Below are 72,089 nucleotides of genomic sequence, written 5' to 3' on the forward strand. Positions count from 1 at the left end.
ATTTCTTACAGAAACTGAATGATGACTAAAATTGATTATTTCTCTTATCATTTGCTAAATCTTAACACATGCTGTATTACATACTCCAGTGTACTTTAATCTTGGCAATACCTAGCAAGATATCTTGGATATGGAATTGCCCATGGTAAACTCTTAAATTCAAAGATTGAAAAAATTGAGTGTTGTTAGAATTATTAGAACACGACATAGCCTTTACCAAAATATTATGATAAAAGTAATTTTATACTCTACTTTTCTTTGTTCTACCATTTTGAGTAATGAACTTGAATTAATCATTTTTCATTGGAAACGTCTTATTTTAATGATGATGCTAAAAATAAATTATTTTAAAATACTTTTTAATGTAAGCAAATATGTTCTACATGACGCCAGAATCTATTCGAAGTCTCCAGTTTATTCCGTATTTCCATTACTATGAAAATTCGTGGGGCCATCTTCCGTAATGGACGTCAGATAATCAGCATTATGATTTTAACGATAATTTGTTTAAAAATTAAAACTTGGTAGAAACACCGATGTGTCTAGTCTACTGTCATTTTAAGATTTATTTATTTATTTTTTAAAAAGAATCTGTCTGAAGACCCGTTTTAGTTTTGGATTCTATTTTATTTCAATTATTCAATTGATGCCATTATTTGACTGTTATTACTGTTATTGTTATTATTTATATAAGTGACGGTTTCAATGATTTACAGTCAAAGTTTCCTACCAACTTGAAATTTTAGAAAACACTTTTTAAACTCACATTATTAGTATGAAGAAGTATATAGATTATTTTTTATACAATATCTTTGATTTTAGTCTTGTTGGTGTGAGCCCACAGTACAGTCGACCTATCCTACAATATCTTTAAACATTTTAACTTTCTTATTGGGTGGGAAATGTCATCTCCGCTCAGATTTAATCGAATTAACAATTTATTGAGAAGAGCAAATGATTATTAAAGTCCATAAAAAATTTTTTAAATATGCAATTATATTTATCGGATAAGAGGTAAGAACTTTTACGGATGAGCCGTGTGAGATTTACTACGACTGAAATCGAAGTAAGAAAGAAATGTGAAGTGTGAAAGGAGCCTGATACTATTCGTTGACACTTATACTAAGATTCTGAAAAAAATAAATAAGAAATTTCGACAATTATCACTGCATAAAACGGCAATTGCCTCAAGTAGCAATTTAAACTTGAAGCAATTGTCACAAAAGACCAATGTGCAGGCCTCCTTACAGTTAACTTTACGAATATTTGGGTTTGGATTTCAAATATATGAAAATAACTATACAAAATTTAAATTTTATTTAATTAATTTCGTTTGGTTATTTTTGTTATATTATATTTAACTGCTTTATCTTCATGTAAATGTTGCTTTTACATTCCTAACATTTTTGTAAGAACTTTATAATAATAAATTGTTTACGTCGATTTTGAAAGCAGCATAGAACGTAATCATTAACGTCTCATTGACTTATATTGGATAATTAGATTCATTTTACGCCGATTTCATTTTAGTTCCTTCTGGAACGTTCAAAACTCCGTTGAAAATCGAGGACTCTCTGTATTGAAGGAAAACACTACTCTCTTTATTTAGCCTTAAATATTTTGGTTTTTAATTTGGGTTTTCTTAATTTTAAAACATTTTATATTCATAATTTTTCGCATGTTTAGATGTAATTTGGCATATAATTTTTAAGACTATTCGCCAACCATGTTTACGTGAGCTCTAAAGAAGGTTTTGATGTTTAACATCTGAAATACAGTATTACATACCAAAATAAATTGGCGATTTCCAGAATAATGCTTTGTTCAGAATTTAATGTATTTATAATAGGGGTATTGAATTTATGTTCTATTTATTATGTACAGCCTATAAAGTAATAATTCTTACTAAGTTATATTTAACAGCAAGCTAAGGCAATTAGACTAAACACAAATTTACTTTATCAATATTTTTATTCTTGTTTTCATGCCGTTTTTGAAACTTAATAAATATTAAACGTAGCAAAACTGAATGTAGAAAAGGAAAAGTATACCAGAAATTAAATGTAAAGACAAGCGCTGTAGGTCACAATTTATGAAGATTGTCAATTTAAAATTCATAGCTAATGACTTTTTTTAGGTAATTTTGGTTAATTATTATTAAGAAAATTGTCAGCTGGTACTGAAATCTTTATGGAGATTTTTCAAACATGTGATTCAGTAAGCATTTTCAGTGTGTTTAGACACAGAGAAAACAGAATTTATTTATTTAAATATAGGGTTAATTAATACCAATTACTATTAATTATAATATCATATTATTAATATTTATTGTTGTAAAGAATGCTATTATATTTTTCTTCTCGATGACGTATTTGATTCAACCGAACAGTTGGCATCCAGGCACCACTCAAAAGAATGGTGCCCGCGGCTAAGTAGTGCCATTTTATATACAATATATTCGAATCATCTGTAAGAATATCGTCACGTTTACTAAAACATTTTGTCCAAAACTCGGACGTTATTGGCCTTTTGTTCAGTTCTGTATATTTTTCCACAAAAGTGGAAAGTAAATGTTTACGAAACAAAAATGGAAAAATATTCTGCCGTAACGAATCCAAATAAAGTTGATCATTCGGAGAATAAGTCATTTTGCGGCTAGCCATATATTTCAAATACTTTCCTGTGATAACAAGTGCCTTTGATTTAAAATAACATTGAATATCTTCTTTTCCCTCTTCCCGTATGACATAAAAATGGCCATCATTTCAAATTTAAAAATAAAACATAAAACTTATATTTATTTAAAACTTTTATATTTATATTTGATATTTTAAATAAATAATTGGTTGGGGAGTACAGGATAAGAAAACACAGCACAAGAGGGATCTGTCAAGGGGGTATATACCTCCTTTCTACAAAAAATGGCCGCCATTTACGTATTAAATACGTGAAGAAAGCACAGAAAACTCCAATAAAAGATACGTTTCTAATACTTTTCACCTTTTGGATGTTTATGTTTTTATTTGTTTTCTTTATTGTTTCGTTATTATTTGAGATATAACCAATTACTTAGAATAATTATCAAATAAAATAATAAGAAACGTTTTCCTTATTAACTTGTAAGTACAGTAGAGACTCGTAAATCGGAACCCCGGTAATCGGAATCGCCGGTAATCGGCACGATTTTCAGTCGGACTGTGTCGTGCTGAATCGAACGTTTTTGATACTAGATTTTCTTCTAAAGTATAATTTTCATGTTTTTATATTCTTCAATATATTTATTTTGTTTGTACAAAATGCAGAAATAATTTTTAACGATACGATAGCCTCGATTATTATTATAAAAATTTTCGTTAGGCTTAAAATCGACGAAAATTCAACACGAAGCGACACGCAACGGAGAAAAATTTGAACATCGGACAGGTTAATGTATTTTTTCGTACATAATCCGTAATCGGAACAAATCCCTAATCTGAACAAACCCAGTCCGCAATTTATTCCGATTTTCGGTTCACTACTGTAAATATTCAGAAATAATTACTCATATTATTAATTAAACAATCGAAAATCATAATTGTTTTTTCAAGTAAATAATGTAATAAAAATAGTCTTGAATAATTTTTAAAAATTAAATCTGATTAATTTTTTCTTCTTTGTATCTTTTAATTTTTACAACATGATTAATGGTTGAAAAGGTTTTTACCGATTCTTTAAAAGAATTTAATTATTAAGAGATTTATAATTTAATTTTTAATCCGCTAATGAAAATAGTGATAAGACCAGCGAATGCAATATTCATGAAATAATGGCAGCTTTTTATTTCGAAATACAGAAGAAACAACAGACGACAAACAATTGGAATTAAATTGTTTACCCACTAAAGTGACGTCACAGAAAATTAGAATTTCCAAGATAATGGTAATTTGATAAACGAATTATTACACCTGACGATAATTTAAATTACAAATAGAAATCGGTGAATGCCATTTATGATTAATCTTTGTAGGTCGGCGAGCGCAATCCGGGTTATTTCTAAATATTAAAACGTTTAAGCCGAAGGAGAGATAACTAATAAATCATCGTGTGACGTCACTGTCGGTGGCAATAATTACTCTGATATCTGTAAATCGGTTGCCAACGGGCATCGAAACAGCAAAATAATGATTTCAGACGGATTACAACATTAACGGGGATCCAACACCTGAAAAAAAGAACGGTTCCTTTATGACGTCGACCAAGGGACCCCTTTTTTCTAATTCGAATTCTTACCATCGACGGTCACACTAGTAAGCCATTTGATCGTCGTCGTGTCTGTAAGAATCGACGGAAGCGCCAACCGATCTCTTTGTCAAATGTCCTTCTTCTCTGTAATCGTAGGGAGCGTATCCCATTCTGGCGAACAACCGATCCTCCGGTGTCAGCTCCAAAAGCTAAAAAATTTAAATAATTAAAACGATTTATTTTTACTAAAATATTCCCGAAATAAATTCGAAGAGAAAGTTTTATTTAAAATGTCTACATTTCGAAATATGGTATTTTTAATTTTATTTTTTCAAGAGTTTAATTTAATAAAGTATATTTTTAATGCCATCAAAGTAAGGTTTAATTGAAAAAATGTTAAAAGTATGGATTCGTATCCAACCAAAGGCAAGTTAATTAAACTCGCAAGAGCTGGAAAATAAATTTAAAATTAATTATCGACGATTTCTGACTTAAAATTTCGGGTGTGTCGCGAAAACTTGACAAATGAACTTCCACCGGATATAGGAATAAGCATTGAATCGAGCATTCCATCTCCACCTTTTCGATGCATCCGAACGTGTAACCAAAGTCGCTATGACAACCAAATAAATTAAAGAGAAAATTAAAATGCGAGAAGGACAACTTTGTCTTTCTTCTCAAATGGTTGATCGTCATTTAGTTAAAGAAGAGTTTGACAACAAACATTTCTGTCCACCAAGGAAAATTAAAATGTTTCTGCCGCAAATTTTACACTAATATTACTTTGACACGAAGTATTGAAATTTTTCATTTATTTATAAAACTAAAACAATCTGATCGATATTGAGGCCCGTTTAAAATTTAACGAAAATTTGACATTAATTATATATTTACTTAAATATACGCTTTACTATTTTATTTATAAGTCTCGAATTAATTTTTTTAAAATGTATAAAAGTATTAAGAACGACCTCTGCATCACGATTTTTTAAGATAAGTACTGTATAATAATCATTTTAAATTTTTTATTCATCGATCCAATCGATCGATGAATAAAAAACGTCTCTTGAGGGTTTGACATCCGTATATTCCTTAACTTTTTATAAGTACCAAGTATTCCTTGTCCAAAAAAATCTTATGCAAATTACCAAACGCCCAACTATAATTTATTGGGAACTATATAAGCTTAAAATAATTCGTACTACAGTACTTTTTCTTAATGATTCTATGCGTCAGTGTTACATAGTCGAAAATTGGCACGTGCAGAGTACCACTGAAGTCTTTTCGCGTACTCCCGAGTATATACAGGTAGGAGAAACGAGTGAATAGGAATAAGACCCAAACAAATTTGCTTGGGCGGCCATGAAGCTATAACGTGCCAGTGATCTTATACAGGGCACGCGAAAAGCTAGTTACGGCACTGAGTATATGTACCACATTTGAAAAACACTGGATTAGACGATCGAAAAAGTCGACAATCGAATGGCAATTAGATTACTTTGAAAGATCTTGAGCTTGATTTAAATTTATATGCGTTAAATAATAGTTATAGAAACTCACCGCTCTTAGAATTTCTTTAATCTGCTCTCTTCTGGCATCGTCTGACCTCGTCGGCAAATATCGTCCTTGAACTACGGTACAGCTAACCGCTACCAAGATGACCACGCACACTACAACCATTTGGGAAGCTAAATATTAACAAGAAAGATCCATGTAAGTTTGTACACAATGATGATTAACTGAAAGTAAAAGACTGAAATATTCGGTTATTATAACGTAGATTATACCGATTGACATTATAATAACATTCATACGTAATTTATATTAATGTAAGTTAAATAAGAAAGATGACTACCAGTCTGTCTGTTTGTAAGTTGGCTGTCAATTTGTCAAAATATTTAAAGATTTAATAAAAATTCGCCGTCTCGAAGATGAAGTGCAAGTTTGATAATCTTCCATGGACTGAATTTTTAGTTTTAACAGAAATAAACAGAAAAGCAATTGATGTAGATTATCATCAATTATATTGTGTAATCTGTTATATGTGAAACTAGTAGAAATCTATCGTTGTCTATTAGTTTGTTTAAACACGAATTTCTGGTTAACTTTTTCACCAAAAAACTTGAACAGATTGAAAAATTTTCACACTAGAAAAAGCTATGTACAGTAGATGAGTGAAGACAAGTTTAGAAATGTGTACGCAAATTTTGTCTGTTTTATACAAGTTCACCTGTTGTTTACGTTCGTATATCTGTCATAAGAACAAAAAGTGGATATTCTTAAAATAGACAGATGGCACCTGAAAACAATACGCGAGGAGGAACTTGCCGATAATCGTCGTATGGAGAGAGCGTCTGAGAATAAATCTGTTGGAAATCGATGACCTATTTCCATTACCGCAAGTGCGATGAAACGTCAAGAAACAATCTCGACTCGTCGAAGGAAAAGAGAAACGTTTTCCCTCTGTTACGTAGGCCGTCGTCGCCACAGACGCGAATGCAATCCCATGGCATTCGTTGGGCGCCCGATTGTCTGAGTGCAAAAAGCCAAAAACGAATTTCGACGACTTTGGTGATTAGTTTGGTCGCTTCCGCGTTATATTTTCGTATTATTTGCCAGCGCCCTTGTCTCCTTTTTTTCTGCCGTTTGTATGCCATTTGGCCTTTACAAGTCGAATGTCGTCCAGATTCTTCTTGTAATCATTCCTCAGTCGTTCGTCGCTAGACATCGCGTTTGTAGTTTTTAATAAAATCCATTACTTTTCTGTATATTAACAAAATACAAATTATGATTTAAAGAGTATAATAAATTACCTGATTAAAATAATTTATTACACATATATACATGGAGAGACAATATATTGTCTGTACCACGAATGGGCAACGTACTGTCCGCCATTTTGAAAACATTCGTATAATAAACGTAATATCTTGAATTTGTATTTCGATTTTATTATTAATAAAGTCCGTCACGTGTATGAATATATCAAGTATAAATATGCGTATACCTTTTTATGGCAACTTTAATTTTAATCTATTCATTATATTTCCTTTTAATAATCTTAAAAAGTGTCCAATAAATCGTGAAAAACTAAAAATACGTTGATCCGAGAATACCATTTTAATTAGTCCAACACGTCAAAGATTTGACCCCGATCTGTGTTATAATTTTAATAAATGTAATTTAAGCCGCACTCGAAGTTAATCACCGCGACTGCTCTTAATTTTACTAGAGCTTAATAAGGAATATTTTGTGTGCTTTGTTACTATCGTCTCTGTTAAAATTGGATAAATGGTCAAACAATATTTATAAAATGGAGAATAAAATTTCAAGCCGGCTACTCGGAGAAAAGTTTTTGAAGTAGCTAACATAAATCCTTTTCTTTTTTCTAAAATAAATTCTTCTCCTTTCGGTAAATTTAAACACTTCAGGGAAAAGACTTTAAAAATTCCGCATGCACTTAACGAGATGAATTTTGTTATCCTTTTTCTTTGATTGACGTGGACTCGAAGCCACTACAAAAAATAATCGGATATATTTGTTTCGGGATGTCCACTCACTCTGTTCATTTTACAGTTAAGCAATTTCTAAATATCCTATTTTCTTTCCAAAATGTTTATGTACTTGGTCATTTCGACACTCGTAAAATAACTTTACAATTTATATTTTTTTGCCATTGGGTTTAACGCTATGTTGAAGACTTCGAAGCTATCAAAGATTTCTGACTTTTCCCTAACTCTTCTTCTACCTTACGCTTTAATAATCCATAAAATTATTATTTAAAAAAAAATACAATATTTATTAAAGGAAGATTAATATTTCTACTTAATTCAGACCTTAAAATACGCGTGTTCTAAATATTTATCAAACGTTATTCCTGTGATTTTTACTACGATAATAGGATTTATATAAACCGCAAGAAATAATCTACAATATATTATTTTAATTATTTATATATCTTTTAATCTACGACCAATATTTCTATAATATATAAAATTTAATAGAATTTTCTATCGGATTCCTGAGAGAAAAGAGATTACTTATAGATTATAATAAGAACTTAGGAAAAATGGAAGCCATTTGATTTCGTAACTAAATACATTTTGTTTACAGTTTCATCGTTTGAGTAGAATATAAGCTGAAAATGCTTTATTTTAAATATTAATCAGTGCACTAGTTTCATTAAAAGAAATGCGAAGATATTCATTGATTGTTTAATAACGTTATAGACAAAAATAACGTATTTTTTCTCATTCTTTTATAATAAATTATACTTTATATGTTTATATAAACGTGAAAAGATTAAACGAATTGAAATCGCTTGTAAAGGAATCATTGGACTAGTTCCATTTAATAAGATTGATGAATTCTATTGTAATTAATAATCGCGCTACACGATTAACGGGATGTTAAACAAGAATATTATTCGATTAATAACAATAATTAGGATGATATTTAAAAATTATAGAAATTAAAATCTGTGAAAGTCGACAATATTTCAAAAAATTACTATTTATGCAGAATTTTTATCTATAAAAAATACAAGAATTTTCGGTAAAGAAACCTGCGATAGATTTTTCAATTAGGAGCGTAATTGGAAGTATCGAATCGAGACGCAATTTACTTTAAACAATGTGAAATCGGTGTTGTTTCTCGCTTTATTTTGTAGTTAAATAAAACTGAATTGAGAGAAAAGGATTAAATCTTAATGGGAAAGAAACAAATCGAATCAATTTTGTGCTTATCCGTCTTTGTCAGTCGACATTCTCTAACAAATCTTTCTCAGGATATAAAGCATTCTTGATTTTTAGCAGATTCTTTCCTCATCTGACGTCAATGTTAACTAAATATTTACATCTCTTAAAGCTACATTAATATATTTACTTTGATAAATAATAAAACACTTCTTCCAAATAAATAATACGAAAAAAAATCAAGACTCGTAATTAATTTTATTTCAATGCGAAATGCAAAATTATGCTTACATTTATTAATATTTAATAGGAAAATTTTGTTTTTTAACCTAAATTTTTACTTTTATCAAAGCAATTTTATCAATAAACACCTCTTCCTGTGTTTTTTCTTAAATTTTAAATCATTAAACACATTACAAATCCATTAATTGCAACGTTTATCGTTTATTTTTTTTTTACTTTTATTCCTTATTAAACGACTTTATTTAAATCATTTGTTTACGGATTGATTTAAATTAAATCTGACTACATTCACTGTTATAAAGACATTTTTGTTTAAAATATAACGCCCAGTTTATTAATTAATATACAAGTAATAGTCTAATATATATATATATATATATATATATATATATATATATATATGTAGTAAATATATGTTATATGATGTGTGTTTGTACAGTTTATACAGGAAGAGAGTCTCATATAAATCGATCAAACAATTGCCAAAATATTGACATAATGTAAGAGAATTTTAGGAATGTAAAGAATCGAAAATAAAAAACATTTCTTAAATTCCTCGATTTAGTAATAAACTTATTTACATTAATTATTTTAGTAAATATAGCATTATAAATTCATAAATCGCTAAGGAGGATAACCATTTCGATTAATAATTTGATCCGTTTAATCGAAAGGATGAACACAATTTCGTAATTGAAGCAGTTCTGTAAGCGATAACTAGATATATAATCGAAGCTAAGCGATTAATTTGCAAAAGTTTCGGTTTTATTCCGTGTAAAATTATTCTAATGAAATGCTTCTTCGAAAGCTTCGTTACATAATCACTTATTAATTTATACAAGGATAAGATATTGTTAGCGACGTTTAATTTGCGAAAACGTTCAACATTCCTGATGGATTTATTATTAAAAACCATTATATTGTGCCGTGTCTTCTACGAGTCTAGTAAATGATTTCAATGGCGTTCAGACAAAACCATTTTTATGAGAGGAGCACATTTTTATAAATTAATTTTAATAATTAAAACGTCATTATTTTCGAGTTATTGATAATATAATTAAACAAATATCACCTTATTTATGAAACACGTTACATATAAAGTGAATATATGATAAATATATCTGTTAAAGTATCCTTTAAACACAAAACATAAGCAGAATGAAGTTCGATCGAAATTATTTTTCGGTGTTAAAGTCTCGATTAACGTTACGCTTCGATACAAACGAATAGAAAGTTCTTTTAGAAAATGAGCTTGGCCGACGGAAAGTTTTTGTAATATAAAAATATTTTGAGGGCGATAAGAAATTTATCTGATTAATCTGCTATCGGAAAGGGAAATCGCCATCGAATAAATTAAACTTTATTGATGAAAACTTCGCGAAGATAAAGACGAGATAATTCCGAAAAGTTGGAGATTTCTCGTTTCGTTTTAAATTCTAAACGTGGCGATTTTGCGCTTTCTCGCAACTAAAGTACTTTTAAAGCAGTTAAAAAGCTAGGTGGGTGGAGTTCCGTTACGGGAATTAATTTTCTTTGCCTAAGTGTACAACTTAAAAACCGAATCCTCGGGTTATTTCTGGTATTACGAATCTCTTTCCTTCGCCCTAAATGATGGGAGGATGATGTAGGTGTTCGAGCACCAGAGGATTTAGGTATAAAATTTACACTAAACTAAAAAATAATTCGTTTTAAAAAACAAATCTAAAATTACATTTTATTATAGATTAATTCAATGTCAATCAATTATTTAATTTATTATTATAATAAAAACAGTAGATGCTCGCTTATCAATCGCTTACTTGTACTACGTGACTGTGAATTGTTCTAGAAGAAAGATCATAGTTCGGATATCAAGTTTGTTCTCGAAGTTTCCTTCTAGATGTATCAGGAATATTCTATAACATTTGTCTAGCGGGTGTATAAAGGACGTTTAAATTTTCTTCATTCCTATTGTACTTTTTAGATCATCCTCCTGGATCACTCCTCAGAGCAAAGTCTTATCTACGTCACTGTCCCTCGCCGTGCCAAAATTTGTGAGTTTGTACGTCGAGAAACTATCAGACATCATAATGTCGATTTGTAATGGTTGCAATTAAACTCTGTGAATTAATAGTAAGTGATGAAAGTGTTCATTAATGATTCTTCAGTCGAAATGCTCGAAAAACATTCCAATGCTTGTATTTTTTCTTTTTTTTTAAATTTATGGAATACTGAAGCTATACGAATAGATTTTTTATAACATAATTCTTATTCCATAGATAAAATCCGACGAATCTGTCCGAGAGTCAAAAGACTTCGATTTAGTGGAGGAATTGGCCAAACTCGCGGATTAAAAGTTACGATGGCGTACGACGAGATTAAAGCACTTTATTCGAAACCGTCGGGGATAACGTGACTACGAATTTTATAGAAAGTTCTATCATCGATCCGATGCCGGGGGGTGCGTCGTTTCGTTGACTGCGGGACACTGGAGTTACTTTGTCACCAGACCGCGTCGTAAAGTTTATTAAAGTGTTCGCGTTAAGCTTAATAAAGTTCTCTTTTTCTTTATTGTTTGGCCATTAAATGTTATTTTTAACGAAACCATCAACTCCGTCCGGGTATTAACCGACTACCGTAGTATTTTCTAATTATTTCGATCAATGCTGTGGAATTTCCGAAGAGATGTGCGAACGAACGGCTTAGACGATCGAAATATAACGATGAAGTAAACGTAATTTCTGTATTTAGTTACTTTTTTTAAATTCAATTAAGTCGTTCTATTATAAATCAATAATCGAAAAATTGATTCTGTGAGGTGGGTACTTTCTTTTTCTTAAACTCTTTCCGCCCTGTGGGCACTAAGAGGGCAAAGGTGGTGTGGGTACTAAATGCTGGAGGCGACAAACACGATTTAATTAGAATAATATTAACCGAATTATATCTTGTTTAAGTCAATTAGTCTGTGATAAAATTGGTTTCGTTATACGTCGCAGTTTCTAAAACTTATCGACGACGTTAAGTAAGGAGTTGCTCTAATTCATATTGGACTGTAACGTAACAGTTCTAACAGTAAGTATCGAGTCGATTTTGTCGTCACTCTTTCTATCGTTACTTTAAAAAGAAAAGGAAATCATTTTTATACCAAACATAATGGAACGTAATCTCGTAATAATTAGCTAAAAATTTATAGATATTAGATCATAAGAAATCATTTATTATAGAATTAATTATTCAAAGAATAATTAATTCTATAATAAATTATTTCTTCTTCGTTGTCTTCGTCACAACAATAAACAAAAGGCGAATATTTATCGTTAATGCAATTTTCTACAGTTATTTCTTTAAATTTAATTCAGACGTTGGAGAGAAATTTAGTTGATGAATAATTAATATTATACAGTAATACCTCGACTTACGCTACCCCGACTTACGCGAACCCGAAGTTACGCGATTTTCAAATCTCGTCGATTCGTCTTTTATTTGAGCGCCACGCAACTCTTGATTACTCACTCCCTGCACACTATTGTTCAGCTTACATGTTCGGACGTGTCGCGCGGAATAGACGCATAGCTACAATTTATTTTGTGTTATTTATTTCTGTGTTTGTTATATCTACGGAGACTCGAGAGACTCTACTATGTCATCCAAACGAAGTAGAACTGATTCTTCTGCATCAAACAAGAGAAGAAAAACTTTATCTTTGGAATGTAAAGATAACATTATTAAAGACTTCGATACAAAAATGAAAATTTGTGAATTGGCAAAGAAGTTTGATCTACCGGAATCGACGGTCAGAACAATTATAAAAGGTAAAGAAAAAATTCTCGAAGCTGTGAAAACTTGACAAAAGGCCTGAGTTCAATTGAAAAGTGGTTACAAATTTTAGAAAATATAAACTCCAACGAAGAGCGCATTTCTTCTACAAAACAAGAAATAAAAAAATTACTAGCATGCTACGAGGAAATTTTGAGGGAGAAAAAAATTCTTTGAGCCATCAGACGAATTTGTTAGATTTTATGAAGCCTTCTACATCAAAATAATTTCGGTTTACGATTTTAATAATATAATTTTTTATACATATGTATTATCAAAGATTTTATTAAACATTTTGTTCTAAATCATTGTTTTCTTTAGTCTCCGGCCCCAATTAAAAATAATTTGCATGTATTTATATGCGAAATTATACCCCGACTTACGCGGTAATCGCTCTGTCCCACCTATCGCGTAAGTTCGGGGTATTACTGTATTATTAAGAGTTTTATATTTAAAATTATAACAAATTTTGCCATTTTATAAAATTTGTTCTACGTGATTTTATAAATACAGCATATATTTTTCTGTTTATCCTCGCATCCCGATAGAAATTAGAGGATAGAAAAATTCGATCGGTGGGAATTTGTAAAACACAGCTTAGCATTTTAATATAATTTTTCTATTGTATCTAAAATATTGAAGTTTTCAGTAATGAACCAATATATCTTTGGATACTGTATACATATTCAGTTAAACATCTGTATATTACGAACTTATAAATATTGAATATTTCAAACTCTTTCAAATGTAATAATTTGCCGCTGTTGCAGAGTCGAGACAATTTGTTACACCAATTTTGTTTATATAAAAATTCACGTACTGTACGTAGGCAAAACATTAAGGAAGAAAGTATGTAACGACTCAGAAAGTTTATTTGGTTATAAAAGTTTTTTTACGGATATAAGACGTTATTTCAAATACAAAAAATAAACAACTAATAAATGTTATTGCCAGAAAGTTATGAATAAAATGTAAAGTCGTACGTCTTCATCTATCGATCCTATATGAGTTTCTCTCTTATCTTCATGCCATTCTTTAAAGAAAATAACCGAAAACGATGACTTGTCAAAAGTATGGAGTAACTTATGTAACAACGTGTCCCGTTTGCGTTGTAATAATTAGCCTGGAGAGATGTTTTTACCCATAACTTAGTCCTTCTGGTAACGTAAGCAAACAAACTGCGTGAAAATAAAGCTAAATGGTAAATAATATAAACACGAACAGTACAGTAATGGCAACATACTTTCCTACCTTTAAGCGAAAATCACGTTTGAAGACAACTAAAATATTAATAAATTACTTTTAGGACATAAAATGGCAAAAATCCTTCCAAATTTACTCACTTGCCATTATAAAACACCAAACTTCACATGACACACGCTTGTTCAATGGGCCATGTTTTCTGTGGATAGTAAGATGCTGCACCTAGCAGAAAATATTAAAAACCTATCGTAACAACTTGTCCTGTAAATAATAGCCCCGAAGAAACTTTTATAACAGTTCTAATTTCTCTCGTTTGTTTCCAATTGGCCAAATTAATTTTAATTTAAAGTCGCAAAAAACATTCGCGAACTGATGCATTTTCTTTCTTTTTAAATAACTTGGAATTAAATCATTTTCGTCTTTTTTTTTTGCCATTTTATAATAAAATAAAACCCATATTCCGCATTGCTTATTTTATTAAAATATACTAGAAAATAAATAAAGAATAAAATATACTAGAAATTAATTTAAATAATTAATTTTTCCATTCGTAAGCGAAAGGAATGTAAAGTCGGCGATTTTAATGCGATTCCCAATGTAAAAGTAGAAAATAATAATAAAAAAATGTAAAAAATTTATTTGTCATTTCTTCCGACTTTTTATTATTCTTAAGAATATTAATAAGTTTACGAAAATAAGAAATGATTTTATTGAAAATTTTAAAGTATATTTGACCGAAAAAAAATCAATATTACTCGGATAATGTAAATGGAAAATACGCTTCCTCGTTTGAATATAGGAAGAGAATGATGTTTTTTATGAGAACTTAATTTTAATAAAAAATCTTTTTAAGTATAGAAGTGCAAATATTGATTCGAAAATCAAAGTAAATATTACTCAGATTATACGAACTATTTCTTTATTATTTGAAGTAAGGAGTTAACACAAACAAAATTTCGACCATCTCGAAGATCTTCCAGACTAATTTGCATTATAAGAATATAAATTCTAATGTTGTGTATCCTATTATGTATTTATACACTAGAAACTGTTATGTTAATGAATTATAGAAATCACAATAAAGCACTGTATTTTTTTTCATTCGGTTACGCGTAACCGATTTAAACGCAAAGAACCTTCTTTAGAAAAGTCTTAATAATAAATTATACAACTAGAAATATCTCCTCAATTCTCGAATTTGGCGAAATATGTAAATAGAGTCATACCGGTCATCTATCTAACTTAACTCCCTTCTGGGAAAAATTTTTTAAATTGAAATCATGTGAATTCCAGTCCAGATCGAAAGTTTTATATAATTAATCGGAGCCTTCTGCCTCTAATATTTCCATATTTGGTGTCGACATTAATGTATCTAACTCCGTTCTCAAAATTAAGGAAGGACAGACAGACATACAGATGAACGGGAATTTATAGGTTTGCAATTTAAAAATTGCAGCCCAATAATGTATTCCTTGGTTATTGATAGCATAAGAAATAATCATTCTATTTCTTAATAACTCTTTTATTTCCAGTTTTTTTTTCTTTTGAATTTTGGACAAAAATGTCATTTTGGATCTCGATTCTAAAATAACTTTTGCCCCCTCTTTGCTATTTTTACAATCGATATTTCCTTAAAGTTTTCTATCGAGTTACGTTTTGAGATTTTAAACAAAATTCGAATAATAAATTTAAGTAAAAAAAATCGTTACCGTGTAAAATTTTGAACACATACAAAGTGTCATTTCATTCAAATATATCGAAATTTAGCACGATTCAAACGAATTAATAAGTAGGCTATTCATCAGTATTGCGCGTATTTTTCTCGAAATATTCATTCGTCTGGATCCATAATTACATAATAATCTGATAAAAATTATTTATTTATTATTTTCCTTTATACACTATTATTCTCTCATAAGATGCCTTTTATTTCCGTCTCTGATATTTATTTTCCTTAATCCAATTCTTTCGGTAATCTAATTTCTATACAAATTCTTTGTCTATCCAATTCAATGAAAGTCAATGAAATAACAATATTTTTACTTTAAAGTTTTAATTTTTTTGCATTCGTCAAAATATCATTAATTCTATTAAAGTGTAATACGACATGTGAACATTTATTTACATTTCCAATGTTTCAGAAGCTGTGAAAAGTAAAATTAATATCAAAATGGCCGAAATTAATTTTTCGTTCTTCCAAAAAACTCGTCCGGTTCCTGTAAATTTAATTACAGTGTAAAGTTTATCCTATTACTTCCGATTGTGAGTCGTGAGAAAGGCAGATTTTTCAGTAGACACAGGGAAATTTTACCTCCAGTTATATGAAATTCTTCGATACGTTTTCAAGCAAACTCGAATCGTAAGATAGTCTCGAAAGTGTTAATAAATTATGAATGGATTCAGAGCGGAACGATAGGGCCATCGTCCTCGTAAAATGTTTTGCTGCTAACAGGCGCTTTGATTATTTCTTCAAAATAATCTTAAATTTTTATAATTACTTTTAAATTACTTTTACATTTTTATATTGTTTAAGCTTATGTACTGTACTTCATTATAAGTGATTATTTAAGTGATAAAACTTTCACTTTATTACACTAATTAAAAATCCCACCTGCTAGATTTGCTCTTAAATCTATCCTTGTAACAGATCGCATTGTACTTAGAGATCCGATCAGAAAAAGTAACAAAGTAAACGATTAAATGATTCAATGAAAAGTAAAATGGAATTTTTTATTAATATTTTAAATTGAATTTTCTCAATTTGCATTGATTTTCTACTGAAATTTTAAAAGTTTAAATCTAATTACAATAAGTTCTAATTAGATTTTCCCTAAATCTTAGCATAAATACACACGTAAACATAATTGTAAACATCTTTCAATAACTTCTATTACCAAACACATTCGGTATCTGACTTCACAATTTAATTTTTAGTAAATTATTCCTTAATTTTTTTTGTTTGCGATAGTATTAATCACAAGCTTCATTCCAATACGTTTAAAAACACTTTAACAACGTGGAAGAATGTCTGTCCGGAGAACTTATCCATTACGAACATTTGGAATATGGATATGATCAGAGTTAAAAGCGTTACTCGCCCATCTCTCAGCGGGTCGGAACGTCTTCGGAACTTAACATACGTTGCATTCTTCTTTATCAAAACGGAGAACTTTCATATTTTACGATCCCCCATCTCAATCTGATAAGCTAGAGAGAAAGCCAGCCGCTGTTTGTGGCTGGCCTTAGAGCGTATAAATTCTGTTATGACGTCGATACGCTAGACATAAATGGAGGTCGTAATTCGACCGACCCACTCGGGAAGTCCTACCCTGCCGTTAGTATTTTACAGCGGAGTAGATACGAGTTTTTGTGTAAACAAGCGTAATGTATATCTCACAGAAGTTTTATTGTTCCGTATATTTTAGGGTGCTAAATAAAACACTGAGCTACTTTCTATCTGTTAGATAATTTACCTTATTGTCGATAATAGTAAAAAGTTACTTTTTATAATCAAATGATCGATTTTCATCTTCGTCGTTAGCCTTAACGTCTTCTTAAACCCTTTTGGTTTTTCATTAGCTCCATTAATTCGCTAATTGATTAGAGGGAGGAAAATAACTTTGCTTCGTAATCTTGCAATATTCTAATTAACCCCACTCGAATAGAATTAAAAATCATTCACGTTTTTCAATAAAGTAACTACATATTAAAAAAATAATAAAATATTTCCTGATTCATTTAATAAATTTATATTTTATGGCTAATTTTATTGTTGTGTAATTTAATATTAAATATAAGTTTCCGTTTGTTTCCGGTGCGATTTAACGTAACAAATCGACTTTCCAAGGGCAAATTTGGTCAATTAAATATATAAATAATTATGCTTTTAACTTTAAAATTGAAAAAGAATGTCGCATTAGAATATAATAGATCTATAACAGAACAAAGTAGGGAAAAAAAGCTAATTTTTCTTATTTTATAATTCATATTTCGAAGTGGCGCATTTTGGCAGATTATTTTATTTATAAGTATGAAAAGTGCGCTTTTAATTAAATGTTTGAGAACTAAGTTCAAGAGTCATTTATTGAGGATCGTTTACTATTTAAATGCTCCGTACTTAAACATATCGTTAAATAAGGGAAACGACTCATCGGTAACTTCTTTTATCTTTGCCTTGTGTTTCTTGAAATTCGACGAAAACGTCTGGAGAAAATCATAATTTTTATAAAGAGTCTCGATATTTGAAGTACTTATTTTAAAGAATATAAATTCATTTCTGAGACGTCCTTATTCCTTTTATTAGATTATGCATCCTTATTATTTCGGTTAATGTTACGTTAGGAAAGAAAACAGCCCATTCCCATTCTACGTGATGATTATAACAATACACTCTTTCCATTTTTCTCTTTAATATTTTCCTATAATTCGTCGCTGTTATTCTTCTTTAATCATTAATTATCTTTATTTAAAGTCGTTCGCATAGCTCTTTTCGGAATGTAAAAATTAAAATATCGGTTGTAGAAATAATTGAAAACTTCGTTAAGTCGTAACGATATTTTTGAACTGTGTTCTATGGCCTTTAACTTATTTGTTGCACTGCATTGTTTATCATTAACATTTTTGAAAACTTTACTTTGTTACTTCCATAATATTAAATATAGTAAGTTCCATTCTCGCATTAAATGTGTATTTAATTGACTAAATAACTCCATAACTGAAAGGAATTTAACCTTCCAAACACAATAATAATAAAATTAAATATTAATTTTAGAAAAATACGACAAAATGTTTATGAAAATTTATAAATTCGTGTATAAATTTGAGCAATTTTGTCTGTGAATACGATACGAATAGCGAATTAATGCAATCATTCAATGAAAAAAGATGAAAGTTTCGTCTTCACCCCTCCCGTTTCATGTATAAGAAATGAAATATTTTATTCAAATTTATATAATTTTTGACTCGGAAAGGACACTCGACGGCTTCAAAATCGAAAAATTGCATTCTGTAATAGCTCATTCCCGTTGATTCGAGTTAGTTTTGCTAAGTGTAAAAGTAAACTCGACAACAGAATGGATACATGGCGTTAAATGTTACTAAATAATAAACAGTTTAAGTATAAAATAAATATAAAAAAACCACGAAATCTTAAACAGGAAACGGCCGTAAACCGCTATCTAACAAATATAAACATCCTATTTCTTGTAATAAGATTTGAATGAGAAAAGAAAGAAAGTGGAACGAGAAGAATGCTCTTAGTTTTAAATTAAAGCAAATTCCTTTATCTATGTAAAGAAAGAATGAATAAATCAAGGTTCGAGTCGGTTGGCTAAATCAGACAGATTGTAATAACGTCCTATACGAAGAAAACCAATTTCGTCGCATTTCCTTGAATGTTTTCACGCTACAAAAGATATATTTGGCTTATTTAATTAAAATGACTTTGTACTCCAAAGCATTTAATAGAAAAAAAATTCGCCGAAATTCTGTAATATTTGTATGAATTGAATGATGCTTCTTTATTTAAATATTCATTTCGCTTTAACTCGCAATTTAAATTTTGCTCTTCGTGTCGGAAAAATTTAATGCTTTTTTATTCTTGTTCGCCATTTTCGGTGATAATATCGACGAATTCAATACAGAGGAAAGAAAAAGCATTTTGTTGAAGGGATAAAATCTTCATATTTAGTAATTTCTCGCTGAGTCGAAAATTTTGTGATATTTCCGTGCGATCTTTAAGAAAAGAAAAAAGAAACCACTTCAAAATTTCGAAATTCGAAAGAAAATTGTTTATAAACATCTATTTTAAAACATTGAACAAAGATGTAAAAAAGAATATACGAAATATCTTTGTATTTTCATGGAAACTGGGGGAAAAAATCGAAGAAAGTATCGATTCCGGATAGGGAAATAAGAGCCACTATCCAGGTTTATTTTTAATTAAATTTATATTTATATACCTAAGCGAAATTTAAATTAACTTTAAAATTACTTCACGTAGACTTTCGAAAATAGAATATTCCACTAACCATTTTTGGTACGTTAAGAATCTTCGTACGTACCAAATCTGTTGGTACTCCTCTATTAAAATTTCGTTATACTTGTCATTAAGGATCTATCGTTGTATATTGATAAAAACATTAAACTTTAATTATATATTAAAAAAATGTCTTTCCAAATCCTAATCCAAAAGATCCCAAGTGTATTTTACGGGATTGCCATATTCCTATACGGTCGTAAGGATGGTAAAGCGTTTGAAAAATTCCGAATGAGAATACAGAAAGTTAATTTGAAATTAATTGAAGAAGTATTAGAACTCGTAGAATTCTTTCTTGTAATGTTAAGTTTTCCCAATTGTATTCGTGTTATTTTATTTTCCGACACTACACTTGGACTCGTTTCCCCTTCCACAAAATTTAACATATTTAAAGTCAAAATAAATTAAGTAAATGAATTGTTCATTTTAGCGTAAAAATTTGGTTAATTATTTTATATGATATTCTGGATATTTAATCCTCTTTGTTTCATATTATTCATAAACGAATTTTTCTTTTCATCGTTCTCTTAATAATTAAATTTCCAAACATTTTAGGAATAAATTACTTTATAACGAATGTTGTTTAAATCAAATTAAATTAGGATTAGGAAAAGTTTTAAATTATAAATCAACTTTCCAAGAAACGATAATTATTTCTCGTCGGTAAATAAAAATCATAAAAAGTGCAACTTTCATCAACAGTTCCTTGTATTGTCTTTACAACAAATTGTTTTTAAATCGATTAATCCTCGAAATAATAATTAATTTGAAAACAAAATTCCATTATAACATAACTAAGTTATAGGACTCCATTTAAGTTGTTTAAGACGTATATTTTTATGAATTTTAATGAAGTTTTTGAAATAAATTTCTTTATTTTTACTAATTAACAGCAACAAATTATTATTCTTTTTGTATTTTCTGGAGTATAGAAATGAAAAATAAGTTAAATTTTCACTATTCTTTCATATTTTACGAAGAAAATTAGAAGAAAAAAGAATTTGCGGCTTCTCTATTTTCATTTCTAGATTATGAATTTTATTAATGAACTTATACGGAAACTTGGGATTTATTGCATAAATTTAGTCTCATATTTTCGTTTTCTTCTTCGAAAATCGACGTGGAGAATAAAGAAAAAAGATTAGAAAATTTGTAGTCTTCGTCTATGCCTAATTAAATTCCAACTTTTGGGCGTTTTTCATAAAATAAACGAAGTATAAAATAATATTTTTTCAATTAGACGATATCAAAGAAGAAAATGAAGAAAATTAAGATAAAACGTCAATTTTGGTGGACGAGTTGTTCATATTTTACAATAAGAAAAAACCATCAAAGGACTCAAATATTTGAAATATTAAATAAACTTTTAGAAATTTCAAACCGATTCGGATTTGGAAAAACGTAACGACAACTGCCTTCTCCAATTCTTCCGAAAGGAAATAAGGATTCGGCGTAAGGTCTCATTAATGCATGAGCATATTTGGCTATATTCGAGGCCTGCTTTCTTACAGGGACTTACTTTATCGGTCACTATTTCTGTTTTATATCTGTATGATACCTGTAAAGAAACCATCCTGGTCCTGCTACGTGTAAGTTCTCTCTTCGAGAAACCAAAGGTAAAAGCTTCAATTTCTCGAATGTAAACTTCGGTAAGAAGACGGAAGACTAAACTGTTGGAACGGACAAAGGATGGGAATCTCGAACGAAGTCGCAGTAAAAATTATTAATAAAAGTTCGATACGAATATAATTCCGTCAAAGCAAGTCTTACCCATAGTTTAATAGAAGAAGATTTTCAAAAACAACACTTCATTACGTCACTAACCGCAAAAAATTTCACGATTCGTAAGGCGATTTATTAATTAAAAATATCCCCGTGGGCTAATTTAATACACATTCTTGTAAAAAAAATGTTTAAAAAACCCGAAAAATAAATCAATAAAATAAAAATATATTATAAAATTCGAATGATACGAGCTGTTGAATGAAAGAAGAGATTTCAATAAGGTCGATCCGAAAATAAATCTCGATATTTGCCTTCGTCTGGGACTTTGATGAAATTGCTACTCATCTAGTAGATGAGATGGAATCGGGATTACTCTATCGATAATCCAGTGGCAACGAATTAAATCTTTTCTTCCAACAGTTTTTATTAAGACGTTTCTTTGAAAATCAATGTTCCTGGCATTTAGCGCATCGTCCCTAGTAGATCGATATTAGCGGGAACTTCCGCGCGTACACGTTAAAAATTGAATTGTTTATTTCAAAAAAAAAAAAAAATTCTCGATTTATCAACACTCAAATTAGTCATTTATTTGGTCCAGTTTTTACATATTCCTGCAAACTTTCGCAAATGATTTTAAGAACGTCGAATGTGGTCGAGACGACTCCGATGTCGCTCGCCACCTAACACTCGGGAAAATTCATTTTTAGAAACAAACGTCGCCCACGCCCGTAACTTTCGCCGAAAGGGAAAAAAAGACAGCCATAAATTCTTCATTTTCATTGGTTATCGTCGGACGAATCGAATCGACTTTAATGGACCCTCATACTTAAGTGATTGGCAAAATGCCGTTTGGCGCTGTTTGTTTCTCTATTATTCGAGTATAAATATGCCGCAATTAAACACAATTTAAGTGACCCGCAAAATACGTATATTATAGGAAATTTTTCATCGCGTATTTCTTTTTAAAAATATTTTCTATGAAGCCAGATGCGTGCATCCGTTGGTAGAAAGTAGAACCTCTGTCGACGTCATTCCAAACTATTTACAAAATTTTAATAGGGAAATTACGGCTAGAAAACGATTGGCATTGTTTGAGTTTAACCATAAAAGTAAATTTCGAACGTTGGAAGGAAATTATACAAATGTTACGTACGAAAAACGTCGAAGTGATGAAGACGAGAGAATAATTCTAAATTAGATTAAACTTTTTGAAATGAATAAAACGGCCAATAATTCAAGTGTTAAATGATATAAAAGAGTGAGGAATATTTCTTAGATGCGATTATTTTAAGTGTCTTATTATTTAATCGGGCAATCATCGCGTGACAATCTAAGAAATTCAAATTTATCATAAACGACGAAGCAGCTGACTTCCGAAGTAAAACCGCAAATATCTAAACTTTTAAGCGCCTTCCGTACATTTACAATTACATTATCCTATTTAAGATTTATGGATAATTAAAGAGACAACCCACTGAATGTAATTTAACGTAACCCAAATTATAAATGGAAAAATCTTAAATGTGTTCTAAAAATCGAATTTAGTAAAGGATTAATAATTAATATCGCATCGCCTGCAAAAACGGAAATGAACAATTGATCTGGTGTAAACAACGTTTGACGATGTCGGTGTTAAGAGGACGAGAATGAGATTATAGAAAAGAAGATCGATGGTTCGGAAACGTTATAACGAAGTAGAAAAGACATTCCGACGACTCTTACGTTTTTCCGAATCTTTAATATTTTAAAATTTCTATTGTTTCGAACTTTGGCGCCGAAGCCGATCGATTATCGTTCGTCGCAAACTAAATCCGTAGATGAAGTGATTGTAAAACTTAGAAACTTCGCTTGCTTTCGATATAATTCGGTTTTCAAAGATTTAATGAAGAAATCGAAAATAAGTTTAGTAAATGTTTACTGGTAGAATTCTTTGGTGTAACATCGAACGGACTGTCTTTTTATCGACGATTCTGTTATACAGTAAAACCTATCTAAAATGGAAAACTTGCCTAAACAGAAAAATTGTTCGAAACGGAGTGATTTTTCTATGTTTAAAAACGCAAACTCGCCAAACCGGAGAACAGTGAGAATATGGATTACGTAGGTTTTACTGTATTAAAAACGGTTACCATAAAAATATGATTAAAGAATCGATTAAATTCATTCCTTTCGAAGTTAAGAAAAGCATAATTTATGAAAATCGAAATAAATCTCTTTATAATTATAGCAGATAAATCGTACCCGAACCATCGCACTTTAAAAACTTCGTTTTTTAAAGCATTAAATCAGCTCGTAAATAAAAATTTTAAAGTTTCAAAAGATCAGAAATGTCCAATGGCGTTTACTTAAATCTCTAGCGATTGTTAGAAGAAATAAAGTAACGGTCGGAAGAATTTTCCTCTACTTTTTATTGAAATAAAAATTTCAATTTCACTAAATTGTCCGACAAAAGCAAATTTTCCATTACAAATGATTCGTATAATTCCGCATAAAAAATAACGAAAACGGGTTAAAACGGAGAATCTTCTCGGGGTAAAGTTTTGGGTTAATAAGAGGAGGAAGAAATTACTCACCACGCATATTGATTGTAGCGGAGACGACGTTGACGAAGTATGATGAGAGACCGACGATTTGGTCCTTCGACCACTCGGGTTCCGTTTTATACTAAATATACCGGAAGTGACGTCGACGATAGAATGCCCTCTGTTGGTTCGCCGAGACGGAATGGGTGGTCGAGACGACTCCGATGTCGCTCGCCACCTAACACTCGGGAAAATTCATTTTTAGAAACAAACGTCGCCCACGCCCGTAACTTTCGCCGAAAGAAAAAAAAAGACAGCCATAAATCCTTCATTTTCATTGGTTATCGTCGGACGAATCGAAGCGTAAATTTATTTTCCGTCAGAAAAAGTTTCCGGTGATTCCACCAATTGGAGAAGGCGAAAGATATAAATATCAAGATTTGTGGGAAGTATTTTCGGGGTATCTGAAAGCGTAAATGAAGTGTAATTGTGAATATCTACAAGTATGGCGATTCGTCAATAATAAATACAAAGTGAGAAGATGCGGCCCTTTCGATTGTTATCTACAAATATCGCTGTCTTTGTTATTATAAATATGAAAGATCCATATATATTTGAATATGAAAGTAAATAAGATTAACGTTTTATTCGTCGCATTTCTAGAAAAAGATATTCGTATTTAAACAAGCGAATTTAACGGAAAACTCGTCAAAACATTTACACGCTCTCAACTTAAATATTTTTCTTTAGTTCCTTAATTCCTTAAAACTTTTCTTTCATTTTTACTCGACTTTTCCATTAAATTGGCTAAAAATATAGTAATAAAAAAGGATAACTGTACTTCTATATTTAAAAATTTTACAAGTGAATAGTAGGCCTATATATTTGAAGTTAGAAATCAGTTAATTAGGTCTTTTTACTGTGTTTAAATCGGTGAAAATTGAGAATTTTACCGATTCTATTGGCATTCGTAATATTTTATACATCGAGATTTCGTTCCTCCTCATAAGTACGCTAATTAAGAAAATTGATTGTCGCATATTTAAGTGTTTTACTCGACTGTATTCTTACGAAGAAACTTTATGATTCGTCTTTTCTAAACGGACTTATTCCGTTAATATAGGACGAAGGTGGGCAATTCTGTCCCTTGGCAAGCGTGCCAGACATGACACACTTTTTCGGCACGTAGCCCAGGACTCATCTTTTAAAAAAAAAACTATCCAACATCTCAACATTTTTTCGTATTTCGTAAAGAATTTTACGGGTTTCTATGTAAATTTTTGACTATTTGAAATGTTTTCTCTATACCTGAAAGACCCCAAATTATAATATGTTCCCAAAAATTTCGGTTGGCACGTGAGAAAATTTTTCAGGATAGATCTGGCTATTTTGGCAGGCAGTCTTCAAAAGGTCACCCACCCCTGATGTAAGATATAAGTTGGTTTGTAATTCTATAATTCATTAATCGGATTATAAAATGGTTCCTTTCTAATTAAGAGAAATTATGTAAATATCGTTTTATATTTAATATTACTTTGTAGTTTTATTATAATTAGCGTGCCGAACGACCCGTTTACATCCAGAAATACAGGTTAATGCCATTAATCTGAATTAATACTATTAATTACAATTAATTTCCGTTTCCAAAAAAAACGAAAAGGTCAGATACCAATAAAACGAAGTTTCTATCACGAGAAAGACGAAAATCAAAGTTGGAATGGACATTGTCTCTCTTTTCAATTGTCAAGAAAAACTTTAAACTAATTTTTCTTAAATTTCTTTGATATTGGCGTTCGGTCTGGTAACCGAAGATTGGTAACGTGTATCCTAAAAACCTATAACTGTAGAATTTTAGTTAGAAGAAACAAAAAGAGTCTTTTATGTCACCCGTCAAACGTTTTACTAGAAAAATAAGAGTGTTTTTTCTAAGGCGGTGTCAAATTCGGGGGTAAACGAGTGTTTATCAAAGCTTATACGAAACGTAAATATCGGATACTGCTTATTCCGCCGCTGGCAACTCACATTAAAAGAAAAATCTCATGTATTTTATAGTATTTTCTTGAAAAAAAATATAATTAAAATTATCTTAAAAACAATTTTCTTAAATCTCTATCAATAAAATCTCAAATTTTTATAAAAATGTAGCTCTAGATGATATTATTTATTAATATTTTAATATTAAAGTTAAATTAATTTGCTTTCGCACCAAATTTAACTTTTTAAAAACCGTTCCTCTCATGCAAAATGTTTTTTGGGAGAAAAACATCAGACGTGTGCAATATTTTTCTTTTTAAGTTTTTTATTTCGATTTACAAGAATAATTATTTCTAGATTAAGAGAGATTTATACTGGTAAACTCGATAAAAGAGAGTAAAACAGAAAATATTCCCGAAGAATTCTGTGGAAAGTACTTTAAAAAGTTAAAATAGATCAATATCAATATCGGGTTAACTCTGGTTTAAAATCTTCGAAAGCGATTAATAAAAACGTTATAGAAAAAAAATTTGATAAATAAATTCTCAGGTTGAGCAAAATAGCGAGAGATATTTATGATTTAAATGTACGGAATCGGTTTAAATTGAAAAAGGAATGTTTTCCCGTTTAATATCAACTTGGAAGAATATTTAGCAGAGCGATCGTCCGAGTGGAAAGTTCGGAGGTAAACTTGGAGGAATATTAATCTTTCTAGTTGGAATGCCAAAGAAATTACTTAAATGTCAGACGTCATTCTTTCGGTTTAGCCACAAAAATAATCAAGGTATCGAGCATGACGACGATGTAAAACGCTTCCTCAACAGACAATTTCCGCCCCTTCTCGTTCCACCCGTTGTTTTCAAAATTCGCTTCTCGTAAGGAATTTGTGCAAACCGATGTCTTCGTGCATTTCTCATAAAGATTATCTCGCTTCGAACGTCTTTACCATCCTGGTGGAGAATGGAATTTTTATCGTCCTCTAACTACGTTTAAGTATGACACCAATGCACAGTCCCTTCCTGTCGTTTGCTTAATCGTAAGCTAAAAATTTTGGCGAATTAAATTAATTTCTTAATAAACCAGAATGCACTTGAAGTCAAACTAAACTCATTTAAAAAAAAACACTTTATGATCAGACCTCATATTTTATTACACTCCAATGTCACGTTAACGAATAAAATCTATTCTTTCAGACAGAGTTTGTTCGTCATTTTCAATAAATTAATAACCACGTGTTTCAAAATCATAAGAATAATTCTTCCGCTACTACAAAAAAGTAAAACAGCAATCTTCTTACATATAAATAGGCAGTTTATGTTATTAGGTTTTTGTTAAATCGAGTTAAATTATTTCATATCTAAAATTCCCGTATAGAGTGCCTCCCTTCGAACTTAAAAATGGCGAAAGAAAAATTTGAGAAGACATCGAAAAAATGTTCCAATTGATTTTAGATTTCAAATAAATTTGGCTGCCATTTCACTTGCTATCGCCAGCGATTCTTCATTCAATTTTCTAAACAAAACTGACTTCGATCGAAAAATAAAGTAGATTAGGTGGAAATGCAGCAGCTATTAAACTCCATTGTGAATCTTACGAAAGATCAAGTTACGAAAAAAAACGTAAAATATCCTAGTCAAACTAACGGAATTACTGAAAAAATTAATGCACGAAAGAATTCTTTTAAAAAAATTTCACAAAATAGACTAAAATGTCTTCATTTTCGTCATGTCAAATCACCACTGTTTTGCGTGTTTTACCAGAGGCCTAGCCTCTAATAAAAGGTCGTCTCTTCAACGGTTCTGGTGATTTTACTTGACTAAAAATTGAAAACATTTTAGCCTTTTGTACGGAACTTTTTAATGTATAAATTCGTCAGTTATTTTTCTAAAATTGAGTTTTTTTAAAAAATAAAAAACATGTACTTTTTGCGATATGATTTTAGAAATGTTGCCGAAAACGAATAATACACTTTGAAGAGAAAAACAATTTAAACAATTGTTTAAATTAAATTTGCAAATTTAGACGTCGACTAATTTTAAATATAAATAAATAATAATGTATTCAGGATATGAAGGCAAATATCACAATAATTAGGAGAAAAGAATTAAATTTTTCCGAAAAGAGAATTGTTACTCAAAACTTTAGGAGAATTGAGCGAAAAAACGTCGAGGGAAAGAGATTTTTAGTACAGAAACTTGTTTTACTTGCTTCTTGACATTTGAAAATCTTCGAAATGAAATCTTTAGAGCATTCTCCGGTTTCAATCGATTCTCCATTTGTATCATTCGAGAGTTTTACAATTATTTGAAATTAAAATTATTTCGGGCTAAATCTTTAAAGTTTCTCTCGCGTAGTTTGCTTTCTGCGAATCGTTTTCACATAAATATTTCAGTCGTCACTTAGTCATGCTGTTATACTTAGACAAACAGAAAGAAGTTCATATTCAGATGAAAAAAATAACGAAAAGGTCAGATACCAATAAAACGAAGTTTCTATCGCGAGAAAGACGAAAATCAAAGTTAGAATGGACATTGTCTCTCTTTTCAATTGACAAGAAAAACTTTAAATACGTAATTTTTCTTAAATTTCTTTGATATTGGCGTTCGGTCTGGTAACCGAAGTTTGGTAACGTGTATCCTAAAAATCTATAACTGTAGAATTTTAAAGGAGAAACGGTGTCTGATTAGTCCTCAGCATTGCACTACCAACCAATGATGAGCATACAAAAAATTGTTATACGAGAACAAAGAAAAAGAATAATTCTAGTGTACGTCACAAAGGAAATAACTAACAAAGTTCTATTTCATTGACATGTAAAAATGTAATAACGTCAATGTAAACCATGTGTGTCCACTTAACCTGTTATGGAGATGAGTTTATGTATGCTATTCATTTAAAATATAATAAAATATGAGCATAATAACGACGATAATTTATCCGTTCACATCGCTTCAAAAAGAAATATAGAACTGCTAACTTTTTCCAATTCACAGATTAAAATATATATAATATATGATAGAATATATAGGCCTAATATATAATATATGATATATATATTTTTTTTATATATCAAAGCGTTTGCTTCAAGAAATATTTCATGTGTTATTCCAGGATACTAAAAAGAAATTCGTTTCCTTCTAAGTGATTTTATTTCAGTATCTCTTTATTAACATAATTTCTTTATTCGTTGTAGACCTTTACGTTATATTTTTAATGAAACGTCAGGTATAGAGTAAAACGAATGAGATGCCGCTAGATTTTTTCAACGCATATAACTCGCTTAACGGTGGTTTCCAAAAGAAATAAATATATAATGCATATACAACCAAGGGTTACGTTTTAGGAAAAATGAACAAAGTTAAATTAAACTTCGATTTAACAGAGTGGTACAAAGAAATGATACGTGTCTATTTCGGCCATCTATCCTGTAACGTCGTACTTGAAAGAAAATGAATTCAATTTATATTAACTCTTACTTTCGATTCCTTGAACGGAACGTTGCGGATAATTTAGTAATAGACCTCTCAAGTAATTGAAGAATTTTTTCAAGATTCCAGGGAAAAATTATCCTAGTTTCGAATTTGCTCTGTATTTTAAAACAGATCACGGTAGATTTTGGAGATAAGAAACGGCATAAAATTTTTAACCGCTTCAAAATAAAGGAGTACTCAATCGGAATTTGAACTTACCTCGAATCTAATATATGTATAACTTTCCATTCTACTTTTTGAAAAAATTGTTAAGAAAATTCACACGTAATTAAATAACTATGAATACATATTCGTTAGTTACGCTTGTATTAATATATTACAGTATTAGAATTCTAAATCTGTAGCTTCTAGATATAAGAATTTAATTTTAATTTTGTATAAACAAAGTAATATAAAATAAAAAAAACGACATAATTGACATTTTTAAAATTTTTAAATGTTTATAATCCGTTCATTCGCATACACTAATATTAAACTTTAATAAATTAATTTTTACTCCGGTTTCTTTCTTTTTAAATTTTGAATATTTATTTATCAAATGAATTATTATGTGTATTTTCATTTTCAACGAATGATAGTGATTATTTGAATAAATATAATTATTATTCATACATAAATAAATTATTTTAATAACTTCTTCAAATATTTTAACAGTTTTAATCATCTTTCCTCGATTATTTTAATTGAGTTTACAGAGAAAGTAAAGTATTTATTTTATGAAAAATATTATATATGCAAACGAGAAAGTAAATAAAAGAAAAGAAATTTCAAACCGATGGTTATAGACGTTTATTTGTATAAGCTAATAATGAGAAAATTCACTCGAAACGGAAGGAAATTTTCAAAAGAGAATGCGAATCTTTTGGAAATTAATATTAAACTAGCGTCGAGTTCCGTATCTACTAAACGATAACTATCCATTCAAATTTTCTCTTCTAATAAAATTACAAATCGAGTATATGGAAAGAAAGAAAATGAAGTCGAGCGAGCGTCAATTATGTTAAACACTCGATGCCGTTATTAGAAATGAAATTTCTTTCCCGAATTGATAGAAACAGATTTATAAATCCCAAAACAAAATTTATGAATGAACTTTACTTAACGTTGTTACAGTTATTACACTCTTATCTTCAATTAAGCGAAGGATTTATAAACATAATGATATTTGATTTATAATCGTAAAACAAATGCAGAAATTTTATGTTACAAAAGTACTTATATACGTCGAACTTTCAGAACAATTCCTGAATTTTAAAATAAAATCTCACTCTTCTACAGAGAGTAAAAAATTAAAAATATTTCAGTAGATATTACGTAAAAAATTACGTTTAAATCGATTCCTTTTATCAACATTTAGTCGAAGGGTTTCTTATGAAAAGAAATTCAATTAATTTGCTCTCTTTGCAATAAGTTCGTAACTTATAATATTGGTAAAATCAAATTATATGTAGTAAAATGCTGGATTGAATCCATTACTAAGAATATATGCAAATGCACGTTCGCGATACATTTGATATGCATTCGATATTGATCAAACAATCGTATCATTAGTTGCCGAACTACGGCCCCGGGCCAAATCTGGCCGACAAACATAAATGATACATTGCTTATAAATGATATAAATGTGCCTAACTTTAATATATGTGGCATATACAAAATATTTGTACGCAAGACGTAAGACTTGTGTGCAATTGGACTTCGCAATCAAGGAGTAAGCGCAACTGGTATAAATTATAAACATCGGGTTTAATTTTATTTTTCTACAAGAGGATTTCGCAAAAGAAAAGTTAGAGTCAACAATTCCGTTTGAATCATTTAAATGTTTTTCGGACAATCACTCGCTACAATAATATTTATTCAATCAACCGGAGTAAATGTCAACGAATAAATAAATCAATTCCCTTTTCATCTATTGACCACTTTAATTAAGACCGATGCCGATATCGATATTTTTGTAGTATCGGGAATCCCTAATCTCGTATCGAAAGTGGAAATCTTGCAGACTGTCGCTGTTTAGTTTGTTGCGTCGCCTTCCAGTGTTTTTACTGCTGAAAAGGTACACCTATCCCTCTTTTTGCGCGATAGATACGCGTTCCAAAGAACACCGTGTAAAAAAAAAAAATTGGGTAAAAAAGTACAGTATAGCATTTAGAAAAATACTCGATAGGTAACATAAAATCAACATACGGCATTCTCTGATGTAGGCTCTCAGGTACACAAAAGAAGCCCCAGGTCTACAGTCCTGATAATGGGCTCTATACACGGAATAGAGGAGAATGATGAAGAGGTAAAACAGTGTTTTTATTGCGTTCAAATCTTACAAATGTCAGTGCAAATAAGGATATACAAATTATAGCCCATTTTAAACGTCACCGATGGTCCGAGTTGATTAACAAACAAAAGTACTAAATAATATTTAACTAAATATTTATTTATAAATAGCAATCTGAACTCTAAACGTATATATATTCTGGAAATTTGACGTAATACATTTATTAATATTTGGTCATTAATATTTTTATATAAGTTTAGTGTAAAATGACATTTTGCTTCCTAATTCGGCTGAAAAATTCGGTTTCGGCCTGAACCTTACCTGTCTGTGAAAAATCTAACCATACCAGATCCAGTACCCGAGAAAAAGGCCGGCATCGGTATCGATATAGGACCAAAAGTATCGAGTAAAAAAATACTCGGTATCGAAGGAAAGTATCGATACGGTATTGGTATCGGTATCGGCAGAATCGGGACGTCCCCAAACGCGACTAAAAATTCTTCGCGCTTTTTCCTTTCAAAAAATAGACTCCAACGACCGACTGTCCCCGTTTTATAATCGAATGAACCTTCAAACAGATCATGTTACATGTCACAAATACTGTTTTTTCCTTTGCCCAAATAAAATTCAGTTCATACTACTGTAAAACGAATCGATTTTACATGGAGATGTATGTATTGAAAAGAAAATGAAACCATTCTCCAAAACACAAGGATATGAATTAAACATTTCGAACGATAGAAAATATCAGAAAATACCGTGATATTTTTGCCAATCGAACCAGTGGAGAATCGTAAACTAATTATTTTTTCTCTCGTACTAACAATTTTTCGTCGGACTAGTTTAAAATCACTGAAAAGTATGTCCAATTCTTACGAATAAACGTAATGATCACTTTACGACTACAACAAAATTTATGAATATTTTATTAAACTTTCTAGAATAAATATTTAATGAGAAAAATTAATTAAAACATTTTTATTCAAAACTGAAAATGAATTACTTTAAGAACAGTAATCGTTGGCGTATATTTATTTACATATGATAAATTTTAATAATGTTACAATCTAATGGAAATGGCGATAAGTATTTAAAATTGAAAATAAATGACAGATGAAGAAAAGTCGAATTTCTGCGTAAAATGCATAATTTATATAAAAAGGATAATAATATTTATACAAGTACTTTACATTACAAATTTTAGAATAACAAATTAAATTTTTAGCGACATTTTACAAATTTCGAAGTAGTTTATTAACGGCTCGGCTGGCACTTTTTCCGACAGAAAGATGTTTTATTTATCAACAAAGTAAAACAAACGTTTGAAAATAACTATTTAAATAAAGGTCGATTTTAAGAGAAAACATATTGAATTGACATCTTTTTAAATCGGCACGAAAACTAATTTTGTTGTAAAAAAAAAGAGTGGCTCGTAAAAGAATAAAACCTATAAAGAATAGAACCTTTTACTTTTGTTTATAAGAAACAACAGACGAATGACATTTTTTTCTTTAATAAAATATCTGTTTTTAACATCAAAAAAATTATTTGAACTTATCTATAAAAAATACATTTAATATTTTGGCATTTCATTCAGATACTATTTTTGGCTTTAAACTTATAAGAAACAATTGAAAAGACGTTTAATTACAAGTGGTGAGTCTACTTATGTAGTTTTTACGATAATCGATAAAAACCGTTTATGCCAAATACTGCGCATTTTTCAAAGATTTATATTTTATATTAAATTATTGAGTTATGAACAAAAACATTTAATCAACTTCAAAAATTACTAGGGAATTTTTTTCTCTCAAAAATTAACATTATGAATATACACAGATCGAATAACTTGAATTCAATAAAATTATTTGTTAAAATCTAATAAAATATGTAATACAACGTGTACAATATTCAAGAAAACGTACAAACTTAAGTTTTCCATAACTGATTATTAGAAGACCAGGCTAAATGGATCATTTACCTTTAAAGAACTAAATAAAGCACTAGATAGGGCAATACTTAATCCTGTGTTGTGGCTTGATATACGGGTCTTCTTGCACTTACCTCGATCTTATTAATTTTTTATTAATTATATAATACATGAAAAAAATCTCATTAATCTCGGATATTAAAGATGATCCACTTTACCCTAGTACAGCACAGGGGCAAAGTGGATCATCTTTATGAAAGTCCTATGGTACAGTACGCTCAGTGGTTTTGTTTTTACTTTTTTTTACCTTTGCAGAATGAATGATATTGCTCTACACATACCATAAAAGAGTAAGTCCATTTTGATTATATAGTCAGCTAATTCGTTTTCTGTACTAATGGAAAACACAGGGAAGAATCGTCCAAGCTGCTTTTCAATACAGTTTAACCTTAAATGACGATACTTTCTATACATGGTATTGTACAGTACCAATAGGGATTCCGAAATACTGCAATGTAAAACGTATAGTCATTTTTCCTAGACCTACCTGGTCAATGGCAAGTTTCGTGTTATCATCAGACTAGACTCTCTGATCGGATATTCTTTTATATTTATACGCATTTTGAAATGCAAATTAACGTTTTAATATTAAATAGATCATCATTTTTCGAATTGCTCATCATTTTCGAGAATTTGTTTGTAAGTTTTAGAATACTGTAGACAAAAAGTGAGTTAATTTAGTAACTTCTCCACCATATTACTAAACAACTCCACCTATTACATTTAATCACAACACTGCCTGCTTTCACGCGTAATCCACTTTGCCCAGTATATCCATTTTGCTTGGCCGTCTCCCATTTAAAATTTTTCAAAGTAATAGGTTTATTTCGAGAATAAATATTAAAATATTTTTAAATTGTAGTTTTTACGTAGAAAGAACATATATTTTATATGTAACATCTCAATTTAAACAAAGAATTGACGAAGAAATTAAGGAATTTGCATAAATTATGTATCGATTAGAAACTGATTTGTGAATGCACTAGTACGGCGAACGACATTCATGTCTATCAGGATGCTTTATGGAAATGTGCCGCTACTCACGAAATATTTTTGATGAATTACACCAACTCAAAAGTTCTACGGTAAATTTTAGCATAAAACCAAGAGAAGTTTTGAACATTCTTTTAAATGTCATTAAGTGTGACTGCCAGACAAGTATATTTATTAAAGACTATACTTAGTGTTCATTCTCTTTTGACATCGTTTTAATCAAAAATTTTTCTGATCTATAAGCATTATTTAAATGCATTTTGTATGAATTCTTTGAAAAATGTCAAAACGTATAGTTACCATTTTTATGTCAAACAATATTCTATTTTTCAAAAAGTTTCAGAATTCACTTCGTTCTTTATCCCACGAGAACCAATATATATAGGAACTCGTGTACTCATAAGCCTGTAATTTTTCAATTTTTTATTTCAAAACTATTTATTGTGAATCGAGAAAAATCGTTTATTCCATATCGCAAACAAGTTTTTTAGATAGAGAAACATTTGTTATGTAATCGATACAAATGCCTAAAGCTATATTATTCGCTACACATATTTTCAAACTCTATCAACAGTTTCGAGTTTTATATTGCCATATACCCAAACAATAAGTTCTGCCGTAACTGTTCTTTTGGCAGTTTCTTTTAAAATTTGGCTTTTATTTTTGCTTTTAGTGTATTTTTTTCTAACATCAAATCGTAAACTAGAGTATCCTTGAAAGCTTAAATATTTATAATAAAATTTAAGTTTTCCATGCATTTTTCTAAACACTTCGAATTTAAATTAATGGGAAAGCATCCAGTCACTAAAAAGACCTATATACTTAGTAAAGTATCTTATAACTTTTGACATTCTACTATCAAGTTTAACTTTCTTTACTTTATGTTATAAGAGAAAAGATTTTAGGTACAGCCAGCATCCCTACAGTTAGATATTTCCTGGCTGGGTAGTGAGATGGTAAAGACGTCAGTCTATCGGTCTGAGTGAATAAGGAATCGAATCCAGATGAGCAGTTTTAAAGAATTTCTCAAGGATCGTCCTGTAATTGTCCATGAATCTCTCTGAACGGGAATCGACGTTTTCGGTCCCCGTTCTTCATTACCCAACCATCCAACTGTGGACCTAGCCGAACACAGGCTGGACAAAGGCTCTCTTAATGCTAACAAGGAGAAAATGTTAAAAAAAACACCCAAATATTTATTCTACATTTCGTGACATTGTAATATAAGTCGTTCTCGTCTCATTTAACCAATCCGAGTAAGTCCTGCGGAAAAAAGATATCTAGTAAACAGATATAATTAATTGGAAAGACTGACATATCCACATTTGCTTATTTCAGTAATCGCTGAGTTTACGTTTTTTTGCGTTCAATAATAAGTTTATTTTTTTAATCTATTTTTTCAGGACCGAGGGAAATAGTAGTCAATGGCTTTTTTCTGTTGCTCCTCTTAACATTAAACACAATACAAAAAACAATGTGGTTAGAATTAGAACAATCGATTTACATCAAATAAAATGAAATTATAAAATTAGTGCAGATAGTATGTGGTTCCAGTAATATATTGAGTGCTATACGGATGAAGTCTGCTCTATGGAAAGTCTTATAAGTATCGTTTAAGAACATTGAACATAAATAAACGTAATTAAATATTAAATTAATTGTTTTTTAAGATATATACAGTAAAACCTGTTCAAAACGGAAACCTGTCTAAACGGGAAACTTCTTCAGAATGCAGCGATTTTCTGTGTTAAAATAAAAAACCTTTTCAAAACGGAAACCTGCTAAACCTGCAAAAAAATATCCGATACCATGCGAGTCCGGCAAGTTCGATTTAGACAGGTTTTACTGTATATGTATTTATCTCGATATGTATTATACTATTCAGTGGTCTGTACTCAATAGTTAAATAACTTAACCATAGACTTTATTAAATTCTTTAAAATTACGACTGGTTTGTTCAATTTCTTAACTTTTTTTAATTTAATTTTTTTTTCTACAAAAAAATCTTGTCGTTTAATACAAACAGAATAGCCATGTGTTTGTATTATTGTATACCGGACAATAAAGACGTCTGTAATTGGCAGTTGCGCGATATTAACTTATCGATTACCAAATTGTTGACCACTAATCACGTATTCGTGTGTCTATTTACATTGTGACGTTTTATTTCTTCTTTTAAAATTATATATTCTCTAATACAAAAGCAAACTAATTAAAATCTCATATTATGAACTTTCGGCGGTTATAAGTGCCATAAAGAAAAACTTAATTGCTTTTTTTATTTAGGTAGAAACCTAATAGTTATCACATTATCCAGTAAAACGATTTTAATATTACAGTATAAACAACTGTAAAGAGATTGCAATATTATTTACACTAAAATAACTTCGAAATAAAAACAAAAATATTATAGTAAATGCCAAAATCTTATCTATTCTTTTAATTTAAAATTTTTTTTGTACTTTCAAGAATTGTTGCGAATTTTATCGAATGAATTAATTCTCATACATACAATTATAACAAGGACGGAGATAATAGGAATTAATTTATGACAAATAAATAATTACAAAACTAAAAATATTAATCTAGATTTGTTGCATCCGGCTGCAGAAATTAATCAAATATTTTGCATAATAAGAGAAATTCTAAATACACAAAAGATTTACACAATGATATGAAAATGTTTATATTTTCTTTTTCTTTATTTTTCGTAGAAAATAAAATAAAAACAATTACAGAAAAGAAGTTAAAATAAGAAAATCTTTAGAAGGCGCACAATTGCTGCAAGAGACAGAACTACTATTATATGATATATGCATTTGTACAATTAAAGAACATTGCATCGAATTAATGGAATTTGTGCCTCACTCGACGTCACCATCGATAAATTAATTGCCCAATTATATACTAAATTATTATTGTAAGAATATAAACGATAGGTAAATAAAATAATGAAATTATTTTATCGTTTTAATAAAATAACTTCTTTATTTATTAATACGATGTAATTTTTCTCTCTTTATATTAATGACTAATATACATGATTAGACTAATATTTTAATAAAACATTTCTCTTCTAAAAGAATAACGTTGGTGCTTATTTTTATTATTTATAAACATCTGTTAATTCGTTTTAATCCCTTATAAACAACATTATTTTAAATTTGCTTATTAATGAAATTTTCTTTCTGTTTTATATGTTAAATGTATTTGCTTGATCAGTTGATCAGAATAGAAAACTATTCGATAATTAAATTCAATTTAAGTATATTTAAATGCTGTATTTCATACCCGTTAACATTTGCAATGCCCTAAATTCGATATTTATTGTTTCACAAATATACAGAAAAATATAGGTTTTTGTCATATTTCCAAGTTTTTAAAAACACATTTTAATATTTCAATATTAATATAATTCTATTAAAATTTCTCATAAATAGGGAGTAAATGACACACCGGTAAAAAATGACGTTTTATGTAACGATTTACGGAAACGTCATCGATGTAATTTTGATAAATATATTTTAATATAAATTCATATTTATCAAAATCACTCATTTTTGAAAATAAACCAGAAATAAAATTGTCGTATCTCGTCTTCGATCAAATAAAAAAAATTAAGGATGATAAATTAGATTCCTATTGGCTAAATTTCCAATAATCGGGCATTTAATTTGTCAGAAATGGTAAGCGCATTGTAAGAAAATTGCTGAAAATTAAAATATTTGTTTATTTACATCTGTTAAAATAATAATTGATTAATCTATTATTATTTATTTTGATTTTGAATTAATACTATAAAGCATATCGTTGTTCTTTTTGCAGAGTTTAAGATGTGTTTTGGAGATTTTCTAAGAAACTCTTCGATCTTCGATATTCCTTGTAATACTTACTAATTTTTTGTTTTACGAAATTGCAATTAATAATACACTCTAAAATAAGAAAAATGGATTATTAATAACAGCATATAGGCCTATCTCCAGGTAATTTAGATGGTATCGTGTTAATGTTAAAGTAGGCCCTATTAAAATTGGAAACTGAAACTTGAAAAACAGACCTCAATAAAGGAAGGTGATAATAATTTAAGTTAGTCGTTTACCGAATATAGTTAAAAAGAGTAAAAACTCTAAGATTAAAAAGATCGACAATTCTAAAATAGTATTTAAATTCGTTTTCCCTAAGAATTAAACATTGGATACTTTTTGGAAACGTTATGTTCCCCTTAACCGAAGTAATTATACTAAATACTTTCAGTATGGAACAGGAGAGTACAGTATAATTACCAATAAATAGGCTGGTAAGAGTTGATTATGAGATGCTATTGACGACTTTAGATATCTGTATGTTGCAGTAATCTTTTCTAATAATCATCTTGTGTCATGCATAATTATTTTGTATATTTTCAAGTAATTCGTTAGGAATTCAATTTTATAAAACGTTACTGTAAATTCTAGCCAATTTCGAATGATGGGTTGACTTAGAGAATGCAGGAAGAATTTTAAATCGCGAGTCACTGATAAAAGAAGCAGAGTCGACAACTGTAACCATCCAATTACGTATTGCGTGTATCGATGACTAAATTGCTGAGGCAAAAACTCGAGTTTTCTTTCGATACGTAATTCGTATTTTTGTTGCCATCTCATAATTATACACTTTGCTATTTGTCAAGAAATCTTATTGGCCTACTTTCTTCTCTCATCTGTAATTTCATACAATCGAAAAAATAAAAGTCAATAAAAGAATAACAATAATCTAGAAAAATCTGACAATATTTGACTGACAGTCTTATTTATCGAATATCGATATACCCTTTCATTCAGTAGATTAACTGCTTAACGTTCTTTTTTATAGTCTTTCATTTTTTATATATTTATTTGTATAGATCCTGCTAACTTAGATTAAGACATTATTTTATTTCTCTGAGATTCGTGTAACGTCTCAAAGTTTGTTTATTGCCCATTCAATATTGAGTTGCCTGTTCGATGATGCATTTGTTATAAATTATTGTGATAAGTCCGAAACTTCATAAACAACGTTTTTAATATAAACAAGATAGAAAAATATTACAGTAGTGTAGACAATTCCTTTCTACATAGTAAGGTCCCTGTGTCCAGTTACAACTGTTTAGAAATAGTATACGGTAATACACATAGGAATACACATATACAAATAGCTTAGAATCACGTGTTAGCACATTTCAATAATTTTAACCTGTAACTTCAAGCCAAAAAAAAATTATTTGTAAATGGCTTATTATTTTCACACAACATAAATACATTACAAAGTAAAATAATAAACAAAACATATTTTTCATTACGAGTTGCGTTTACTTTGATTTTTAAAAAAAATTCGGAATTTTTGATGATTTGCCAATTTTGATTCCTTTCTATTTAATATTGTATAGATATTGTACATCATAAATACATCAATTTTATTAGAGTTATTACAAGCATAGCACATTACAATAATAACAAATGTATCGAAAATATTTCGAATGTTAATTCTTTTTAAATTTGTGTCTCTCACATCGAAAAATAATTTTCTTTAGGGAAAGTATAATGAATTATTATAATTCTTGTTTTATAAACATCGCATTATACCATACGTCGTTGCAAGACAAACACAAGTATTCACCCGCAAACATAAAATGTAGACAAATTTTAGAATTCAATAATTTTAATTTGTATATTTATTTACTTTGTATATTTATATTATATTTATGAAAGACAAATGTAGAAATTGAAATTGAAATAACATCTATTATATAGTGGATATTCAACGGAAGCAAAAACATTTACTTTGTTTATTCGGTTTAATTGTTTTTCCTCTCTCGTTTGAATCTGAATTACACATTATCGAATATTTATATATTTTAAAACGGCATTAAAATAGATTTTTGGACCGTTATTGCGTTCATTTTTATGTAACTTCTAAAATATAAAATCAATTGCAATCTATTAAACTTGTTAATTCAAATGGTGTACAGTACAATTTTCAAATTGTTTTAATTAATACTTTGATAAACGGCAAGTTATTGTTTGAATGCTATGGAAACATATTATCTTTATCTTTTCATCTATTCTTAAACAAAAGAATTTCGAAACTGTGAAAGTTAAAATTATAGTTTACAATAGATTTAAATGTATTATTATTATCTATTAGGTAACATACGCGAATGAAACATTAGAAATAAGAAAAATGTTATTTTCTAAAATTTCTACGTATCTATTCTCAATTAATCTCTACAGGTAACGATGACCTTAATTTATTAATTTTTTAACAATATATTTATCCTATATAATCTCTATATAGGTGCCATTAATTTAAAACAATTCGTTGTTTTATGTTTCCTCCAAACGTAATGGAACTAATGTCAAACTTTCGTCATATTATGTCACTTAATGTCAAAACTTAATGTGCAAATTACTGTATAATCAATGTTAATTACTAATTAATATAAAAACCTTGAATAGAGACGAAAGAAGCTGATTAAATTATTAATCGCCAATAAATGTAATAATTATAAATAGATGTACAGTACGTAAAGTTAGAAACTATTACACAAGTTTAACTCTGTCCATAAATCTACTGAAAATTTGATTTAATCTCTTGTTATCAAAGCACTTTTCTTAATTAAAATCCTGTTAGAGTTAGAATATATGATACTAACCCGAAATTGCCTTTACTCATAATAGTCGGTGATCTCTACGTTAAAAATTTTATTACTATAATTAGTTAATTTTTACTGAACTTTGTTCCAGCTAACTCCATCCTTTCCTACACTAGAATCCAAATTTACTTTTAAAATTAAATAAAAGGTTAACGTAATTTATTGAAATTTGGTAGCCTACGCAAGAGTATTTATACTACACATTATAATAAAATATTATAGTAGTTATATATAACAATGAGCTCTCATTTTTGAAACGGGAGCCATTCTGGGTTGTTAGTTATCTCTTAAGGAGACAAATTATATTTTAAATGAAGGTAGAACTTAGACCATAGAAGATTTTGAGAGGGAGATAATGAGCTTCCTAGTCCATTCCGAACATATATTGTCGGGGATCGAATTCAGAAATCTGCTCATCCAAATCTTTACTTTAAACAACCTTGCTGTAAAGTGGACTCTACGAATTCTCTAGAAGAAAGTTTACATACCGTATATAAATCCTGTTGTTATAAACGCATTGCACAAAAATAAAATATTTCAGTAAAGAAGTCCATTGAAAAGATAGACTTTAATTGAATCTATAATTTTAAGAAGAAAATAAAAAACCAAAATTCGAAAATGAAGATTTCTCCGACAACAATATTTTGAAGCATTGTCTCACTCATCAGTAGCAAGAAAGAAACTAAAAGTAGTCTCCAATTGGGAATAATATAACTGAAATGCCTATTAGTTTTAAGAAGGAAACAAATCCTGGAGTTATTTCCTTTTTTTAAATGTTATAGTATTTTTTACTGGATGGTAAAACGATAAAAAAAACAACCAATCTTATTGCATTTCTTTGAATTATAACTTACCATTAGTTTCGATATCACCTGATCAAGCTAATTCGTACTGATAGGCCTATGTTTCAGTGCTGAATATTATTAATTTCTATCGTGTCAGTTTCATCTTTTTCCGACAGTGACATACCGTAGTAATTAAGCAAACGATAGGGGTTAGTCGCCTGTACAAGCATGAAGAGTGAAGAAAAGATAGTCTTCGCAGTGAAAAATAGAGTATTTACACACTGTATTGTGCCAGCAAAATCTAAGGCCAAAATTTCTTCTTTATGGAAATTAAAGTGCAAACAATTCTTTTCCGAAGAAAAATAAGCTTGCCTTAAATCTCTGTATGAGAGGCAAAGATAAAATGAATACGATACATTCCTGATTGGCTTGATAACAAGCCATATTCTTGTGCACAGGCGGTCTAAAAAGCCATATTCTTGTGCACAGGCGGTCTAAAAACAAGAATCACAAGAAAAGAAATAACGTTTTTTATATCTTTGTTTAAGAGGATGAAAGGAATAAAGATCGTCGAACAGTATTTTCTATTTCGTGTGCAATAAAAAGCAAAGCTTTTCTTCCGTTTGACTACATTAATAGCTTTTGGATAATCTCTGATGTGCGTGGCAAACGTTTGAACTGTGGTAATGCAATACCACCTGAAATATGTAACAATATCGATAAACATAAGTTTTTACAAAATTTTCTCTTCGGGAGTCTCTTTACAACAATTAATTATTCAGTACATGAGCGTTAATATGGTTGTAAAAACTGTATATCAACTGTTCTGTACAAATACTCTGTACAAACATTATGGATCTATATCCGTGTACAGTACATTCGGGCGGCTTCAAATATATGTATTCTACAAGTGAAGAGCTAGAAACAAAAGTCAAATCTTCCTATCTAATCAACAGCACCAAAGGAGCATTGGCGTAGCCAGGGTTTTGTTATGGGGGGCTAGTAGAGGCTGTAATTTTCTGGGGAGGGGCACCAGGTTAACTGTGTAGGGGCCGGGCTGTAATTTTCTGGAGAGGGGCACCAGGTTAACTGTGTAGGGGCCGGGCTGTAATTTTCTGGGGAAGGGCCCCAGGTTAACTGGGGGGCGTGCCCATTCATGCCCCTTCCTGGCTACGCCCATGCAAAGGAGTGATAGCAGAGAAAATGCTCCATCTACATAAGGCGAACAAACATTACATCAAATAGGATGAAATGTCGGCATAGTGTAAAAACGCCAGAACTTGTAAGAATCGTGTTTGGCTACATGTAGAATCTACCTTTGCCGAAAATCCCAACCAGGATCTGTTCTATTTGAGAAAATTATGGCTATATATCTTTTGTATTCATAACATGAAAACTGACTTGACTAACTTTTATACAATTCTAGAAGATATGGCAAAACGCAGACCCTAATTGGAATGAAGGTTGAAAAGGAGCGGTTTGTCTTCAGTATCATGTGACAGACAAAATAAGAAGACATACTCGATTCGTTTTTTTCTTTTCTTTGCCGCTTTGAAAAAATTTATAAATATTTATACGAGGTCAATAATCATTGGTAAAGTACAGAAATTTTGGTACTGCAAAACAAACAACAAACAAACTGAATTGATAAGGACGGCAAAGAATAAAGAATACTTCGTGACAGGTTTCATCCGAAAGCATACTAAGCTTCAAGAATTGGTATTTGATGTTTTATAAAAAAATTAACAAAGTTGTCATATAAACCCACGAAATTTTCTATCTCGAAATATCGCTATATTGAAAAGTTACAGATCTTCCCCGAAGTGATACATAACTGCGTCAGAGTTTATTGACGGTCATGTTAAGAAAAGTTTTTTGCTGCCAAAACAATAAGCAAAAGTTATCATCTTGCCTACAGATGCAGTCTACAAAGAAAAAACTGCCAATCAATGATAAAAAAATGCAAGACTTAGGGAAAATCATTCTATATTCCTAATGGGAAAAAAGCATTATTCGAGGACCTGGTTACTTGACCAGATAATTCTACTGCAGGAAATACTGGTGAATAATAATAACAATTATTATTTAGCAAAGGTAATTACGTCTGTTTCATTTATTTGTTTTGTGTACAATTTAATATAATGTTCATTTAAACATTTCTATATTTTTCACTAAAATTTCATTATTTTTATCAACACTTTTTTCTGTGTTTTCCTGTTAAGAAAGAAGTAAACCCACACCACAGTATAATTAGTATTACAATGGACAAAATACTACATGTAGAGAATCTATACACATTGTAATTGTTCCAAAATTGCGTTCCGAAAATTCCATTTTGATAAAATTTATTTAAAAAAATGAATTTAAGTGCTTCTTTTAATTTTTTAAAACAAATTTCCGATTTATTTCCTTCTTCAAGCTGCCGATTCAATTAAAATCCATCGATTCTGGATAAAACGCAAAATAGCAAGTTTACTCGTTTTTTTACATATAATTTCAACTTTGAATTGCCTCTGTAAGTTTCATTCTTTCCTACGAAGTATAAAAGGAAAAAAATTAAAAACATTTTATCAATTAAATATCTCTAACAATAAGTTTTGTGACAAAAACCTTAATAGCAAAATGGAGATAACGATTTAAAATATCCAAAAATGACATCAATGATTCTTCTTGTTATCTTCAGTTCTTTTACACAATAGATTTAAAGTATTATACCAATCAATATAAAAAAGTGCTTTTCAAATAGAAAATTGTAGACTACGTTTCAGAGACTTCGGAACTTTTAAAATTTTTTTTTTCATGGAAAGGAAAGAACTCGATATCCATGATTTCTAAAGTAGAGAAAATGGCCGAGTTACCTTTTTCGAGTTTATTGATTTTTTAGTAAAAAATAAGTAATCAGTTTACAGAGAAGTAAAGACGGATAAGAAAACTTTTACTTCCTGGTTTAAAATGATTCCTTGGAGTATTTACGTAGGCGTGGTTGAAATTTTTTCCGCAAAATTATATGCTTTTGAAATTCTATTCATTTGAATTGCTTCAGGATATTATTTTTGTGAAAAAGAACAATTTATGGATTCGAATCTGTAAAGTATTTCATATATTTTTAAAAGTCTTCATTATTGGCAGGTAAATGAAAATAAATTATTCAACTCGGCTTTACATAACTCTCAATAAAATCTTTTCGTTAAAATATCTATTCATAAATATTCTTTCGATAGATTTTACTTTTTAATACTTTTATGTAATGGATGTTTTCCGCATTTTTCCTATTATAATATGTTTATTTAATAGTAAATATTTGATTTATTTTGCTTTATTTTTATAAAGTTTTGATAAAATTGATACAAATAACTCTATTTATGTAAGTTTTAATTAAGGATTTAAATAACTCCCCAAAACTTAATTGTTATTCCCAATTAAAATCCCGAATTAAAACTCAGGGAGGGGATTAATCTTCGAAGGGAGATCCTTCCGCAGAATTGGACGTTTTATTCCTCAAGTTTTATTTATTTGTTTATTATTTAAAATACAATGAGTGGGCTATATCTTCCGTAAAATTGTAATTACAAATTTATATTAAAGAGAAACGTCGGGCTACAATTCAAACGTTCTCTTGAAAATTATGAGGTTTTTGCGAATAAAATAAATATTTAGCGTAATAACATATCAGATTTTAGAAACACAACTATAAATATTGTATTTTAAACGCATATAATTGAATAACAATAATGTAGTGTGTATATTGAATTACTTTCCAAGTATATTTGTTTGATTCTATAAAGAAACTATCGTCAGGAACATTTTCATTTATTTTTAGTCTAATTTAATCATCGGTCAAAAAAATTTCTTCTTAATAAAAAATGTTTTTATAAACCTTTGTCAAATTTCAATGAAATTAAAGTTAAATACTTGCGTAAATAAGGGTGATTCATTCGGGACTAAATACTTTATTTTCTTCGATATCTCATGATTGAATAGTCATATTTAAACAAAATATAATGTAAAATATACCTTGACTGCTCGTCACGAAATAAAAAATCATATCTTTCGTGTTTCATCTCATCTTTTCATTTATTTGTAAGGAGAGGACTTATTCCTTATAAATGTTTCATCCCGATTGATTCAATCTGAACTTATAAATAGACAATACAACGAAGAAATTATTTATTGTGACATCGTCACAATACCGGGCTGCAATTTTTAATAATATTTTTAATTTATTTAATTTAAAATATATGCTCTCCACCTCAAATTAGTAGTACATCATACTTTTCCTTTAACAATAAAGTCATTCCAGTCATCTATGAAACACCTTTCACAGGAAACCTTTTTGAATTGAAATAACGTGACAAGTTACAGAAAACTATAGAAACAGTTAAATATATTAAAACTTAAAACTGTAGGATGTAGAATTATTTATATTTGTTCAGACTGTGAAATCAATTGAGATAGACCAAGTTATTTAAAAGTAGAATCTGTTTATCTTAGAGTAAAAGATGGATAAATTACAAAATATAGTCGACGTAATTACAACTAATGGTGAAATTTATAGTAATATTTCCTATTTGATAACATTTGAATGCTTAATTAAGAACTTTGAAAACATTTAAACGGAAAATTTATAGATAAATACTGTAAAGTGACTTTTTCCTGAACTGTAGTGGAATAAATGAGTGTGTTTAATAAGTATAATTTTATTGCAATCCTTTATACAACTCTTACTTAAATATTTTAATTAATTCGATTCATAAAGAACTATCAGAATAATTTTGTAAAATTTAATCGGTAACTAGACCTAATTAGCTTATTTGTCATAAATTCTGATAATTTATTCTTCTTTAAATAAGATTATAATCTTACGTAAGGCACAATATACGAGTTGTTTTATAAACAAATATTATTTAATTATAAAGTAGACCTAAACTTATCCAGTTGATGTCGTTTTTACTTTAGAGAAAAAATATATATATACTGTATATACATAGGCTTTAAAATATAAATAAAGTTGTGAAATACAAATTTTTATTAAATTTTTTGTGTCTAAATCATTGACCTTATATTTTTTCAATAAAATTAATAATTTAGCCATCCGTTCAATGGAAGTTGTTGGCGAGAAGAGTGTTCTACTTGAATATCTAACGATGCGACAATTTTCCGCCGGCAGAAAATTTTACTGATGTAGGAAGTGTTTATAAAATAGAATCAAAAATGAGAAGGTTTGGAGAAAACCAAAAAGCCCGGGGCTTTTCACTTCGATATTGATTAGATTTATGCCGCTATCTCTACCGAGTTAGTGTTTAAATAAAGTTTTTTCTTTATTGGTTTTTCTTAACTGGGAAAATTTATATTAATATAATTTATAAAATCACACCTAAGAAAACAAATTCGACAAAACACGTTTATAAAAATAAATGAATTTTGCGACGTCATTTCCCAGCGATATTAACGCTATTTAAACTTCTGTCGACAAAATTAAATAACGCTATTCTGGCGACCAAAAAAAAAGGAAAAATTGATCCGAAGAACATATTAATACAGGAATGTCGTATAGATAATTAAAGAGTAAATGAAAAGATTATAGAGACGGTCAATTTTCGAAATTTTCGTAATTAAAGCTGTTAATCAAGCATCCATAAATTGCTTTTGACTTTTTTAACTTTTAAATCAGACTTCCTATTAAGAAACGTCAGATGATACCATACGCGATTATTTTAACATTAAATTTTTATGATAAATCACAACGATTACGAAAATTCCTTCGAAACGTCCGTTCATTTAACAATTCAAATCATTATTTAAATATTTATTCTAGCGAAAATATTATTTTTAATGAAATAAAATCGATTTTTATCTATTATCATCGAATTCCTCTAAATCATTTCTTTAAAAACAAAAAAAAATTGCAGATCAATTCTAAATACTCGCAAGCTGCTTTGTTTAGATTTTTTGTTACTTATTTTATATTAAATTTAAGAAAAATCGTGCGAAAAATTGTAGAATTGTATCTTACACTTTTATACTGTGACGATTGCAATAGTAATTTTACGCAAAACGGGAGAAGGAATTTGTCTGGTAGAATAAGATAAGTCTGTTCAACGGAACGGAAACTTTACAGGTTAAGAGAACATCTATTCCTATTCGGTCAGATGAACATCTGTTATCTCAGCTCGCAGTATTCGAATGGAAATTAATATTTGATCGTCGGGTGTTAGTTAAATTCGTCGTAATCCTCTTTGTAAAGAGCTCGATTAATATCGCGCTCATAAACAATTTACATTTTTGGAATTTATTCTGTTAATTCTTTATTTATAAAAACAGATTAATTCTCAAAAAAAAAATTTCAAATTTCTTATTTTAGATCGCGACTTTAGAACTCGAGTTCTAAACAGAGCTTTTATGACTTTTAGCTTCTTCTTTTGTAAGAATTCATATAAAATTGATTAATTACTATGCAAATTTCTGTATTTAAATGTTCGACAGAATACATTACGTCGGTTAAATGCATTTTAATAAAGAGAATGAAGCAACAAATTGGATTTAGAAAGAATAAATAAGATTTCTTGGCTTAGTGTGGTGATAAATATTTAAGGGTTCTCAGAATAAGATAAGATAACGACCGAGAAGATCATAAAAGTCAAACGTAGATAAATGGCTGTTTTCTTAACAAGACGATCCTACAATTTCCTACGTGAAGTTGCAACGTGAACGAAAACGGTCTAATCTTGCTTAGCTGCGCTCTATTTAATGATTAAATAATAAAAGTTAATAGTCCCGAGTAATGCTAGGAATAACCTACAGGAGGAACAGCGGAACCATTTCTTCCGTCTGGTGACCAAAGGAGAAATTCTGTATTTAGTTTTAACTTATTCGATTATCTCGGGATTAACCTTTCCGATTATTTTTTTCTTAATTAATTATTTATAGCGAGAAAGTTAAAAGTGCGCCGATGATTATTTTAGCAAATAATTTTAAAATTAATTCGTGTAAGTCAATGAAGAAATTTATTTTCTTACATTTGTTAATTAATTAATTCTATAAATAATTCTTTTCTTTTCTTACGAATCTTTATGGGAGGAAAATAAATATTTATCTTTTTATGGCATTAAATTTTTATCTCTCGGCGAATTAATTTGATGTAAATTTTTAAATATATGAAATTAACTCGATTCACTTATTTCATAATCGCCAACTCTAATCAAATACGTTAAAATGAAAGAAAATATAAATTTTATAAATTAATAAACTTCATTTAATTATTAAATAATGAAATTTAACTGTAATTGCAGAGAGAATTTCATTAGAAGTAAATTATGTTTTAAAATAATATTTTCTTGCTCTATAACAATTCAAATATTGACTTTTATATAATTTTCTTTAATAATCTGAATTTAAATACATTTATTTTTAATTGGAAAAAGTAAAAATATTGCAACTTGAATAATAAACTGCCACGTAATGTACTGTACAATTACTGTCTTTTACATTATGTATTATTTTTTTAAAAACCGAAATTTATTCTTTCCATAAAATATTAGATGTAGAAAGCTACGATTAAGATCGATTTTATAATTAGAACTACAGAATAACAAGTTGTAAATTTGTTTTTCTGTAATATCATTTGCTGCGGAGGTGAGATAATACTTAATATTTAAATCAACGCCTTGTAAATTTCGTAAGGCTAAATAATTTTATTAAATTTTTAACAAAAATAAAACATATATTTTTTTTATTTATGTTAGAAATTTTATTCCATTCTAATGCAATGTTTATAAAATGTATAATTCCATTCTAAAGTAAATATTTCAATAAACATGCGATAAAAATTTGAATGTTTTTGGCTATCGAAGCAAACCAAACTCTACAAAATTTAACACATTTGTTTCAAATGACGCGAAGCAGACTTAAATTTTTTAGAAAAACAATTACCTAATATGTCAGTATTTACAATGAGTTATTACTATTGCATAAGCCAAAATACATATCATTTCAAAATCATAAAAATATACAACTCAATATAAACATGGTTTTTTAATATTGCATTAATCAATATTTAAATACATACATTACATAAAATAACTATATTTAATTACATTGTACAATAAACAAAACATTTAATGCACTACGTTTTTAAGATAAAATTAATGTTAACTTTAATAATTACAAATATAAATTCTGTTCATTTGATTTTAATATTTTAATTGATTAAGTTGAATATTACTAATCTTACGCACAATTGATAACTGATGTTTTGTGCCTAAAAATGTATCCTGAAATTTTTCAATTATTGTTTGAAATGTGAATCATGAAGCAGCAATTGCAATAGTAGCATATTCACAGTAGACAAAGTTCATTTTCCTCTATCAAGATGAAAAATTAATTCATTAGGGAATTGAACTGCTGCTTCTTTATTTGATTCAAGCCAATTCTGACAAATGATACATTTCTTTTTCATTAATTCTTTTTTCACCGTATAGCCTGCAATATAGATTAAAATTGGTAACGTAGATTTAGGTACATTTTGGAAGGAAAATTATCAAACATATATAGAATCATTTAATTATTATGCCTTTGTGTCCTTTCTATCTTAATTTAAATTTATTTTGTATACTAGTACTTTTTATATATTAACAGGACTTATTATACTGGAAAATATGGATGCAGATATTTTCCAGTATAATAAGTCCTGTTAATATATAAAAAGTACTAGTATACAAAATAAATTTAAATATATGGAATCAATTTTACAAAGGCTTCATTTGTTATAATTAATGTCTGAAATGTTTGAGATGTTAATGTGTCTGATAAAAGCAATGTTATTTTCCATTTTTTAGCCATAAAACCATCTGACTAAGAAAATCAATTTGTAAAGTATTTATTTATTTATTTGGTTCTTTAAATTTATCATTAAATCTTTAGTCTACAAAAGCATGGCAAACATTTACAATTTTCCACCAAGTTATAAATATATGCAAAAAAGTGCACGTACCTTCATATACTGAAAACATACTGGAATTATTGCTTGCAATACATCTCAAAACAGAAATATTTTTTTCATTAAATATTCGCCATGATAATTTAACACTTTGTTTTTGAATATTAAATGAATATAATACTATAATTGAAAGTAAATGCCTATATTTCACTAAAGATTGTTTTTCATACATTATTTTTCATGTTTAAAGTGCGTTTCTTTTATATTATCATCATCATCATCCATGTCAGGAAAATTGAATGGATTTATTTTCAGATATTTTAGTTATCCAAGTATTGTGAACACACTTAATGTATGAACAGAATCAAAAATAAAAAGTAACTGTCTCGAACTATCTAAAGGATGTGGAATTGATGACTGTAAAATTTTATTAACTGAAAATAATTAACAGTATTGTTATCTGTTATTAAAGAAATAACTTTAAAACCTATTTTTTCTAATTTTTCTAATACTTTAAAAATCATATTTTTAAAATTTTCAGCAGTTAAATTATATATTGGCATTATACTAACAACATCTTTATATCTAGATACAATGCTAGATATATATAAATACCTGTGTTGTTTTTGAAGTTTTTATAGTTCATTTACAATACATTCAAATATAGTATCACCTTTAAAATTTAACTGCTGCTCAATATATATTTCATCAAATAACAAATTTACAATATATTCATGATTTTTTAAATACTTCATTTTATCCTTCATATATTCTAAGCTACTTTCAATATTATTATTTGTAATGCTAAACTTACACATCAATTTTCTTATATTCCTTGGGTGGGGAAGATATAAACATTTACTTTAATACAAAGCGTTATATGCAGAAAATAAATAACTTGTAGCAGTAAATGTAAGTGTGTTTCCATAATATATCCTATTATTATATGTTTTTTAGCTAATTCTAACTGTTCACAAATAAATGATATTCTAGAATCTGTGTTATCAAAAGAAATTGGTTGTATTAATTTAATTACATGATCGATGTTTGGTTATTTACCGATCTCTGGCTTCAAACTATAGTTTAATTTTTGATCTACTAAACTTTATAATTCATTTAAATACTACCAAACTAAAGCATTATAAATTACTTATTATCGGTGATTTCAATACAGCTCTTAGGTGATGCTTTCTCGTCTTGTTGGGATTACTATTATTCCTCAGATTTTTCTGTTGATCAATTGGCAGACACTTTTCAGGATATCCTGCTGATTTTTATTAATAAACGTTTTCCCATTATAACTTTAAATAAGAAAACTAAGATAAATCGAAAGGCATTTTTTGTCAAAAGTTATTTCAAACGATACAATAAAGTTAATTACTCAGAAGAAGAGGTTGTTCAGACAATTAAATAAGAGTTTTATATCCGGAGATCAACGTGCAAGAATATTAATGGAAGTGAGAAGGCTATCCAGGGACTATTAGGAATAAAATTAGGAAAGAAGAGGAAGATTATTACAACAGACAGTTCTTTAATTTACGTTCTTCGATAGAGTTTTGGCAAAAGATTAAACATCTGCCTATCGATATAGTTAAGACACAATGTTATTTATGCTACAAATTAATCAGTTGAAATTATAATGGAAAACTTTTTCAAAATGAATAAAAAATAAGTATTATTTTTGCTGATTACTATGGACAGATAGGAGGTTTTGCTATGTCAATGTTAAAGAAGCAATTCCTCTTTCTCACATTCCTCTTCGTGTGGCATGGTCGATTCTTTTGTATTGGATGGAACTTCTCCTAAAGAGATTTTTGATTATATTAAAAGCTAATACTCCGGACATTGATGAATTAAATATATTTATTTTAAGACAAATAGCAGATATTATTGCATCACCATTTAATTAATAAATCCTTCGAGCGTGGAATATTTCCGGAGAAATCCTGTATTACCAACATTTAAAAACAAAGGATCTAAACAGGATTTTATAAAAGGCCATTTCAATAATTTTAGTAATAGTTTGAATAATAGTAATCGGATGGATAGATATCGTCCGATTACTATTATTTAAACTATAACTAAAATTATTGAAATGGCCTTTTATAAAATATTTTATGGATTTGTAAATAAATATAATATTATAATTAATAACTAGTATGACTTTAAAACAGAGGACTCTACAATTCACGCTCTAAATCGTCTTAAATAATATATTATTGACAGTCTAGATAATTCAAATATAGTGGCGGCAGTGTTTATTGATCTAAGGCTTTTGATTGCGTAGATATCAAGATATTAAAACAAAAATTGTTTAAAATATGATTGAGAAGATTGCCATTGGAATGGCTAATCCAAGCGATCTATTCTAAGCCCATTGCTTTTTAATATTTATATAAATGATATTATAGAAAATATTTCCGAAACTAATATTACATTGTATGCAGATGATATTGTTATAACTTTAAATCCTTAAGTAATTGAAAATAATATAAACTTATTGCTAACTAAATTAAGTAAATATATGGAAAATCATGACTTTAGAATAAATGAGAACAAAAATATATCTGTTTGTTAAACAGAAATTTGGATGAAATACAAATAAGAATTAACAATAAACTTACTCAAAGAGTTAATACTGTAAAATATTTGGGAATTGAAATATTGATAGTTGATAATCTACGATGGAACAATCATATAAGTAATCTAACACTGCCTTTATCTAGTTTTATTGGAATAATGGAATAAAAGAATAATGAGATATATAAATTTTGAGACTGTTTTATGTTTCTGTGTACAGCTTCTAGTTTTGTTTTCAACAGTTTGCAAGTTACAAAATAACTTCATTAGATCATTATACAAGTTACCTTCAGTCATCTCTTATTATATCCAGGCCAATATTCACAAGGTACAAGTTTTACATAGAAAACAAGTTATTCTAGACATCATTAAATTAATAAAGGTTTGCAAGAAAGAATCTTTCTTAAGTAATTTGTTAAAATACCGGTATATATATATATATTTTAGACCCTCTAATTATCGATGGAAAAATAATTTGCTTCTACCCAAAGTTAAGCACTGTTTTGGCCGAAATTCACCGATTTTCCAATTCGTATATAATTGAAATGCTTTAAAAGAAGATTATAAAGAATTTGAGAACTTACGGGCAATTTAAACAAGTTGTTAAAAATTGAATTATGTTATGGTTTTTGTTTTTTCTTTTTTGTTTATGTTTTTATTTTTATTTTTATTTTTATTATTTTTTTTACACTTGGAAACAGGCCAAAGGCCATAGTGTCGTTTACGATTAAAAATTTACAACTAATTTTTGTTTATTTTGAAATAATGTCCAATTAATTTTTCCTGGATCCTTATTTTGTAATGTGCTACAATGTCTTGGAGATTTGTAATTGTCGTATCTTCATTGTATTTTTATATTCCAAAAGTTTTTGTTGTATTGCTTTTTGAAGATTTCTATCTTCTACAACTGCAAGTCCTTTATATGTATTCGTTGTAATACTTAAATATTTAGGTAAATTCGGAAAAATAGTTGGAATGGCTGATCCTTTAAATTTTGGAATTTTTCTGGGAAATTCTTTTAGCTGACCATTCACTAGGCCAGTGGTTCTGAACGCGGGTGCCGCGGCACCTTAGGGTGCCGCAAGTACGCCACAAGGGTGCCGCGAAATTTTTAAATAATTAAATTAAAATTACTTAAAATAATTGAATTAAAGTATTAAATTAAATAAATAATTAAAACAATTATAAAAAATGAATATTGGTTTTTTCTACTAATCTTGTTACATCGCCACTTGTCTCAATGACTCGGTAATTGGCGATACGTAAATACTATTTAAAAAAAACGAACTAGTTACTAGTTGTCTGTTCTTCTGTTCCTGCAGCGAGTAGAAGTGCAATATAAATGCGTTGAATGCAGTAAGTAGTTGTTTTTATTATTGTTATATGTTCAGACAATAACGAGAAAGCATCATATACAAATATTTTTCTTCTTTACAACAAGAACAAATAAATTATTAGCTTAAAATTTAATTAATTTTATAATAAAATATTGAAGTGAATTATGTCGTTCAATATTTTGAATAATTTTTTTCATTAAAAAAAGAAAACGTGAAGATTCTAATGATCAAGAAGTGGTTACTGGTAGCAAAGCTAAGGAATCAATTAGCACTAGTAAATCATCAAAAATTCAGAGCTCATTTTATCACCAGATATAATAATAACTTTTGTTTTGAATATTTTTGTGTTGTTTGGAAATAAACTTACTACTTTAAAAAACTTTTATTTTTTTTCAAAGACTTTTCATCCTTCATATCTTTACTAACCGTAAAAAAGCAAATAATAATAATAATAGGGGTGCCGTGAATTTTATTTAATAATTTCAGTGTGCCACCAGACAAAAAAGTTTGAGAAACACTGCACTAGGCATTTGTCAGTTCTAATAGTGTTTGACTCATTAAAATGTTTTATACGTATTACAGGGTTTTTTAAATTTTTTCGGAGCCAAACACTTCTCAGTGGCTCTTTTGGTAAAGTAAAGGTAGAAAAAGTTTCCTTTTCACGTCTATAATTTGTTTTACAGCCACTAACATTACATCATCTTGGCATTTTGAAAAATTTTATATATTCTGTAAAATAGTATATATCTAATAATTATTACTTTATAATTAAATTTACTTTTGAATACATGGTTACATATAATTAACTTTTATCTTACGTTTAATAAGTTTTAAACAAAATATTTAAAAATTACTAAACCAATAAAATTAAATATTCGAAAGAAATATAAAATGATTAAAATGACTATTATTAGTTGATATTTCGATTTAAAAAGATCAAAACCAAAATATAATCAAGTGGTTAACATTTAGGCCTAACTACAAACATTACTAATCATAAATTTGAAAAAGATTAGTCACTAAGATATTATATAAGAAGTAAAAGAACGGATTTTCTAAAACAAAACTGCCGATAAAACTTCTAGTTACTTCTTTTCTTTAAACTCAAATTAACCTTCCGAAATTCGAACGTACAGCACATGTAGCGAAAAACACAAAACAAGAGACTGTACAGTACTGTACATAGCACTAAGTTGATAACGTGACTAAAACTCGTCCACGCCTGTATTTCTCGTCGGCCTCGAGTAGGCCTATAGACTACTATACAAAATAAGTGTATTTGTTGTGTGCAGTACTCGTTTCTACTTTTATTTTTTATAGTATGCTATAAAATAAAAATACGTTGGGAGAGAGACAATTTATTGGTACAAAAATATTATGGGTTACGACCCATATGGATCGATCTCAAGTCGATGGAGGTAACGAGTTTCAAATGATAGTCGAACTTATTATATTTTAAGACAAAAAAGAAGCGAAATCCACTTATCGAAATTTAGAAAATAAAAAATAACGTTAATGATTGAGTTACCTTAACGCTAAAACTAGAAAATACTGTTCTTTCGTTACGCTACATTATCAAATCCCCAAGTTTTCGTAATGCTAAATTGATGAAATTTCGAAAATATACAATTTCAATAATTGTTCAATGCAGAAAATTATCATAATATGCCTTAAAGAAATCCACTTATCCGTGTGGAAACTTTTCCGGAATATTTCCATAAATTAATACGAAAAGAGATCAACTGATTTACGATAAGACTTTGATAAAAGCCGATTTTATATTTTTTGAAATCTTTAAAATAAATTATAAAATAAAAAAACCTATAGAAAAGTATTTCGTTCCTTCTAATGATTAGTTGTTTATTTTAAATATGCAAAAAAATTACAATTTTTATCTAATTCAAGTACTGCATAATGGCATAGACGATGACTTTTTACATTTTCTTAGAATAAAATAATTTTACAAAAATATACAAATAAATTAATTAATTCAAAATCTACAGCTATATTTATTACGCGCGAAAATTAAAAGAATATGAATGATAAAAATAGAATATCATTTTAATTATTTTACATTAATCTAAAAATTTCACAGCTATTCACAAATTTATTGAAAAATCGTATTGTTTAAAATTAAATAAAATGCTTTGAGAGAATATAATCGGATCTGGAAATCTTGTTTTTGCTGTTTTGTTTATGTAGGCCTATATATGTTACGGTCAGTGACGTGAGTATAAGAAATCATGTGCATAGTGGTCATTCAACGCATTTGCCCATTGCGTTGGGCAATGACGTGAATAGACGGGGCAGGGACGTCAATCATCGCTCTAGCGGGTAATATTGACAATGCGTTAAAGAACAATGCCCCAATGCTGCTTGGGCAATGATGTGAACTGTCATGACAGTTATCGCAGGTGATGTAATACCTAAGTCCTTCCAACATAACTTGGCTGTTAAAACAGACTAAACCATATATATACTATATATTTAATTACGGATCTGCAGTTTAGGAAAGCTAGAAATGTACAGATGCAGAAATGTAGAAATTAAATTAATTTGGATATGCCATAAATATAGCCTAGTAGCCACAGATTTTTACCATAGATAACGGGACTTTTTCGACCAGGTGTGGTACAAACTCTAACTTGCTATCTTTAATAGTAATCTGATGATTTTGGAAACATCACCAGATTACCTGTATTATCGCATTACTTCTCCTTAGCCTACTGTAGAGTACATACCTCAATATGTTGACCCAACATCGCACAATTCCATAATAAAAAGCTTTAATCGCATAGTGCCTACCAATTTTCAATAGGAACGGGTTCAACACTGATCATCGATTGAATTTAAAACGGAATTCTAAGAAAAAGATTATAATATCATTTTGATAGTCACCTGTCTTGTGTCCACCTTCACCAACAACCTTAAAATAACTATTCCTTTACTGATCCAACTTGATTTTCTAGAATGATACAATATTGAACAACTTTGGCCGTGGTTGGTTGGGTAAAAACGTCAAACCGACGTTAGTAAACGTATCGTAAACGTCAGCGCAATACCGAATTTTCTACGTGGGTGTATGATGTACAGATCAAAAATTAAATTTTGAAAAATTTTACTTTTACAGTAGAGCGTCGATAAGTGGAACCAATTGGGGACTGGGGTCCTTCCAGTTAATGATTTGTTCCAGTTTCCGACTTTGTACGAAAAAATACATTAACCTGTCCGATGTTCAAATTTTTCTTCGTTGCGTGTCGCTTCGTGTTGAACTTTCGTCGATTTTAAGCTTAACGAAAATTTTTATAATAATAATCGAGGCTATCGTATCGTTAAAAATTATTTCTGCATTTTGTACAAACAAAATAAATATATTAAAGAATATAAAAAAACATGAAAATTATACTTTAGAAGTAAATTTAGTATCAAAAACATTCGATTCAGCACGACACAGTCCGACTGAAAATCGTTCCACTTTCCGGCCATTCCACTTACCGACGTTCCACTTATCGACGCTCTACTGTATTTAACTTTATATAATTTTATTAATTGTTATTAATATTCTTTAAGAACTTAGCAAATAGGCTACGCTTTTTTATCGCTTCCCAATAATTTAGAAAGAGCATAAAACATTCTTAATCGTGGCTTTCATTTATTTATTATGATTTTGTTTTTTATTCTCGTTTTATTTAGAAATTGATCATTTCCTTTTTATAGAATTAGAAAGGAAAAGATGAAAGTAATTAGAAAATTGAAATGAATCAAAAAGCGGACGAAAAAATTTGAAGGGGATAAAATATGATTACTTCACAATTGAAGCTCGTTAATTGCTCGATTTCGAAAAGTAATTTATTCATCGAGTAAAAAAGAAATTAAATAATAAAATTAAAACTATTATTTTTTTTTAGCTGAAACAAATTGTTTTTTGAAATTTAAGTGAGAAAATTTTAAGTAAATGCTAAACAATCAAGTTTAAGAACTGATTGAAAACAGTCTTCGGTTACAGGAAAAACTATAATATTTTTTACAAATTGAAAAATTTTAAATTGATTACCAAAAATTTTGAAGTATTAGAAGGTTAACGTAAAGGGTATTAGAATGGTAACGATGAAGCAAAGCGTTGCATAAAACCTGACCGATCTTGTCATTTAAGATTTCATACTACAAATCTGAATAAGACAATTGAGATTTATTTAAATAATGAGAAAATAATTTCTCTCTTCATAGCGAGAATAAGTAAATAAATCTGCATTTCTGATAGAAGTGGAATACTCGAGCGAAGTAACGAGAAGTTTTGATTTTTGAATAATCAAAACTTCGTTTCCTATCAGAAATTTATCTACTCGACTTCGTTTATTCGTGTATTTAGCTCTACTTCTGCAAATTAATTACATTACATTATTGCATTAATTAAAAATAAATCCATAAATAGATCCAATAAAGTATTAAACGCCATGGTTGTTGCGATATTTACAATTATCAAAAACAAAAAAAGAGTAAAGTAATTTCGCATATTTTAAAGTTTAGTAAAATAAATCAAGTTTTATCAAGCATTTAAAATGAAATTCAATAAAATATTGCAAGATTATATTAATTCTATTGATACAGAAAGGACAAACAGTGGTATCGATATCAACCATTATCGATAAAATTATTATTCGCAATCGAATATAAAATTGGCTAAAATTAAATTTTAATCTACGAATAATATGTCTTGAAAATAAAAATATATGCTTCTGTTAAAGGTTAAATTATTGTATATAATTCTCGTCGGTTTGGAAAAGATTGTACCTTTATTGAAAATTAAAGTTTAAATTAGCGTAGTTATTGGCCCGAAAGGCTACACGGAGATCAATTTTGTGCCGAATTTAATTGATATTTACAATCGAGGAGAATGTTTAATAATTTAGAATTATCATACGTAACTAATTTAAATTATAAATATTTAGACGGAGTAATATTTCGGGCTTATATACATATTGTATTAAATAGCGTAATGATTTACTTATCTGATTGTATCGAGTTTGCAACGTTACAGTTTATATCGTAATCTATTTAAACTGCAATATAATCTACTTGCGTATGATTCGCTAATGATAATAATCGTACGAATATTCCATCTCAAAATTTTATCGGAAATATATTGCATCACTATTGAAATAACTCGGATTAAGAAGGTCTTGCCTATCTATAGTACGGCCAGTTGTCCGGGGTACCAATCGCAAAAAAATACAACTGTTTGCTTCCTTTATGATGAAGGCAATAAACTTTACTCTCTAAGACTATAGTTTGATTTAATATTACTTTAGGAATATGTGAGATCAGACAGAATCATTAGGACCCGGTTTTCTTTGATGACCAGATATTCCCTGATATTTCTATTTGGTTATTTAAAGCAGGTAGGAATTCCAGTTTAAATTTTTAATGAAAAGAATATTGAATAACCAAAAAGTAACGAGTTCCTATTTAAATTCGATATTGTAGCATATTATTGTTTATTGCTCTTTTCATTCATTCATTCATTTTTTTCGACTGACTGGGGTCGTAGTGTCATCTTGCTGTGGGTACTCATATAATTAGCGTTTGCCTTGATTTTATATCAATACAATGCAAATATACAGATATTAAACGTTCGCATCGGCTTTATTTCAGGTGTGTATATTAAGGCCTATGTATTAAATTTTTAAAAGATTAATTGAAAAGGATTGATTAATTAGTGATGTAGATTACCTTAACTGTAATCGAATTATTAGTAGTAATAGTCAAATGAACCATATTTACATCAGTAACTTACCTAAAGTTATCCAAAAACAATTTCAATTGGTCATCGTATAGAATAGCACTCTTATTATAATTAGATATCAGATCTTCAATGCTATTCATTTCACGATTCATACTTGTATCACTCAATGAATAGCAATATTCTATTATTTACATTTTTTTTTCTGCCTATGAAAACACAATTCATATTCAGATAAATTTTATTTAAATCTTTTTTAATCCGTATTCACTTCGTTTACTTCACATTCAAAGACTTCATTCCATCGCATTCTATTATTAGTTTATGATATAGTTTGACATTGAAAATATTACTAATTTGCTTTTTAATAATTTTTATTAAAATATTTTTTAAACAAAGCTAATCACTGAGAAAAGCTCAGTGGTTAGCTTTAATAAGAAAGATACTGCACGGAAAATTTCACTAAGCTGATTGAAATTGGCAATTTAAAATTTTAATTTCTACATATAATAATAAAATGAATAATAATAAGTAATAAATAATACTGCAATCCTTTCCCATAGTAAGAATGGAAATGTTCATTAGTCTATACGTCAAAAGAAAACAGTTTCGTGTTCCTTGCGAATTAGAACACGTAGAACGTATAACATATTAGATTATAACAATCTTATAACAAAATTAACTTATAAGATATGTTTAAAATGTTATAATCTATTTTGAATTTTGATGGAAAAAGTAGACCTTTATTTTCTAATTTTACAAAAGGAAATAGATTTCGAGCCATTTGCTCTTCTTCAATCCTTAATGTATTATATGATGAAGCTACAGAACAAATTCACGGTAAAAAATTTAACAGATATTTATATCTTACGAGTAAAACTTACAAAATATGAAAATATAGAATTATCTAGAATGATATCTAATGGTGACCGCTGGAATAACTAAGTACAGGTAACCCTCGTATAACACGGCACTTCTATAACACGGATTCACTCTATATTCTATATTCTATATTCGGATACATTCTATAACACGGTTCGAGAATTGGGAACATCCCCCGTATTACACCCTGCTTTTATAGCACGGGTTCACTCTAACACGGTTCGGAAATTAGATAAAACCCTCGTACAACATGAAATGTAATAAAAACTGTTACCAGTTGATGATGCTAATGCTCAAATCATCATATAGGATGAATAATCCTCTGGTAAAATATTTACTTAAATAATAAATAAGTATTTTTTAAAAAAATGAAAAAATCTGAAAAAATCATGAAAAAATCTACTATATAAAGCTAAACAACCGGATTCATTACTGTATGCTAAAAATGGCCACTAGGGGCGCCCCTAGCTAGTATTTAAATTAATTTAAATTAATAATATAAATTATTTTATATTTTTACTGTATAATATTTAGTATATTATTATTTTTATTTGTAATTTTGTATGTTATTTCGACTTGTGAATAATAAATCCGATTTAAAGAAGGATTTAACAGCATGTTTTTTAATTCTTGGAACCCAACCCCCCTTTTCGCACTAGTTCTTTGTTTCCTATAACACGGATTCGCATAACACGGCAATTTTCTGGAACGTAACTCTCGTGTTATACGGGGGTTACCTGTATATAAAAAACGTAGGGGTAAAACAAATGAAACTAAAATAAATTGAAAAAAAAAAAAAAAAAATATATATATATATATATAATAAAAATTAATGTAGTAAAACTATTAAACTAATTAACTCCTGCGTAAAATTATACATTAAATTACTTTCATCTAGAAAAATAAAACAACTTTTAACGTATTGAGGATTTAAAATATACAATTTGAAATTTACACTGTATTATAATGTATTAAAATTTATTATGTAACTCACATCAGCTTAGATAAATATTATCGTGTTATTTCGAAACATAATAACATGCTATATCAAAAATATTTGGCATTAGAAGATTAAGTCCGTCATAGTCACAATGTTCTTAGTCTCTGATGAATTAATTAGGATAAGATCATTATCTGGTAAAAATCATTTCTTCTCAACGTATTCATTCATATTGCAAAATGTAACCAGATTACGATGGGCTAAGAAGTAATTATTTTTATAAATATTTTACACTCATTTTGATGATAAAATATTTATAAATTTGATAAATTCTTTGTAGTGCTGCAATTTCCCATATTATTACAATTGAATAAGTTTTTTAGAAATAATCTTTCTTTAACATAAAATAACATAAGAAAATCACTAAAAATAACATCAAATTTGTATTAATAAATAATAATCGCTTTTCTATATATTTCTAATGTTAAGAAAACGTTCCAATAAAGCACAACTTTATTGAGTAAATGAAACGGCGATTGAAACTTTGAATAAAACGGTTACTAAAAATGTTAGTAGGTGTGCTATAGAAGTATATTTTTTATAAAAAAAAAAACAATTTATAAATTAGAATGAAAGACAGGATAGAACAGATAAATTTTCATAAATAATAAATGCATTTAAACAATTACTTTAACAAATATTAATGAAATTAAATTGTAAGATCTCACATCTGGTGAAGTTTTTTTTATATATACTACATCAAACTATACGTGTTTCTATATGTATATTATATACATATATCGGTTGGTATTCATAAAAAATTACTTATACCATTCACTTACTATATTGAAGTTGTTTTCTTAATTTTGATCCTATAGATTTAATGTAATAAGAAATTTGTCCAGTTCTACACTGACAATAGGAATCTTGGAGTATATTCAAATCTGTCAGACAGTATTTTTGAAAATTTAATTAGCTTGTTTCTTTGTACAGTACATCACTGTATTTTAAACGTAAGATGAAAAAGCCATCAACGAGTTGCGTAACTTTCATGGCAACAACATTCAAATGCTGTATATGCGTGACGCATCTATTAAGGTATTTTATTTTTAAAAACTTTTTATATAATTAATTATTATAAAATGGCAAAAAGTTTAATTTTGAGAATACAGATGATTTTATTTTTTTAAAAAAAGTGTAAATGCTAATAACAAGTAAAATCTTCATTAAGTCTGACCCTGTTCGAGATATGATACACAACCCACCCCGTTTCTCAACCTTTAACCACCAAAATTTAATAGCAGCAATCTCCCTAATACACAAACCTCACTGAAAAATTTCAGAAATTTTTGACAAAAATCACAAGAGATATTAAGATTCAAATTGTGCGAACAAAATCGTGCCCCCCATATACACCGATACCCATACATACAAAAAGAAACCCGAATTTTCTGCATTCCTCGACGTTTCAAGATCTCCTGAATCCAAAAATGTGAAAACCTTGAGGGAAAGGTAATATTTTGACCGATTTCCATACTTTCCCTCTGTTATATATAACAGCCAGGAAATTAAAAATTAAATAAGTTAAAATTTATAACTTTCATTTCAAAAAATCCAGTTTCTTAATTTAACATAACGCAACGAATATTTTAATCAATAACAATGCCTCTTTTATTTTCTAAGTATAAATGTGCCATAAAGTAATTAGCCTACATTTCGTATAAATCAGTAAATATAACTTACAAAAGTATTCATTATCACAAAGACATTCTCTGCTCAGTAATAGTATGAAAACGTGACGTGTTTCTGAAGGGAGGACACGGCTTCGATTTTTTGTAGATCATTCAATTGATGTTTTTTAAAATATTTTTGTACGATTGAATATATGATACCGCAATTAAGATATTCTGTGAAATATTTAAGGGGAAAATAGCTTTATGTCACTTCAAATTATTGTCCTTGATGTAGTTTCTCAGGATTTCACCACCTTATCTCTTTCTGAATCAGCTAATGTTCCAAATAAAATCACGTGTTTCTAGAAACACGTAAAAGGTGAGAAAGTGTTAGTGTAGTTCATGATTACTCGTGTATTTTAATGGAAACAACAAAACTATACACTGTTATTTGTGCAAAACTTGATAAAAATTTCAGTAATAGTTAAATAATCTCTTGAATTTTATCTTGTATAGGAAATGAAATCCTCATAAAACTTATTATTAGTTTTTTACTTCCTTCTTGATATAAGCATTATCTTTAAACAAACAAGTAAAGAAAAATCATTTCTGCATTTTATATTGTATAAAACATAATACATTTTTTAACTATTTCAATAACGTTAATAAAAAAATAAGAGAAAAAGTTTCGAAATTTCAGATGGTAAAACTCATAAAACTAAGCTTGAGAATTTCTCCTTAATAAGATGTTAATAAACTAAAAGTGAGACACATAGATAAAACAATTACAGTATTTCAATTAAATAATTTTAAATTTTCGATTTTATTTTACATTTCTACTTTTAGCAATATAATTTTAATTGAAATTTCTAATTTACCCATAAAATTAAAATACAAAGCGCATAAAATATACAGTATTATTGGTATAACAGTTTGATTCTATGAACCGATTTTATATTTAATTTTTAAAGAAGCAAGTTACTAAAAATACATTTCATGACAATTTTGCACGTTCTGATTAATTATTATCTATCTGAAAATTTACAGTCAACAAAAAAATTATTGGTACGGTACTGATTTCTTCGTTTTTATCCTTTGTAAAAAGGAAACGGCACAATTATTTGCATAAAAAACGGAAGAAGCAAGATTGTTAAGATATAATTTATAATTTTAAGTCTTTTTGACGTGGCTCCGAACAATATGAGTGGTTTCATGTCATTTTAAACTGTGAATGTGAACTGTGAACTCGAGGATGTGTTGAACATGACACATCCTCGAGTAAAATAGTGAAACCTTGTTATTCTGTCAGAAATATCGTTAATAAGTTTAAATCCATTGTAAAAGTAGAAAATAAGACAAAAAGTAGCCAATGAATTGGAAATTGAAATGTAATATCGACATTATCTTCTGACCGTTCAAAATAGATTGCACGAGTCTGGTTATTATAATAGAGTTGCTTGGAAGAAACCATGGATAAAGCAAACAAAACGAGAAGAAACGACTTGTGTGGGCTAAAAAGTATCTTGAGAATCCAGTTATGTTTCGGAATCATGTTATTGGGTCAATCTGTATGGACGCGATGATACTAAAAATTTTGGAAAAACAAGAGCATTTAATCAAACGTGTGTTAGACCAACGGTTAAACGTGGAGGTGGTTTGATGATAGTGTGGGATATGAACAGCAAAAGTGAAAACCTAATATTTATTAGACCATGAGAAAAGAATAGTATTTAAAAATAGTGCGTGAAAATTTTTTTGCTTCGGCCATTAAATTCAACGATACGTCGCATAAGGTAGTGAAAAAATTTGAATTCAGAATATTATCACTTTGAATTGGTGTGGATCTAAATCTCACTGAACATCTGAGGGAAGAAATAAATAAACTAGACAAAAGAAATCTAAAAAGCATAGATGAGTTGAAACATATGATATAATTGGCATAAAATAAAGTTGACCCTAAACTCTGTGAAAAACTAGTTACAAGTATACTTCGTTTATATGAAAAGTTTGTCACTGTGCCAATAATTTTTTGCGTAGTTTTTGGTGGTATTTTCTTCTGTAATTTTTTTAATCTTGTATTTATTTTAAAACAAAAATACATGTATATAAACATAAAATACAATTTATAATATACTGTAAATAAGTTTTAGAAAATTTTAAAACTGTACTTATTTTGTTTCATCTATTAAAAAGTAAAAAATTTGTGGCAATAATTTTTTGTTAACTATATAACTGATTTGAATAAGATTTTACTGCATATTTGCCACAAAATCTCTTCTATACTTAATAATACTTCCAGATATATTTCTCCATAAAGTTTGGAAGAGACGAACGAAATTTGTCAGAAGTAATTTATTTTTAAAAAAATCAGATTTGAGAATTGAGTGAAAACTGAAAAAAATACAATGTTTGCAATATTATATAACTACTTAGCACTAATAATTTTTAATTCTCAGATGATTTTGCATAGCTTTAAGTTCTTATGTTATAAATGCGATATTAATTTTCAAGCTGACATATTGAATTTACGAAAAATCAGTGAAATAAGCATAGTAAACCATGTGATTGTTACTGTGAATAGAGAAAATTCACGTTGGTTCTGTGTCATTATAAAAAGTGAGCATCTTTTATAGAAAAATCTTTCTATATTCTTACAGCGTTACTAGCGAATTAGAAAGTATTAATAAGTAGTTATTAATGGTAACGGAAATTCTTTTTAAAGAAAAAGTTTTGAATATTCTAATTCTTGTTTTTCGTAGAATAGTTTAGAAACGATAACGAGAAGTTTATAAAAATAATGTTCGTTTTCTAAATCTGAAAAGTTTTAATACTAAAACAGTTCCCACTTGAAGATTTCCACAGTATTATCGAAAATTTCTAATTCAATATTCATTATTTAACATTCATTGAAAATCAATGACACTTAATTGGTCTTTCAAAATCTTGGTAAATCTTCAAAATTCCGGTAAATCTTTATGTATGAAGAAACGTAAAAGTTTAAAAAAAACAATCGAAAATAATTGAAGAATAAAATCAGCATTCGTAAACTAAAGAAATTTTCTTGGTCTAGAAAAAAACGCTTTCTGATAATTTGTGTGTAAGAGATATACCAATTTTCAAGAATTTAACTTCTGTCATAAAAATACACATATTTCTCTACAACTAGGTTTCTATGAAGACATTTATCGTTGGGGCGTAGAGCGTAAAAGAAGGCTAATTTTACCAACTGATACAGATAGTTCATAAAAATACCAGTCAAGAAGCCGGTCTCTTCCCATTTTTTCCCATCCCTCATCATTCTCGTGTTCCTTTTTTTCTACTGCTGTATTTCTATTAAATCCAAAAAATACATTATGGCATATTTTTGTGGCGTGAGTTGGACGACTATTCAGCGGAATTTGCTGATATTGGAAGGGAAATCTCCCTCAAACCCTCCTAGTAGCTTCACTTCTGTCTACAAGTTGCAAATTCATCATCCAGACAGAATATCGCAAATACCATCTCTTTCACCTTGGAGTGAACTTAATGAAACGTGATATTCCATTTCCAGAATGCTTACGATATTCATTCATTTTCAACTAAATATAACCTAGCCGGCTTGCAAACTCAAGTATTTTTATTTCTTTTTTCAAGAAGTCTAATGTAGTCTTTAACTTCACTTTCTCATTCTAATCGATTCCCACGACACCTAAGAATAATATTCGAAATACATCTTCGATTATGTGCTGAATAGACCATGATATTTTGCCATAGATCTACTATACTCAGTTGTACATTGAATGCGACAAATGAATAAGAATGTCGCATTTAATTTACTGATGAAAAGTAGAAAATATTAATTTATGATATTCGACAATTGTGTATTCTTATTTGTTTAAAATACTTTTCTTCGGCGACTTCTTATTTTGTCGCCATCACACATTTGTGTATTTAATGAATAATGTATGACATATCCCTTTGATTGTGACATTTCCTACGATAATCATTATTTTTGTGAAAATGGCGACGTCCAAAAAATATTATATAATAATATTATATAAAATAATATTAATATATTCATAAGTTTTCATTCATTATCTTTGATTTATTTCTGTTTTACTTGAATTTTAATAATTGTAATTATTTATGTATCGTCGCACGTCACATTTCATAATTCAGAAGCAATGGCATAAGTTCTGTTTTTATCTTCAAAAAAACAATGCAGTTTGTTTATAAATAGTTGTAAATATATGCCAAATTTAAAGCTTTTTAAATAACGGTAAGTGATTAAATTGATTAATAAAGCACACACAAAGCAGCACAAAGAGGACCGAAATTATTTTAATTTCGGTCCTCTTTTGCAATGAAAATCAATACTCTCATATTCAGTTACGTGTAAATAATTTAATTGTATAAGCTAACGTGATTGCTTTAATTAAAACAAATTCATAATTAAGCTACGTCTAATAGCATTAATATCAACACGATGCCAAAAGTTTAGCATAATTGCCAAATATTAATAGTACTCAATTGTTTGAAATTAAAAAATAAATATTCTAAAAAATATCAAGTGTTTTATAGTATAAGACCATGCAAATATCTTTAAAAAATTACAAATTTCAAGTAAAATTGATAGTTTCTTTTGATGTTAAATAAGGAAAAAAATTATTCATAAAATGGTAAAGGTTTTGTTTTCCACGATTCTATTGAAGAAATTCCTCGGAGTAAACAATTTGATTAAATAATTAAAATTAAAAAAAGCACTTTTCTCTTGAAGTTACGTAATTTAATATATTTTAAAAAACTCTATATATCAAATGACTGACTTTTATAATATACTTTAATTTCTTGTTTATACTGTTATGTAATAAATTTAACTTAATGCTTATTTATTTAAAAAAATAATATTTAGGAGTGAAAGCCGTGGAAAATATTTAATTACAAATTTCAATAAGAATTGTTTGATATTTTTGTGTTAAAATCAATTCAACAGAGTGAATAAAATTCTAATGTTTAAAAAAATATATTCTCTGAACATTTTGCTGTAGTTAAACAAATGAGCTTTTAGTTATGAATTATTATCAAGATTCTGATTCTTGCATTAAATATTATTTAAAAATATATATTTATTGGATTATTATTGCTTATAATTAAAATGTTTTCTTATACCAGCGCAATTTCGATCGTTTGAATATTCTTTTCTGAGATAAAAGTCGCTAGTGAAAGAAAGAAATGATGATTCTGTACGATGAGATGATTTATTTTTTTAAAAATTATAAATTTATTCTGGTTTAATTCGGTTTTAGGTTCTTCAATTTGAGTTTGCTTGATTTTCACCAGTCAACCCGAATATTTACTCTACACAATCTTCTAAAATGAGAAACTAAGGAGAATAGAAAATTTAATGGTAAGAAACTAATGCAAATTGAAATTATTATATCGAGTCATAGAGTAATTATAATTACATTAAATAACCAAAAATCTTTATAAACGTGTTATAAAGAAGTTCCGTTGAACTCCAGCACAAAAAAAAATTATTTTTAAGATAAATTCTTCTTTTAAAGGAAGGTATTACAATTATATTTTTATTTTAGCTGATTCGTTTTGGATATATTCTATTCTTTCGAAATAATTTGGTCAAAAATAAGTACGTTATTGTTAGGCAATGTAAACATACATATACAGTATACACAAATGACTTAAAAGTAATTGAATAATGACCTAGAAAAATTCCCTTTTTCTTTTCTTTTACGAATACCGCCTTGTTTATTAAATATAATCATTATTTTTATAAGTCATAATTTAAGTAAATGTAATGATAACATATACATCGAAATTTTAAAATAATTCCATTAAAAATGTTTCCTATTATGAAATTAAAGCCGATGTTCCGATGGTAAAACGAAAAGTTTTCTCGTTAATGCTGTTGTTTGGGATATTTTCTCATTTCATTTCTATAATAATCTCTTCTAAGTTACAAAATTCTTATTTTAAAGTTGTGAGAGAGAAAATAAGTATAAAATAAAAATGTTCGTGATTTATAAGTTTAATTAAAATAAAATTCTAGAAATGAAAACTCTCACAAATTTTACGATGTAGCGTGTATGATAATTTTAAAATTAGAATGAAAAATGTTCTTAGAAATTATTCTAAGAAACGATTTTATTGTAGGAAAAAAAACTATTCAAACAGCAGTTTTAAAATATTGGTTGCTAGAAAATGATCTGGTGTAGATCCATTTAGAATCGAAACTCGACAATATCTTATCTGAGTGAATCGCTGTTCGAGTACATTTCTGATTCAGAATATAAGAGAGAAATGCAGCCATTCAGTTTGTAGAGAGGCGTCTGGAAGGCGCCAATCTCGCTTCTGTTTGTTCCAAGTCGATGCATCGTGAGAAAAACTTCCTCCTCCGCATCTTTCGTCTCATTTGTCAATTCCGAGTGCTTTCTGTATTTAAAAGTAGTTGTCTTAATTAAAAACTTGTTAAATTTCCGTGTGAGATTGCAAATATATTTATACTTTCCGTTATAATAAAAATCGTAACTCTGTTTCTGATACTACTTCAACTCATTAATTGTTCGATTTGTAGAAGAAAAACATTGTAATATTTGCGGATAATTAATAAATAAACAAAACTCATTAAGTGTAATTTAAATATTTTTATACTGAATAATATGTAAAATATCGATAAATCTCAAAAAGTAATATAAATAGAATTAACTGTAATTATTAAACGGACGATACGTACGAAAGTTTAATTAATTCGCTAATGAAACTTCCTTCATTAGAAAAGTGTTCATTTACAACATTCCGAATAAAGCAAAGTCCATTGAGCAGTTTGTCATCTTTTTCAATAAATAATGTCTTCCTTCTCGTCTCCATTAATTATTTTTCGTCTCAGTCATCCTCTGTTTATCTACTAAATACTGAAATAGATAATATCGCAAGAAAATGTTATACCTTTCTTACTCATTAATACCTATGATAAATATTTATTTTATTAAAATCTCGAAATCCAAATTTATTTTTCCGTAAGCAAAGATCTTAAACTTGGAAATAAGAAAATGTAAAGTTAGAAAACAATAAAATAAAATAAAAACCCGAATGTAATAAACATCGTGCGTGCCTTACAATGGCACAGCTTTGGACAGAAAAATTCGAAAACAGTTTTCAAGAACGGGAAAACAAATTAAATTTTTGAGAAGATCGAACAATTCTCGTTTTAAATGCGACACGGGATAGATTCAGAGAATCAAATACTCGGACCACTTCATTATTTGAGTTTTTGGAAGGAGTCGAAGGAGAGAGCGTTTGATTGATTGAGGATACAGTCGGGAAGCGATCAGGTGTTTCCTAGATTCGTGGCAGAATCCAGGTGGATAAAAACGGATATAATTCGATTGAT

At 28.6% G+C, this 72,089-nt stretch overlaps 1 protein-coding gene across 1 annotated transcript; it reads right to left on the reverse strand.

Moving 5' to 3' along the window:
* Nucleotides 1–3,794: 3,794 nt before the first annotated feature.
* On the reverse strand, nt 3,795–24,651 carry Proc (Proctolin). The gene is made up of 4 exons (XM_067283211.1): nt 24,492–24,651; nt 5,782–5,909; nt 4,270–4,430; nt 3,795–4,201 (listed from the first exon to the last, which is right to left on the reverse strand). Exons 1-3 carry the CDS (start codon nt 24,496–24,498, stop codon nt 4,284–4,286), a joined length of 282 nt encoding a protein of 93 aa, XP_067139312.1. The 5' UTR covers nt 24,499–24,651; the 3' UTR covers nt 3,795–4,201; nt 4,270–4,283.
* Nucleotides 24,652–72,089: the final 47,438 nt, after the last annotated feature.

Source organism: Centruroides vittatus, unplaced genomic scaffold (assembly GCF_030686945.1).
Source record: "Centruroides vittatus isolate TY-2023 unplaced genomic scaffold, ASM3068694v2 contig_979, whole genome shotgun sequence".
In the NCBI taxonomy this organism is placed as follows: Eukaryota; Metazoa; Arthropoda; class Arachnida; order Scorpiones; family Buthidae; genus Centruroides; species Centruroides vittatus.

What these genes read in the sequence shown, in the direction of transcription:
- Proc (XM_067283211.1), bottom strand. An exon ending in TTAAAGAAATTCTAAGAGCG is followed by an intron (nt 4,431 to 5,781) that starts GTGAGTTTCTAT and finishes TAAATTTTTTAG; the next exon opens with CTTTTGGAGCTGACACCGGA.